General features: G+C 50.8%; 1 protein-coding gene across 7 annotated transcripts; it reads left to right on the top strand.

Annotated features, from left to right (window-relative positions):
* Positions 1 to 22080: 22080 nt before the first annotated feature.
* Positions 22081 to 69881, top strand: SLC38A10 (solute carrier family 38 member 10). 7 transcript variants are annotated; one of them, XM_048817398.2, is made up of 17 exons: positions 22081 to 22756; positions 24959 to 25076; positions 28964 to 29009; positions 31910 to 32003; positions 33640 to 33783; positions 36139 to 36263; positions 39888 to 39990; positions 41048 to 41230; positions 43290 to 43401; positions 43954 to 44060; positions 52314 to 52470; positions 60042 to 60212; positions 60555 to 61007; positions 61599 to 61721; positions 63428 to 63451; positions 66198 to 66377; positions 66498 to 69881. In XM_048817398.2, the coding sequence occupies exons 1-17, from the start codon at positions 22652 to 22654 to the stop codon at positions 67700 to 67702; spliced, it is 3450 nt and encodes a 1149-aa protein (XP_048673355.2). In that variant the 5' UTR covers positions 22081 to 22651; the 3' UTR covers positions 67703 to 69881. The 7 variants fall into 7 exon arrangements, with proteins under 7 accessions (XP_048673355.2, XP_048673354.2, XP_048673356.2 ...); XM_048817397.2 differs by having other exon boundaries at positions 66495 to 69881; XM_048817399.2 differs by lacking the exon at positions 63428 to 63451 and having other exon boundaries at positions 22082 to 22756; positions 66495 to 69881.
* Positions 69882 to 70394: the final 513 nt, after the last annotated feature.

Here is a 70394-nt window from a genome sequence, read left to right as displayed (position 1 = left end):
CAAGACCGGGCCAATGCCAATTGCTGATCATTGGAGACACTCACTGATGCTGTCTCTTCTTTCTGTGCCTGTCCTGCCCCATTTTGCATGGGTGTCATAGAATCATAGAATATCAGGGTTGGAAGGGACCTCAGGAGGTCATCTAGTCCAACCCCCTGCTCAAAGCAGGACCGATCCCCAACTAAATCATCCCAGCCAGGGCTTTGTCAAGCCTGACCTTAAAAACTTCTAAGGAAGGAGATTCCACCACCTCCCTAGGTAACGCATTCCAGTGTTTCACCACCCTCCCAGTGAAAAAGGTTTTCCTAATATCCAACCTAGACCTCCCCCACTGCAACTTGAGACCATTACTCCTCGTTCTGTCCTCTTCCACCACTGAGAATAGTATAGAACCATCCTCTCTGGAACCACCGCTCAGGTAGTTGAAAGCAGCTATCAAATCCCCCCTCATTCTTCTCTTCTGCAGACTAAACAATCCCAGTTCCCTCAGCCTCTCCTCATAAGTCATGTGTTCCAGACCCCTAATCATTTTTGTTGCCCTTCGCTGGACTCTCTCCAATTTATCCACATCCTTCTTGTAGTGTGGGGCCCAAAACTGGACACAGTACTCCAGATGAGGCCTCACCAATGTCGAATAGAGGGGGATGATCACGTCCCTCGATCTGCTCGCTATGCCCCTACTTATACATCCCAAAATGCCATTGGCCTTCTTGGCAACTTCGTGTCATTTGATCGCTCTGAAGCTGGAAGGCACTGGCTGAGGTGCGGGGAATTGGGGCATGTGGGTGGGGAGCCGGGACTCAGCCAGAGTGTTCCCCTCCCTCAATGACCTGAGCATCCTTCCTAAAATCTCTGCAATCCTGCTGCTTTCCGGGGACTTGCTAATTAGGCTGCTCTTAGGAAAAAAGTGATGACCTGACCTTTGCCCCCCAAAGACAACCTGTGTGATCCCCTCACCACTGCTCCCGCAAGTTCTGTGTGGCTGGGCCAGACAGAAAAGCAGAAGGGAACCTAATCGGTGGTGGTGAGGTGCAGAGCAGAGCTCCACTCCTGGTATCTGCCCAGCGCCCAGGCTGTCTGTGCCAGTGGGGCTCTCACTGGCAGTGCCCTGGGGCTGAACTCCCAGCCCAGCAGCAAGCGGGAAGCACAGGGAGAGTCCTTAGCGCTCAAGGGATGCTGAATGTGCTTGCACGTCCCAGTACAGTGTGAGCAGCCTGCCAGCGTCCTCCACGCAGAGCTCTGCTAATGCAGCCCAGTCCCTGCCCCACTGCTCTGCCAGGGCAATGCTCCCAGCAGTTCTAGTCCTGCCCCTCCCCTTACCAGCTCACACATGCAAGGCCAGCTCCCAGAGCTCGTGGAATGTGGCCCAGGCCCTGCAGCTGCACAGGGATGGAGGGAGGCGGGCCCTGCAGCTCACCCACTTCAGGATTGTCCCGCAGCCTCAGGCCTGATGGAGCTTCCTAGGAGATGGGCAGCTCAAATGCTTCCTCCCTTTCCCTCTGTCCCCCTCCCCCAGTGCAGTCTCCCCAAGGGCCTTTCTGCAGGCGGGGGGGGGGATGCTGCTAGCAGGGTCAGGTGTTCATAGCAGCTACTGCCCCATTCTCCCCCAGGTAATGCGCAGCCAGGGAAGCAGGGGCTGTCTGGTACAAGCTACATTTCAATGGGTCTTTGGGTGACAGACGGCGGGAGCAGCTGTCCTGTCTCCATGGCATGCAGCCAGCACGGGGCAGCCTCTGACGCGGTTTGGGCCAGTGGGACCCAACCCGTGTTCCCATCCTGGGCTAATAACTTAGGGTACCCGTCACACAAGGCCTGGCCCCCTGCACAGGGAAAGACGGCCGTGCAGGAACTCTTCCTGCAGGGGGACAGACCCGACCCACTGCAGCCCCCCCCCCGGATCAGGGCTGTCGCAGGTTTCTCTCTCTGGCCAAACGGTTGGCTCCATGCAGCTAATCAGCTGGGCACTCTTTTACCCTGCAAATTGAAATGGAGCTGCGTCGCCCCCTCTCCTCCTGTTCTTCCTCACCCCGGCTTCCTTTGCTGTGTGTGGCTGATGATGAACCAGGCAGAATACAGAGGAGACTCCTCCTCGCTGACCAAAATAAAGCATTTCTGGGGTTGTTAAGCAAATTGAGTGCCTGGGCTGCGACTCCTTCTCATTTCTTTGTCTTAATGAGAGTGAAAATGGGGGTTTATTAATCATTTGGGCTTTAAAAATTGACTTAAAGTGGTTCACTTTATAAAGAAAAATCAATAACAAAAAGAAAATAGAAGTATGTAAATGGCCAGGAGTGACAAAAGCAGCCAATTACCAAAAAAACGAGGGGCTGTTATAGGTTCCATTAACTCAATTATATTTTCTAAAGGGTCCCCCTCCTCTCTCTCCAGACTGTACTTTGCGTAATTTTTACATCAACTCCAAGCCATTAACTTGCATACAATTATTTGTTGGGGAAAGATGTGATTCCATCCATGCTGGGGCCGGGGCGGGCGGCCGGGACGGGCGGCTTTTCCAGCGGATTCGCTCTCGCCGATGCCGAGGGTGAAGAAGCAGCCTTTTGAGATTGTTGGGGGGGTGGCTGGCATTGCGGAGGGGCCTGGAGGGGGGCTGGCACACTGCACAGAGCTGCCCCGTGGCCCGTTTCTGCTGTGGACACAGGCACAATGTGGCTGTGGTCACAAGCGGAAGGAGCCTGGTGGCGGCAGCCTGCTCCGTGGCTCTGGGCGGCTTGGCTGCACTTGGCATGATGACTGGTCTCCGTCCAAGAGAAGCCCAGGACTGAGGCTGCAGAGTTGCTGCAGGTCAGGCTATGAGCCATTGTCAGGGCTGCCTGGGGGGCCAGCACTGGGACGGCGGTGGGGGCTGCAGGGCGGGTTTGAGGGGCAGCAGCAGAGAAGAGGTTTGAGCTCAGGTTAGAGCCCCGGGCTCTGGGACCCTCCGACCGCCTGGAATCCCAGAGCCAGGCTCAGGCCCAAGCCTGAACGTCCACATTGCAGTTTACAGCCTGGCGAGCCCGAGTCAGCCGACCCAGCCCAGCTGCAGCGTACGCACCCCCTCAGAGCCTCTTCTCACTCCCGCAGCCTGGGGTCGTCTCTCAGGAGCCGGTGGGTTGGCAGCCCTGGGGTAGCAGAGGTGAGAGGTGGTTTCCAGGGGTGGGTGGCAGCATGAGCGGGTTTTTACTGGCTCCTTTTTCGCAGAGCCCCCGATGGCAGCTCCTTGTGCTTCCCAGCCTGGCTGGCGTAGCCCAGTGGGCTGGTAGATTACTCCAGCTATCCCTGAGATGCCGCTGCCCAAACAGACAGCCTCCTGCCAGGCCTGGGGTTGTTGTCCCTCCCTACCTGGCAGCTCGCACACCCTGCTAAGCAGCAACATGCGGCCTGGTGGCTTAGCACAATTCTCCCCCAGTGAGATTTTCCCAGGGGGCGGGAAGTGGGCAACTGAAACCACAGTCACAGTGGGAGTGTGTCCCCCGCCGTGTGCAGAGGTGGCAAGAGGCCAGGCGCAGACCCTGCCAGCCAGGTGGTGGCTCTGCCCAGCGATAAAGGCGCCATTGTCCCCTAGGAGATGAATGGGGCAGGCACTATATGGCAATGGGAGATTTCATGTTTAAGGTGGGCACAGTGGGGAAGCCACTCCCGCCCCTCCAAACCCTATAATCCTCTGCAGTGCAGGCATAGGGGGGCCTGCAGAATCTCTCCCGGTTGCTCCATGTACAATCCTCATCACTGTAGCATCTGCATGAGCAGCCTGCCGACTGCAAAGGCCCTGGGAAAATACAGTTCCTTGTGGCCCTTCCGTCCTGGGATCTCCCTGCACTTCACAAACACGAATGAATTCATCCCCACTCCACCCCACCCCAGAGACTGTCCCCAGCTGTCAGATGGAGAGAGACAGACACAGAGAGGGCAGCCAACATTTTCCAAAGTGGCTCTTCATTCTGGGTGCCAGATTCCGGTGGTTCCAGCCAGGCTGAGCCACTCAAAGCTAGCATCTGCTTTTGAAAATGGGCAGGTCACTCAGGGAGAATCAGAACCAGGAGCCAGTCCAGCTCCCCTCCCTCCCGGTCCTGTGCACAGACCATGCCTGTTGCCTTCCTCTCTGTGCGGACCTGCTCTAGGGGCAGGTTACCGGGCAGGCCGCTGCATTCTGGGATGCACCCATCCTCACCTGTAACACCTAGGGGTGGCTCACAGGGCCCTGTGTCCCAGCACAGCATGCTCCATCCTGAGCCAAGCCACCCAGGGGACTTGCAGTTTGCTTAATTGCAAGGCACATGCAGCCTGGAGTCTCCAGGAAGGTGCCATGTGGCGCCGAGCCAGGCCTGGTAATGAAGCCAACCAGCCACGTATCTTGGGCTCCTTCAAACATGGGAGAAAGGGGAAGTTACACGCACCCGCCCATACCCCTGGCTGAAGGGTGATTGGGGCAGCCCCTTATTCTCTGTGACTGGCTGATCAGCGCACAGGTCACCTGCAGGCCCAGGGAGTTCAGTCTCGTTACTCCTTTGTGGGGTAGAGCCTGGGGCTCGTTAGTGGGGGGGGGGGGTTCCAGCAAGGAACACCCTATGAGCTGTTTGTACATCCCAAACCAGGTGGCAGCTCCCAGCCATGCGGCCTGTGTCCTTCTCCCTCCCCAGACAGGCTGATGCCAGGGAGGCGGCAGCCAGGGGGGACTCCGAGGAAGTGGGCTCTCTCAGCGTTTGTGCGTATTCCTGGCTGCTGAACGCCTTTCAACACACAGGGAAGCCACCTGAGCCCTTTTTTCTGCCAGTGTTGAGTTAGGGGCCATGTAAAACTAATTGGATAAACATGGGTCCCCTCTAACTCAGTGCAGATGTCTCCTCGGAGCAGGAACAGGCTGCAAGCTCCCTCCGAAGCCTGGACAGCTGCTGCGCCAGGGTCATCTCAGCAAGTGGAGCCCTCCTGGTTAGAGAGGCAGCCACTTGCGGTGACCGGACCCAGAGCCAAAGGCCTGTTGCAGAGACCACCCAGGGCCAGCCTGAGCGGCTGTGTGTGGTGCCAGGGGCTTGAGCCGTGGGCAGGGGTCTGGCAGGTGGAAGGTCTCAGATTGCATCTCACTCACGTCAAGAAGCTTCCCCGGGACGCCCTTCGGGGCAGAATCTGGCCCTTGCTGAGGATCAAAGGCCAATGAAATCCAGGTAACTCCATTGAAGCCAACGGGGTTAATCTAGATTCACACCAGAGTACTGGAGAGCAGCATCTGGCCCCGTGTGGTCATTCGTTAGTAGAACAGGCTTCACTGCTCTGCCCCCATCCCGTCCCACAGACAGAAGCTGGCTGGAGGGATTTGATTAATGTGCTTCTGGGCCAAATCCTCAGGGCCTTCACTCCACTTCTAACCAGGAGTTTGGCTTGACCCAGGCTGCCAGGCTTTGGCCCCTTGCTATGCTGACCACCTGGGGAAATGGCCCCAGAGAGTGGCTGTGGAATCTCCCCTGGAAGCTTGCTGGCCTGTTGGCTCCCAGTGCAGGCTGCAGGTAGCAGGAATGGTGCAGAGCTGGGAAGACAAGGGCTCCCGGAGGGTGCGATGCTCAGTGAAGCGACAGACACAGCTCAGCTACGCTGGAGCCTCGAGAGGAGGGCGAAACCGCAGGACAGGTTTGATTTTGTCACATCTGGACCCGGTGTGCACATAAGAGGGCCAGAGGGCGGGTGCGGGGTCTCAGTCACATTCTGAGCAGGGAGGCTCCGGATCTGCGCTGAATGCTCTGGGCAGTTTGCTGTAAGTTCTGGGCATTTGCAAGGGGATTGGTGAGAAGGCAGCATCCCAAGGAGCCTTTCAGCTGGGCAGTCAAAGATCAAGGAAGTCCCTCCCAACGCTCCTCCTCCCAGCAATGGGACAAGGTCACTTTGCTGCTTCCCTGGCCCCTCTCCACCATGCAGTTTTTGACACGCTACTAAATGTCCTGCATGGTGCTCTTGGAAAGGGCAGCCGCAGCTCCTCGATTCAGTGTGGGCCGGGCTGCAGGGACTGGCCATGCAGGGTGGGCGAGGGGGGGGCGGGGGCGGTCAGTGCGCCCAATCACGGAACAACAAACTTCCTCCTACATGCTAATGCATCAGAACAGAGCTTCCTTCCCCACCACATCTGTGGAACTCCATGAGACAGGGTCTGTGGCTCCTGGTCACAGTTGGACCTTTCATTTCCAGGGGAAGGGCCAGAGCATGGCTGGGGATTTCCACATAATTAGAGCAAACACATGGTTAGTTCCTTCCTCTCTAACCCATGGGACTCCTTCCATGGCAGTTCCTTCCCGCACCATTTCCTGGTGTGTGCACGGTGACCTGTCAAGGGGTCAGAGTCTTGGTTTGGAGCCGCTTCCAGATGTCTCTGAATGCCTTTGGTCTGGCGATTAGGGTGGAAATCTCACAAGAACAGCCCATCCTGGGGTCCTGCTGGCACTCCCGGTCCAGATGAAACCCAGAGGGGCCGAGTCACCTGGCAATGGGAAGGAAGGTGACACAGAGCGTTCATCATGCATCACTGAGTTTGAGGCTTGGCAGAAAGCCCCAGAGGATCGGGTGGGAGATTTGGGGCTGAAGGTTTGGGTTCTGGTTTCCTATCCACGCCCCCTCCCAAGCAGACTCTCTGGAATCCTGCAGTTACTGATTAGATACAGGGTCTTTGCAGCCAACCCCACAGCAGCTCCCACGCTGGATTCATCCATAGACTTTGTCTCTTACAACAATTAAAAAATATTTGATAGAGGACGCAGTCTGGCTTCCCCCAGCCTGTTCTTCGCCCCATCTCTCTCGCCAGCCCCTGATATGCTCATCTCTTTCCCGCAGCCAGGGACGGTCAAGGTTAAGGAGGACGTTTCTGAAAGCTTACACTTACATGTCTGAGCCATGCAACGTTTCATAGCTCCAAGGGCATCCTGCACAGGAAAGAGGGCTGGGGTTATGGAGAGGTTACCCTCCTTGGTTTGAGGGGGGGAAAAAGAGGGAGATTAAATTAAAAAGGAAAAAAAAGGCCTATAACTGCCTGCTGACAGGCTCGCTGGTCTTCATCCATTTTATTGTCTTGTTTTCTGCAGCAGCTGTGCCGCAGCCATGCAGGCAGGAGGCCAGGCCTGGTGCTCCCTGGCCAACTCACAAACCGTCTCTTGTGGGCTGGCACAGGGGCCCGGTAAATGCATCCCCTCTCCCGGGGTTCCCCCCACCAGGTGTCAGCGGGGCAGGCAAGCCTATGGCTGCAGCAGGCAGCGGGTGTCGGTGCAGAGACAGGGGACACAGGGGTTCCCGGGAAGAGGAGGGTGGCTGGGTTTCATTGTCTATCTATTCCCTTGACAGGTCAATTTTCTCTTGTATTTTACAGTACCTTTTGGGGCACCAGAAATTTGATCTTGTTGCGGATTTATTCCCTTACCTGGTCTTTGTTTAACGGCTTTGTTGTTTGGTGAGCTCTGGGCTGGTGTGATGTAGAGAACACGTCCCACTCTTCCACTTCCAACCGGACATCTCCCAAGAGCTCCAGTGGTCTTGAGCAAGCCTCCGGAAATAGACTCACCGTGGGAGCAACTCCATCGTTTCCTCTCCCCCTGTTAGCCAGCTAAGGGCATCTACATGGAAAGCGGATCTTTGGTTCCTGGGAGTTTCACCTGTTCCCAACCTGGCATCAGGACCCTCTGGGTGGGCGAAAAGCAGGCAACATCCCATGAGGGTGTCACCCAGAAGATTTTGACTCTACAGGAACAATGGGGTGCCTTCCATCTGGGGTCCCCGAGTGCATTAACTTTGAAATAATCCACACCAGCCCTCCCCACTGTGCTCCCTGGGATGGTTCAGGAGCTTTCTCCCCACTCCACAAGAGGGGAAACTGTAGAAGTCAACGGCAAAGCTGGGAATAGAACCCAGGCGACCCATCCCGCTGCTCTAACCACTTCGCTCACAGAGCTGGGAACAGCAGGCAGGAATCCTAGCTTCCAGTCCTGTCCACGAAACAGACTGGGTCAAATCCATCCCTGAGGTGACTCTGGTGAGGTCAGTAGCATTGCACCAGGGCTGGATTTGGCCCACGCTTCCTCCCCTATTTCCACTTGAGGCTACGTAAGATGAAGTCCCCTAAGGAAGGAAGATCCTGCTTTCCTGCCCTTCAGAAATAAAGAACAAGGAAGAGGGCCAGGTGGGGATAGGCGAGGGGGAAAGAAGAGGATTGATCCTGAGCAGAACCTCCCGCCCTACCAGGCGCCAGCCTCTCGTTAATTGGAGCTTAAGATGCTAGGCTCAGTCCAGGGAGTCTGGGGGGCCAGAAGCTCTGCTGTCTCCCATCCTCAAGCCCCACGCTCCAGTTCTTCAGTGTCAGAGGCAATTGTCGGCCCTTTCCCCAAAGCAATTTGCCCCGGCACTGCGCAGCCCAAGACAGTGGTTAAATGCTGGGCGCAAGGCGGGCCCGGGGTACCTGAACTGCATTGTGCATTCGGGACCCCCACGGCTGGGTTCTTGCTTGGGGGGGGGGTCACCTGGCCGGGAGGAGGCTGGGGAGGTGTGGAAGCAACATGCTTGGCCTCGGGGTGGGGAGCAGGGTGGCCGGGGGGGGGGAAGGGGGGGGGCGGGAGTGCCTTGTTGCTCGGCAGTGACCCCTTGTGGCTAGCTGGGGAGTGGCATGGGAAGGCTCCAGGGAAGGCTTGTCCTTGGGGCGGGAGCCCAGTGCAGCAGCCAGCCAGGATCAGGCTCCCACTGAATTGCGTGCAGCACAGAGAAAAGGGCCCTGTCCTGAGGAGGCTACAGCCTGACAGTGGGGAAACAGTGGGCCTCAGGCGTCCAGCAAGGATGCAGGGCCCTTGAGGGAAGCACCGGGCTGATGCCGTGGGGACCCTGGCAGAGCCCATGGCATTAACCCCTTTGGCCCCAATCTCAGCAGACCACGAGGACCCAGGGCTGCCTTGTTCCGGGCACATCGCTGCACCCGCCCGTCCCGCGCACCTGCTCCTGCAAGGCGCATCGCTGCGGAGGAGGTGACTCCTCCGGGCCCATCGAGACAACACTAGGGTGCTGAGACAGGAGCCTGGGCAGCACCCAGTGCATTAGCCCTGTAGCTAGAGTGGCTCAGTGCTGGGGGCGTGATTGGCTCTGGCTGTGTAACTCTCAGGCCTGAGCGCCTGGCTGGAGGGACAGGAGGTTCTGGCGAGGGGCAGCCAAGGGAGGAATTGGAGGAGAAGCAGGAGGGCGATTTGCTTGTTCTTGCTCCTCAGCCAGCCTGCTTGACCATCGACCCTGCCCTAGCCATTCAGAGACCCCCCCAGTTCTAGCAGTGGGTTTGGTGCAAAGGGCCCCCCATCGGCATCACTGGCCAGCCCCCCCGGTACACAAGGGCAGCTCCGTGCAGCCCACTCCAGAGAAGTGCTTGCTACCCACATGCAAGGTATCCCTCTGCCTCCGCCACTCATCCGTTCCCAGCAGCTTCCTCTTCCTGCTCCATCTGCATCTGTCCTCAGGGCGCTTCAAAGAGACTTTTGTCAGCTCCTCTTGGACACATTGCCCAGGCCCAGCCACTCGCAGTCCTGCCTGCCTCCTGCTCAGGCTATTGTCCTGGAGTCGGGCGGGGAGACGCAGCGCACGTCTCGGGGGCAGGGTAAAGAGAAGCTTCATCGTCATCCCTAAACAGAGCGCAGGAGACAGGCGGGGACATGGTGCCCATGCCAGAGCAGGGGCTTCCCCACTCAGTCTGCTGCTGGCTCCCTGAAGGGCCAGGCTGGCTGGGATCTGAAAAGCAGATATTGTCCACTGGGCTTTGTGCATCGTCACCCCCATGCAGGACTCCCGAATCTGGTGGTGCCCAAAGCAGACCAGGACCTGACCAGCTGCTTGGGGAACGCTGGATGATGCCGGGGAGGAGGAGCGGTCCCTTGGCTTTTCCAGAGGGTGGCAGAGCTAGAGGGGGGCTTGTGTGCACTGGGGCCAGGCTGGGAGCAAAGGGGTGGCCCCCTGGGTGTTCTGCAGTTCTCTCAAATTTGCTGGGTCTGGGGCAGTGCGCTCCAGGGCTGGACTAGCTCGACCCTCTGCCCCGACAAGCCCCAGATGAAACAAGCTCTTGTATTGCCCTTGCAAACAGAGGGTGAGGGCACGTGAGGCTGCCAGTTTTCACTGCCACGTTTGCCCTCCCTGCCTGATGCCTCAGGGCGATGCCAGGGCTTGTTCACTGGTTAGGACACGGGCTCAGTTTCGCACGTGAAACGTTCTGGAGCTGGCACCCAGGGCAAGCTGACCACGGCCGCTCCCACCAAGTTAGCTCCAGAGGGGTAATAGGAATGGGAGCCGTCTGTGCTGCAGGCCTGGGAGTGATTTGCAGAGGTGTGAATGACGCGCCCTCTCTGGACCATGACACTCAGTCTCACCTATTTCTCAGTCGACCCCTCTAATTCCCAGCAGGGTGAGGATTTGGGAGAGCTCTTCCACTGCTCACCCGGGGGCCAGGGTGCCGTGCTTGGCTCAGCTCCTCCTGTCCCGCAGGTCATTCAGCTTCTTAGCTCAGCCTTTTCCAGTGTGTGGGGCAGCGCAAGGCCCTGAGCAGAGGAGGCCCCGGCGGGAGCGGGAGGAGCCCCACAGGATCGCACAGGTGTGGATGCCGGGCTGGGCTTGCAGACTCTGGCAGCCAGTCAGTTTCTGGCAGGTGTTTTGCAAGGGGCCGCTCCCACTTGGCTGCCTTCCCCTTAACCCCACTCTGACTTCCTGGCCTGTCTGCGTGGGATGCACAGCTCTTCTCCCAGGACTCTGCCATGACCTTTGGGGTGGAGGATCTGACCTGGGGAGGGCGTGCAAAGCACTGTGGGGGCTGTACCAGACAGGGGAGATAGCTATGCTGTAGGAGAGAGAGTATATGATGCCTGGGGGAGGGTGACATTCCCAGACAGACGTGGCATTCCCAAGGGTATTTCCAGGAGGGCGTAGCACTCAGGGGGCATTCCCAGGGCATATTCCCAGGCAGGAGTGGCATTCCCAGGGGTATTCCCAAGCGGGCGTGGCATTCCAAGAAGGTATTCCCAGGCAGGCCTTGCATTCCCAGGGGTGTTCCCAGGTGGGCGTGGTGTTCCCAGGGGTATTCTCAGGTGGGCGTGGTGTTCCCAGGACATATTTCCAGGCGGGCATGGTGTTCCCAGGGAGTCTGCCACTCTCAGGCCCTTCGTAATGGGAATCAGGTATCTGGCCCGTTCTGTTCCCAGTTCCATTTCTGGGTGACTGCTAGTGAGTGTGATCGACAGCACTGAGTTGGGTCAGTAGTAGGGCAGGCTAGGCCCCTACGCAGTTTAAAAGCTGCAAATCCCATCCCATTGGCCTGGCCTGTCTCCTGCGTGAGGCCACAGGTGACGCACACTGGCGGGGCACGGTTTGGGATACTTGTACCATCGCTGCTCTGGGCACGGAGAGCTCTTCTGCCAATCCTGGAGGAGTGGTTCCGTGGTTGAGTGCAGCGGGGAACATTCAGATGAGTCGGTGAGTGAAGAAACCAACCTGTTAAAGGCTGACTAATGGGTAGAGGCACTCGGCACAGATTTATGGTAAGATAAACAAGCCGCAGCAGCCAGGATGGCTGGATAATGGGACTGACCAGCCAGAGGAAACACAGGCTGGACCCTGACAGTGAGGCATGTCAGGCGGTCGTCATCATATTACCCAGCTAATGTAACCAGCCTTTGAGAAGAGACAAATATACGGGACACGGGACCTCCCAGGGCCTTGCCCCTCCAGATTGCCTCAGGGCCCTGATGTTTGCTATTAAACAACTCCAAATAAATACCTTGTTAAAGGAGGAGCATGCTCGTCTCTGAAGGGTGCTGAGCGGATATCTCCGGAGGACAAAGTTCCCTGGTGATTCCAAGGCCAGGTGGAGCACGGACAGCAGGTGTGCAAACATCCGCCCCCCCACCCCCACAACCAGAGGGACCCCCTCCCCTCAGCCCAGGAGTGAGAGGGGAGTTCAGGCCCAGCATCCTGACCAATCATGGGCCTCTCTGCTGAAGGGCAAAGGACAACAAAGGGACCCCGTCTTAATATCTGGCTGCACAGCTGAAGCTGAGCGTGGGCTAGCTTGAATCTAGATCGCCCAGGGAACAAGAGCGTGGGCATCTGTGTGGGCTAGCGAGCCGAGTACATACCCAGGGGCTGCTTTAGCTTCCCATGCTGGCTGGATTCAAGCCAGCACCAGTAGGCTAGCCTGTGCACAGCGTTTACAGTGCAGACGTCCCCTTAAAGTGGGTTTGTACAGCACGAGGTGCGTCTAGGCCCCGGTGCTGAGTGGGGCCGAAGTATGCGAGTGCCGTGCAAATCATCACGTGACTGATCTGTGCCTTGGGGCTCCGATTCTGGTCTCACACCAGCGTTCACTGCACCGAATCCCTCCGGAGCTAGTCATGCCCACGGGGATTATAATCATGCCGGTGGTACTTTGATTGCCCTCTAGTGTTAGTCCTAACAACTGTGCTTAGTCCCGTGGGATCACAGTCTGCAGCAGCCTTCCCAATACATCAGGCACATCTGCCTCTGGAGAGAGAGGAGTGACACATGGTGGGTCTGAGGCCTCGCCCTTTCCTTCCCAAATGGTTGCAGGTCGCCAGGGGACAACCCCAGGCTTGCTGACAGTGTCAATGAAAACAGGGGCTGGGTTTAAAAAAACATGTCTTTCAATATTGGCCTGCAGTGCTGGAAACTCAAACCCAACATGGGACCCAGGCACTGAAACCAGGGGTCCCGTTCCCCAGGGCTAGGGAAAAGCAAACTCTTGCCATTGCAATGGTTTTATTAGGGGTTAACTTGTGGGTCAGGTCGAATGAAGCCACTGTCAGAGATGGATACTGGGCTACCTGGGCCATGGGTCAGACACAGTCTGTTAATGCACACCTTCCCAGGAGGTCAAGTTACCCGGGGAGGAGTCAGCTGGTTTTGGACTCAATCTCTTTTACCTTCCGCCTGCCCTATCACTGGGCTCGTGGACGTGTGTGTGTCGGGGGTGCTGAGACTGGTGTTCTGCAGGCAACAGGTCTGGCCGGTGAACAGGACAGGAGTTTCCCCTGGCTGAGCTGAGCCAGGCAGGGCCATGCTGACCTGGCCCATCTGGGGGTCTCCTCGCCTTGGCTGCGCTGAGCTGTTTCTAAAGGTCTTCACAGATCTCCAGTGTAGCCCAAGTATAAGGCTGTATCTGTGTTTTTCAGAGCGGAACATTGTCTAATCCCAGCCCACGAGAAGGAGCCCTCTTAGCCCCTGAGGTTAATTTTCACTCCTGGTTTTCCTTTAGGCCAGCTGGAGAAAGGGCCCTGCCCTGCCAGTCCTGTCCTGTGTGCTCCCTGCAAGAGAGCAGAGGCGAGAGCATGAGCAGGAGTCTGTGAAGAGAAGGGAAAGGGAGGGCCAGCAGCTATTCATCTTTTCCCCCGCAGGCAGGGCAGTGAATGGCCAGCCCATTTGCCGGCAGGTTCTTGAGCACTGAAGTTGTGCAGGTGACAGGCACTGCCAAGGGAGGATGCCCAGACACACCCACAAATAGGAGTCAGAAACCTGCTGCTCTGAGACTCAGAGTAAGTGGCACCTGGAGGGAATTAGGCAGAAGTGTTCCACCTCCTTGCAAAACTTTTGTAGAGCAAATTCTTGTGGTTACTCATTGCAATTGCTGCAAATTATACAAGTGTCGTGTATTTTGTTCCAATGAGAGCATGCAGTTGGCTTGGGTAGGTCTGATCTGCCGCTCTGTGTGTGTGTGTGTTCACATACGAGCATGCATGCACAAACCATTCAGCTGGATTTTTTTTATGGCTAGGGCAGAAAGAGAAGAAAAGAAGGCAGCTCCCAGCAGGACAATGAGGACAGATGTCTCAGAAGGCTCCCGGTTGCAGAGTTAGCACCCCCAGGGTGCTGTTGCTATCCTTGTGATTTTGAGGGGCAGACAACACTAGCGCTGCCGGGGAGTGAATGCAGGAGCAGAGCTAGGTGGAGCTGTGAGAAACTCACTCATTTCATGTCACAGGGGTGCAGGTGAGCCTGGCCTTGATGGTTTCAATGTGGGGGGAGGGCACGTAGCGCAGGTGAAACACGTTAATAAATACTTCTTATTTGTATTCCAGTGGCACCTATTATTAATATTATTGTTACAGGTCCCAGCCGAGATCAGAGCCCCATGGCAGTGGGGGCTGTATACAGAAATAGTGTGAGACAGGTCCTGCCCTGAAGAGTTTCTAATCAAACTAGACAAAAGCACCAGGAGGTTGAGTGGCTTGCAGGGAGTCTATGGCAAAGCTGGTGTAAAACCGGGTAAAATGTGCCCAGTGCTTTAACAGCAAGACCAGACTTTCTCTCCTTCTCACCAACTGAGTTTTGTTTGAAACAAACCCTAAGGGAGCCCCCAAGTCTGCATTTTACCAGGTTTTACACAGGAATTCCAAATTCTCTGTGAGATGGATGCAAAATCATCAGTTGAACCCGGGTCTGCTGTGATCAGGGAGAAATCTCACCAGAGTCTTGAGCACATACTGTTACTGTGACCTGAGAGACTGTGACCTGGCTTTGGGTTCTGGAGTTTGTACCGGCGCCGGATGCTCCGGTCAGGCTTTGGGTTCTGGAGTTTGTACCGGCGCCGGATGCTCCGGTCAGGCTTTGGGTTCTGGAGTTCATACTGGCGTCGTATGCTCCGGACAGGCTCTGGGTTCTGGAGTTTGTACCGGCGCCGGATGCTCCGGTCAGGCTTTGGGTTCTGGAGTTCATACTGGCGTCGGATGCTCCGGACAGGCTCTGGGTTCTGGAGTTCATACTGGCGTCGGATGCTCCAGTCAGGCTCTGGGTTCTGGAGTTCGTACTGGCACCGGATGCTCCGGTCAGGCTCTGGGTTCTGGAGTTCATACTGGCGTCGGATGCTCCAGTCAGGCTCTGGGTTCTGGAGTTCGTACTGGCACCGGATGCTCCGGTCAGGCTCTGGGTTCTGGAGTTCGTACGGGCGTCGGATGCTCCGGTCAGGCTCTGGGTTCTGGAGTTCGTACCGGCGCCGGATGCTCCGGTCAGGCTCTGGGTTCTGGAGTTCGTACCGGCGCCGGATGCTCCGGTCAGGCTCTGGGTTCTGGAGTTCGTACCGGCTCCGGATGCTCCGGTCAGGCTCTGGGTTCTGGAGTTCGTACCGGCGCCGGATGCTCCGGACAGGCTCTGGGTTCTGGAGTTCGTACCGGCGCCGGATGCTCCGGTCAGGCTCTGGGTTCTGGAGTTAGTACCGGCGCCGGATGCTCCGGACAGGCTCTGGGTTTTGGAGTTCGTACCGGCGCCGGATGCTCCGGTCAGGCTCTGGGTTCTGGAGTTCGTACTGGCGCCGGATGCTCCGGTCAGGCTCTGGGTTCTGGAGTTCGTACCGGCACCGGATGCTCCGGTCAGGCTCTGGGTTCTGGAGTTTGTACCGGCGCCGGATGCTCCGGACAGGCTTTGGGTTCTGGAATTTGTACCGGCGCCGGATGCTCCAGTCAGGCTCTGGGTTCTGGAGTTCGTACCGGCACCGGATGCTCCGGTCAGGCTCTGGGTTCTGGAGTTCGTACCGGCACCGGATGCTCCGGTCAGGCTCTGGGTTCTGGAGTTCGTACTGGCACCGGATGCTCCGGACAGGCTCTGGGTTCTGGAGTTCGTACCGGCGCCGGATGCTCCGGTCGGGCTCTGGGTTCTGGAGTTCGTACCGGCGCCGGATGCTCCGGACAGGCTCTGGGTTCTGGAGTTCGTCCTAGTGCTGAGTGACTGTGACCTGGCTCTGGGTTTGCTGCGAAGGTTTTATGTTGCTCTAGATCCAGGTACTGAAGCCCTTCTACAGAAAAGAGAAGTAAACCGAAGTCTAATAATGAAACATGAAAATGTCCCAATCCAGGATCTCTGGCAGCTAATGAGGCCCCGTGGTGTTCGTGCTGCCATGTGACACACCCATTGCCTGAGATTTAAAGCTAACGACCCCATTTCTAAACTAGCAATAAATACAACACGCCCCTGTACCGCAGTGCCCCCAGCCAAGCTGCCAATAACAGGAACTGGTGCAGGGCCAGCAGTTAGCATGGGCTCATTTCCAAGGGTGTTAATTTCCAGAGGCATTTCAGCTGCAGTTCATTAGAGGGCTGGTTTGTCGGGGGAGAAAGCACGGGGGAGGGTGTTGGGGACTCATTGACTTGGCCTAGGCCTTGTTAGGGAAAAAGTGAAGGGGGGGGGGTGACGCGCATGGAGGCCGGGATTCCTCTCCGGTGGATGTCTGAAGGCTCGGATGATGGCTGTGAGGAAACCCAGGCCTGCGTCAGCTTGTCAGGGTGTTTCCAGCAATCCTGTGGCAGGGCCACGCCGGGGTCATGCTGGGAGAGGTGAACGGCAGGCTGGCTTGCTTCTTGCACTTGGGAGAGGAGGCTCAGCCTGTCAGCCTCCAAGCTAAAGCCTCCCTTGCCAGCATCTCCCCCGCCAGAATCTCGCTGGGAGCCTGAGCATCCCCCTATCCCCCCGACTATAGGCACAAGAGGGGAGAGAGGAGGAGAGACATGGAGAGCAGACTAGGAGGACAGAGGATGAGACCCCAGGAGAGAGATGCAGGGAGTGTGGTGAGGAGCAAGAGTCCAAGAGACACAGAGGGAAGAGCAGGGTGCAGAGCCTCCTTGCAGCGTCTGAGCAGGGTCCCCTGTCCCAGGCACGAGAAGCCCCAAGCTGCGCTAGCCCCCGAAATGCCCTGATTCTATGGGAGCTGGAAGAGGGCCAGGCCGGGCCATGGCTGAGCTGGGATGGCTCCCGCTAGGAGATCATAAATCTAAGGTTAACCTCTGGGCGGGGAGCTCTGAACCCTTCCCCACGTTTCTTGTTTCTGTGTGTGTGTGTGTGGGGGGGGTTGTACACATGGGCTTTGATCTCAGCACTAGGACAGGCTCTTCAGGGACTGAGCAGCAAAGGTGCTGCTCATGTAACACACACACTCACACACACACACGCACAAACACACACGCAAAGTTTCTCTCTCTCCCCCTGGGACAAGCACAATGCAAAGAACAAATCAGAAGCCTGAGAAAGGAACTCAAAACAGCCCCAGAAAGGGAACCGCTGATCTGAGCAGCCGACCAGTCCACCTCTGAGGTGCCCACTCCTGCTTTACTGTCCTGATCCCAGCTCCACTCTGCCTTGCCTGGCTACAGGAGCTCCCCGCCCCCTCTGGAACAGGGCACAGACTCTCCAAGGACTGTGTGCCTTTATGTCGGTCTTTAACATGACAGCCCCGAGAACGTCATCATGTGCCAAAAGAAAATCAGCCGGGCAAATACCAACGCGAAGCACATGTCTCCTAACAGGCCTCCTCTCTTCTACCATTACATAGAGGTCAAGAAACCCAGCAGCCCCCAGGCCACATTGTAAAGCAGGATCAAGGAGTCTCTGTGCCAGACCTTGTGACACTGAAATTCAAAGTTATGAAAAATAGAGTCCTGTGAAGCTACTCATTACCAGGGTGTCTGAGAGCAGCTCCCCGGCTTTGGCTCAGAAACCTATATAATTTGGGACTCAGAGGTTTAACCCCCATCTATCAGTCTTGGGACAATATTCATGGAATTTCATTTTGCATAGAATCTAATAGAGGAGTCCCAGACTGCAGCCCTCTCGCCCATCTGTGGTTTTATAGGGGTGGCTGATGGTAAATTAGATCCATTCCCTTCTATTGGATGTGTTGTCATTTTTATGATGTTGGGGTTATATAAACAGGAGAGGGAGAGAAAGGGAGCAGGAGGGGGAGGAGAGAAGGGGGGAGCCCATTAGCCCACAATTGCTAAATTTACTTTTTCCTCCTGTGTTTTAAATGCTGGTTGGTTTGTAGAATTGCTTGCAGTTTGGGCTTCAGCTTGGAATGCAAACCCTCCAGACACACTGCAAATGGCTTTCAACATGTGTCAAAACCAAAGTTAAATAATAATAATAAAAAATCCTAGGGAGGGCTGGGGGTGTGGGACTTGGGTTTCTGCACCCTGTGGCAAAGGAGAAAAGCGGCAGGGGGATTTTTTAAATTATAGTCAATGTTTTGTGTGTGCGCGCGTGCACCTGTGGGTGTATTTGTGTGTATGTGTGTGTAAATGGGGGATGAGGGGGTTAACCCTTTGGCTGCTGTCTATGTTTTGAGTTGCTTCACCCAGTGACTGTTACACAGAGGGGCCTGTTCACACCCAGGACTCAATAGTGAGCAAGAAGCTATGGGGCCCAACCCATCCGGCTAGCGATATGCATGGGTCTCTAGATAACAGAGAACTTCTGAGCTGTGGAGGTTGCGTGGGGAACATCAAACTTCTCAAAATTCGGAGGAGTCCAGAACCTGATTCCATCCCTTACCACCTTGCAAAGTGTGGGACAGGAGGGGTGACCTTCTGGCTTTTTGGGGCACATCTCTAATGCCTATCTCCATTGGATGCTGCTGTTCTCTTTTGCTCTCCTGCTGGGCTGAAGACCAGCCCAGAGATTGACCATGACAAGTCGGGTGAGGCAAACAGAGAAATCTCCCAGTGTTTGTGATTGAGACTCCTGCTCCGCAACTGTTTCCTCGTTTTGCTCTTTCGCCCTTTTTTGAGACCTCATATTGGAAACTGGTCTCTGCTGTGCTCACGCATCCACACCTTGGAGGTCTCTGTGATCAGATGGCTTCCTAGGAGGCTTGTAGGTACCATAGACGGCTCTCCAGCCAGTAATCTCATCCAAACTCACCAGCTAAGGAGGGGTGAGTTGAAGTTGGCCAGTATTTTGATAGGAGACCTGCAAGGAAAACTCCAGGTGGGGATTTACGTGGCATTCATGATTCCGCAGGTGGTGCACTTCTTATTGAACCAGTGTGTTCAGAAGCACTGTGCTTCTGCAGCTGAGGTCTTTTGGCTGACCTGCAGAGTCATGTAAAAGTGTGTGTCACCCTAGTTCAGGCAGGCCCCTTTCCCAGGAGTAGAGGAGTTCTCCGGAGTCTCTTAGCCAAACGCCAACCTGTGTAATTACATTCTGCTTCACTAAATTCCCACTTATAGTTTCAACTGGATATGTTATTCTTCATTTCCTCTTTTAAACTAGGATGTAGTTAATATAATAGTGATTAGCTGTTAAATAGCTAATATGTTCCACTTCAGAGGTGGCTGCATTTAAATGGTGAGTAAAGTTGTAATGTAATGTTATTGTGTGTGGTGTAGGTTACTGCCTGCATGCTACAGAGAAGATAAAAGCCCTACTTCTGGTGAGGGCTAATGGAGATTCTCCATTAGCTCAGATAGAAGGTGCTTGTGTTTTGGGAACCTAAGGTTATAAATTTATTCCTGACAAGGCATATGTACAGTGTAGCTTGCAATTCTGCTGTTTGTGTCTATGGCTTCATTACAAAGTGATGCCTGTGTGCTGTATATGGCTTGTGAAATGCTTTGGGATCCTCTGGGATGAAAGGTCCCTGTAAAAATATAAGATCGTTATCATTATGCAAACAGTCCTGGAAGGGCTCTCCCACACTGACAAGCTGGCTAGGCACAGTTGGGGTATGTGTGTTTTTTCTCTGCTAATCTGTCACTTTGTAACCCTAGACCCAGCTGCACTGAAAGCTCTCACTCACACCAGCTCTCAGTCCCAGTCTTGGGGCACTGGCTGGATTGCTATTTATGTGTTTATCCTACAGGCACTCTCTTTACAGGTTCCCTGCATCGGGAACTAGTTTCTCTCAGTGAATGCACACACTTCCTGCGAACGTGCACAGGAGTTACACGCATGCATTGTGGTCAAGCATCCACGCTCTTTAAGCCTTTAGGTATCTCCCCTTTAAGGTATCTCCAGTTGGGCACTACAAACCAAGGCCCTCAAAATCACTAGTCACTTTTTAAAAATGTTGGCCGATATAACTGTAAAACCTGGAATGTACACTTTTAATGCCACTTGTTTGTTGTTTGTAACTTGGGCAATGGAGTCTGGTCAGTTTCAATTTGGTTTAAGTTATATTTTTAGACAGCCTCCCTTGTTTGGCTTGCAAACCCTGCAAGAGAATGTCTATCTCCCACAACTAACAGTTTCAATCAATGTTTTGTAAATACCACAAAGACTTTTCTAATAATATTTGCTTTTGTAAAAAAAATATTTTTAAATATTAAAAATTGGCTCCAAATTTCCTAAAACTGAACCTTCCCAGACATATTTCTCACTGAGAACAACATACAAACCAAGGGTCAAACTTTCCAGGAGCCATGCCCTAATTTTCCAAATTTTTTCTTAGCACCCGGAGAACACTTCTCCCAACATCTCCCAGGTAAAGTGTTGGCAAGTTTTTTTACAAAACTTTCCATAAATATCTCTTTGTGGGCTGAGACCAGTCATGAAAGAGAAGTTTAGTCCCTGATGTACTTTTATGTGAGGTGTAACTGCGTAAAACAAAAAAGGATTAGGACCTCTTGGAGCCACACCATTGCAACTCGCTTCATTGCACTGTGCAAAACTCCCATTCATATGCATCTGTAACATATATATATAGAGAGAGAGGTTGTTAGCTTAAACAATTGCCCTTCAATCAAGCAGGAGAGGCCTATAGCTTTGTAGCTAAAATTACTGAGCTCTAGTCCCCAGTGCTACACTGTCCTTATGATTTATGTAGCACCATAAATGTATTCAGTACTTTATCAGAGGTAGACCGGACCAAACAAAGAACAGATTCTTTACCCCAAAGAGCTAAGGCATGACGGATTGCCATACCATATACAACAGTATGGCCAGGTACAGTACAGATAAACGTCCAGGGATTCTGTGGTCATTGTAGCTGGAATGCTGTGTGCAACAGGAAGGTTTGCAGGAGTCTGTTGAAGGAGGAGCAGGAAGGAGCGTTGCTGATGGCAGATATCAGCTAGGAGGCTGCTTCAGGCATATACCATCCATGGCCATCTAGGAGATCCTGGTTGCCACCATGCTGCATTCCATGTCCAGTCAAACTGCAGAAGCAGTGGGGGCAAAACTCAGGTCTTGCGGCTCCTAGCACTTACTCTCAAGGGGAATTTGTGTGGCAGTACAAGGCCTGTGAAACACAGCTGAGCAGTTCTGGTTGCATCTAGTAGAGGGCAGGCACACACATGAGCGTTGCAGTCACGACAGCCCAACCACGTGAAAGAAACAAAGGAGGCAGCCAAAAGTGGGGGCTTGGACACATGCACGTGGTATCACTGCCCACTGAGGTGTGAAGCCACGGTCATTTTATAATGGGAACTGAGCACATGGACAGGGTGCATTCTTTAGCTCTCTTAGCAGCAGGCTCAGTTAATCCGCCCCAGCATTGCCTTGGGATACCATAACGTCCTGGAGAGCACATCCCATCCCATGCCGCAATCATTCCGCCTACTGGCGAACCCAGGAAGTTATTCCGCATTTAGTGTTCAAAGGAACTGACCCAGGGGAGAAAAGCATTACAAAGGGCAGAGTTATCCAGGGGCCCGCATTTTCTAGATTCGCCCTGGTTTTAATGGGTGACCCCATGTCCAGTAATGCATCTTGAAACGACTTTCGAAGCTCACAGGACATCAGCAAGGGGGCAGCCGTGTGGCCTGAGATGCTGATGATTTGGTGACAAGCGGATGACATTATATCACAAGGTGAGGTGGTGGTGGCGGCTTCTGGGGAGATGTGGTCGCATTAGGTCACAGGGGGACAAAATTCGGATCGCTCTGGATACACTGGAGCTACGAGGCAAAGTTTGCATGTTTTGATGCAGCAGGATGACATCACGCCGAGGCCATGATGCAAGGACATGCGCTGCAAGACCAGGAGTAACAGCCTGACCCGGGGCACTGTGCCCAGGCCGCTGGCAAGGGGAACGATGGAATGGCCTGGCTGGGCTGCAACGGGCGGGTTCCATGCAGTGGTATGATGTCACACGTCATAGTGACATCATGGCACACGTCACACCGTGTTGTCGCGGCGACGTGACGCCCTCACAGGGCGATATGGTGACACGTCACCAGCAAGCAGCGTTGTCATGGCGATACCGCTCCGCCAGGGGCCCCGCCCAGCACGGGCCCAGTGAGCTCCGGGCGGGTCCTCCAAGCCGGCAGGAGCGGCGCACGCCAGGCCTCCGCGGGGCCCGCTCTCTCCTCCCGTCTCGTTGGTGCGGCCCCGCGCTTCCCGGAAGCGCCAGCGGAGCAGAACCCGGAAGTGGCGGGCGGCTGGGCCGGGCTCGGCGCTGCAGTGCCGAGAGCGGCCCGCGCGGAGGGAGCCGATCTGCCTGCCCGGGGAGCATGGGCCGAACCGCGGGGGGAGGCGGGCCCAGCGAGACTCCGCCCCCCACCTGAACCCAGGGCCCCCGCCCTCGCTGGGGAGCAGAGCGCTGCCCCCAGGAACTGCCCCCCCCCTCGCTTGCCCTGCCCCCCCGTCCCGGGATCTGCCCCCCCATCGTTTGCCCTGCCCCCCCGTCCCGGGATCTGCCCCCCATCGCTTTCCCTGCCCCCCCCCCCGGGGTCTGCCCCCCCATCGCTTTCCCTGCCCCCCCTCCCGGAATCTGCCCCCCCATCGCTTGCCGTGACTCTCCCCCATCTCAGGCCTCCCCACCCCGGAGCAGTCCCGCCCTCTCTCGGGGAGCCCATCCTCACGCCTCCTTTCCCCTCCCGCGGGGTTCCCCGGTCCCTCCCACCCCGGGTGGTCCAGGTTCATCGTCCTGCTGGGGCTCCCAGCCCCACTCGCCATGGCGTCCTCTGCGGCTGCAGGGTCCAACTGGGGCCTGATCATGAACATTGTGAATAGCATCGTGGGGGTGAGCGTGCTCACCATGCCCTTCTGCTTCAAGCAGGTGAGTGCAGGCTGGGGGGGCGGGGGGCGCGCTGGAGATGGAGGTGGCACCAGAAGCCTACACGTGGCATTTGGGTGGAACGCGCAACGTGGAAAACATTTCTCTGCCCGGCAGAGTAGAAACAGATCTAGTGGTTACAGCAGGGAACCGGAACTGCTGCATTCAGGTCTCAGCTCTGCCATGGATTTGATGCGTGTCACTTTGTCTCTCTGTGCCTCAGTTTCCTTGCCTTTGAGAGAGAAAGAATACTTAATGGGGTTGTGAAGACTGAGTCACTGAAGGGTGTAAAAAGCACTGAGGTCTTTGGGTGAAAGGCACTGTAAGAGTGTGTCAGTGCGAATACATTTGGGGAAATTGCCTGTCATTGCATTAGCACTAGGTGCAGCTCTGTGTAGCTACAGCAGGAGCACTGCTGCTGACCACTTACCACTATGTTACCTAATAGCAGGTACAGATAACTTGTGGTTAGGATTTCCCCAGCCAGTCTCTCCCAGGGTGCTCGCTGTTGGTAACACCGGAGGTGGTGCAATGGCAGGAGGTTTCCCAATATTGCCAGTGTAGATAAGGCCTTGAAGAGCAAGGTATTACTAGCTGGGTGCGAAGGGGTACAGCACTGTTAATAAAGGTTGGCAGGAGGCCATTGTTGCTGGCAGATTTTGTCAAAGGAGTGGGCTGTCAGCAGTGACTTCCTAGAGAAGATGACATCTGATGTACCTTTGTCTGGCGGCTGTTCTAGTTTGCAGGTAGTGTGAGAAAAGCACAACACTGGTAGTGGGAGGAGTCAGAGAAACTTCATTCAGTTTACGTTTTCAGCTTTTTCCTTTCTGGGAATAGATTCTGTTGTATCTACTTGCCTTTGAGATGTAGAAAAATTGATTTATATTATCACTAACTTTAAGAATACCCACAAGTGTGCTGGGCACCTTTCAGTACAGGCAGAAAGGCGTGGTCCCTGCCCCCAAAATCTTATGCGGTGTTGTTGCAGCCACGTCAGTCCCAAGCTATTGAGAGAGAGAAGGTAAGGGAGGGAATAGCTTTTACTGGACCATCTGCTGTTGATGAGAGACACACCGCAAAGAGCTTCATCTGATTTTACATGTGGTATAACAAGAAACACAACCGGAGGGAGGGGAGAGAGATGCTGAGAGTTGCAGCCGGTCACTGTTTACTCAGTGTAGGTGTGAGCATGCACTGGTAGTTCAAGCTTCTCTTTACTAGTTTAAGCCACTGGTGACAGGAAGTTGTGACCATTATACAGTGTACATTATGCAGAGTGAGGGGATGGTCCAGCAACTGACTGGGATTGATGTTCTCATTTGCCCGACTCGCATTCTCCTTTGGAACAAGGTCTTCACACAGTAGCTTCTCCCCAAGTGCAAATAAAAAATCGGGATGTCTACAGCCTTACCAGTGCTGTGCAGCCTGTCAAGCTGGCTGGGTTTAAGGCGTTGCACACCAAGCCATGGGCTCTATATGCAAAGAGATGAGCCCTTGCTTTTCCTGTTCACGGGCTGCCAGAAGCCCCAGTGATGCACCTACTTTGAAAAAAATAGACTAGTTTGTAGCCGCAGTGAGATTTGACACCACTCATGCCTGTTTAAAGTCACGTCTTGTTTTCCTAAATGTTCAGTGATTAACAGTGTCGTCTGCAAACAGGCGAGCCAAACAATGCTGGGAGGGTAGATAGCTAGCGCATAATTTCTGCTGTAAAAGTATTGAACAGCCCCTGGTGCTTACGGATAGGTCTTATGACAGATTTTTAACTCCTGGATCTACAGAATAACTACCCGCTTTACATGATTCTGTTATGAACTGTAGAGAACACTGCTTTAATAAGCCCTGAAACTGACTGGATGGCAGGACGCAAACAGTGCTATGGCTTGAAAGTTCTGTTTCATAAATTGCTCAGGTTTCACTTTTCCAGGCAAAAGTGTTGCAGCTGAGCCATTTAGGAACCAGGTGGCTGCTCTGTGACTCTGCCTCAAACTGGGGCAAGTGAGTGAAATTGAACTAATACGTCACATTTCTGCTGGCTGTTGTTGAAGGCAGGGGAACTCCCTTAATGGGCTAAAATGGGGCTGGAAATGTGCAAGGGAGCCTGTAGGTGATCTGGGAGAGCAGTAAGAATGTGTGAAGTAACAGTTGCACAGGAGACCTGTCTTGCTTTCCATCTTGTGCTTTTATTTTTTTCTTCCCGTGCAGTGTGGCATTGTCCTGGGAGCTGTGCTGCTGATTTTCTGTTCCTGGATGACTCATCAGTCCTGTATGTTCCTGGTGAAATCGGCCACTCTTAGCAAGCGCAGGACTTACGCAGGACTTGGTGAGGGTCTTCAGCTCGGAGGCTTTGCTTTTTTTTTTAAACTGCAGTTTTACTCTGACCTTTACATTTACAACTTTCATACTAATAGTGCTGAATTATTAACATTGTTTTTGGCATAGTTTTTACTGTGTTCTGCCTTCCTTGTTTATGCCTTCCTCCTGCTTCTTGTCGCCAGAGTAATCTGAGGGTTTAATTCTGCCTTTGATTGTGAAGTTAATAGGCACAGAGTTGTTTTGACTCGACAGTGCAGGAGGAGGCGCTGCGATGCTGAACCATCAAAACACAAGCTCTCAGGAGCTGGCGTAGTGGGTGTCTGCTGTAAATTATAGGTCTCTGTATGAAACCCACTAGCTTCCCCACCCAGTGTGCTGCCGAGGACATTGGGTTCTGCCAGTTGAGTGCCTGGCATAGAGCATAGGCTTCCTGAATCTCAACTGTCTGAGTGCTTATGGCAGAGCAAGGGGGAGGTGAGAGGAAACTGTGCACAAAGTTCCAAGTGGCTAAGAAAATGAAAACATGAACAAGATTCATGTGTGGGTTTTTGGCAGAGTTCACCATCCCTCTTCCTTATAGTTTGTCTACTTGGCGTTGGCACCAGTCTTGGCATCTATTTATGACCTCTTCTCTGATTCCCAAGGATACTGTGGGGAGGAGATGTTTGGGTCTGGCCTCAGGAGTTTGAATCCTCTTGATCAACACATACAATTAAGAGTTGCTGATTGAAAGCATTCTCTTCCTGGGAAACCATGGAGATCCAGGCGGAATAGCCCCTCATGGGGCCTATTTGAGCTGCTGCACCAGGGGTTAGAAATCCTTCCCTATGCTTTTTCAGTCTTCACCTTTGCTGTGGTGGGATTTCTTCCTGCAGGTGATGGAGATGGAAGAGTCTCATAGCTGCAAGTCCCTTCCTCTGCCTTCCTGTGACCTTAAGCCCATCCTTTGTGTCCCCAATTGCCTAGTTGCCTTCAGTGTAACTTCTCTTGGGAGTCAGTGGAGAGAATTGGCTGCTCTCGCTGTCTACGAAAGATTTGAAAGCAATATGCAGTCTGCTCAGTGTCCGTGCTGTTGACAGATGGGTCCCTTCAGTTCATTAAATGACTGAGACCCATCATTTAGCTGCACAGAGCAGCTTCTGCCAAAATGTATCGACCAAAAGCAGAAAAGATGAGAAAACTCTTTGGTCTCAAAGGTGGTTCCTCTGGTACTGAAAAGATGGCTCAGTTATAGCTGAGCCTTCAGGTGGAGTCTCACACGGCCCGGCGTCCCCAGTACCAGCTGCCCCTAGCGCCTCTTCCACCCCCTTCCTCATTACAGTAAGCCTTTGTGTGCTGCTTCTCTCTTGTTGAAATCCATAGAGTCCCCCTTCACCTTGGAGGGTCTCCCAGGAAGACGAGATCCTCTGCACTTTCCAAAGCCAAGGAGCTCAAAGACACAGAGGGCCAGTTATGCTTCCAAACTTCCTGGCACCTCCTGTCACACAAATGCTGGCACTGAGAGAAGCGCCTTCCTTTCCTCCCCATGGGAGAGGTGCCACCACAAGCAGCCGGAGGAGGGACAGCGCTGAGAGGAAAGACGTCCTCAGCGCGAATGAAAGCAGCACTCCTACAATGCATCCTAATGCATCAAGGTTGAGCGGCTATACACAGACAGTCTTTGTCACCGTTTGCTTGTACGTTGTACATCTGCAAGAGATCCTGGCAGCCCCTGCGGCTGATTCTGTGGGAGGCTTTGGCAGCTCTGAAAGATGCAGGAAAGTTTTGCAAATTAACTTCAGCCAGCTAGTCCCTTCCGGAAGAACATTCAGATCACTAGATGCAGTAACAAAAGAGCCAGGGTCATGGCAGTCTAGGATAAACACCTTAATTTATGCAGCAATTCCCAACGGAGAGAAGATATGTATTCTGGCTTTTACAGATATGTCCCCCTTCGCTCTCATTGAGCAGCTGTCAGTGCACAGCAGCGTTGTACAACACGTGAGGATCTTAAGACGTGAATATTGTATCCGAGGGAGTCTGCAGTGGGAATTCAGGAAGTGGGATGGAATTATCGCAGCTAGAGTTTGACCAGGACAAGAGTTAAAGCAGCTCCTTGCTGCTGCCAAAAGTACTGTGGGATCTTTAAAGACTGCCGGCACTCCGGACCCACACCTTGTCTGCACGGCGCATGGCATTGAGATGAGTGCCATGTGCTGAATCACCAAGGTCACTGTGCAGCATCCTTGGGGTTTATTGTGGAAGAGCCTCTCCAAATACTGACCAAATCCAGCTGTGCTCAGCTGGTGAGATTTCTGGAGTGGTTTGGCTGAGTAATTTTGCACAGTCCATCTCCTCTTTGAGAAGATAAAAGATCCAATTTTCACAGCAGCCCCAGGTGGGGACATCTGGCATAACATGTCTGAAGACTCATTCTCATTAAAACATTATTTCAGAGGAGCCAAGGACACTGATCATTTTATAGAATCCCACACCTAGACTGTCACCAGTGCCCGTCGTCATTGCCCAGAGGTGCCTGCACTTCTCCGTGATGTAAAAAAGAGGGTTATTGGAGTGATGGAACAGCAGCTATCCTTTGTGGAGATCAGGTCATTTCACAAATCATCTCCAGGAAGGTGATTTTTCTTTTCCTGGTTGCTCGTCTTCCTGCATGCCCAGGCCTCAGGTACATACAACTTAACTGTCCCACTCAACAGCTGCTTCCCCTTTTTGCCAGGACGCTTCACGCAAAGAGAAGACAAAATCCAGAGGTATTGCTTGCTCGTCCCTTTTTAATATTGCAACCTCTCTGCATGGACAGATGGTGCCCAGGAGCCCCAGAAATCTAACAAAGACTGGATTTCACCCTACTCTTTACCATGCATTGGCTGCCTTCTGAGTTACTCAGCAGGATGAGAGCTTCAACTTATTATTCTAGTGGTGTCTTCCCACACGCTTTCCTTCCCATTATAGAGGTGGCCAGTTGATTTCCTTCATTTTCAGACTAGGGAGGTTCCAGGGAAATATGGGATGTGCGATAACATTGAAGGTCATAGAAGGCACTTCCAGAGATGAACAAACTATTTCTTGGCTACCTTCAGGCACGTAGACTGTACAGCCACCGCTAGAGAAGCTCAGTGGGGAAAAACAGGCAGTTCTTTGCTTGATTCTGCTAGAGTTAGTTAACCAGGACTAATGCAAAAACAATGTGATCTGTGTTCGAACTGGAGGTCTTAATTGCCCCTATCCCCCAGTAAGATGTCATCTCCAAAAGTATAAGCAGAGCTTTCCTGGCTCTTTCTTTTTAGAAAACACAGTCAGTGAAAGGATACTGATCATTTTCCGCTACAAGCTACGGCCAAAGTATGGGGGAAAAAAGGCTCTTGGCAAAATCCCTGTGGTGTGGGTTGTGAATGCTGGGTATTCTGGGAATGGAATTGAACATTCTGGGCACCATTTCAGATCTCCCATCCAGCAACATCAGGCGGTTCAGTTACAATGGGAAGGAAAAAATAAAAACGGGAACTTGCCTGAAATTTTGCACTGTAGTAACTTTTTGTCACACAACATCTTACACATGCATATTTTCTCCTCCACGCTGACTTTCTTCTTCTAATGGTTGCCATGTGTAACTGCTACTTAGCGCTGCTTTTTTTCTCAACAGAGTAAAAAAAGAACCTGCTTTGTAGCTTTCCCTCATCTTTGTTCTTGTCTTATGTGGGTTTTGATATTCGGATGGCATGTCCGAAAAAAGAAGATGGGAGGGTGGGTAGCAGAAACCAGCCCCCAAATGCAAAACTTGCAGATTCCTGTCAAATTGCCCTTCATGGCGATTATTGTTAATTTCTAACCGATGTATGTGTCACAGGCTGCACCCTCCCTTGGCTCATGGTGCTGTTTTTTCTCCTTTGGTAGCATTTCATGCCTATGGAAAAGCGGGGAAAATGCTGGTGGAGACCAGGTAAAGAGCTATTTATTTCAAATCTAAATAATTTTAATTAGTTTATATCTGTTAATAAAAGGCTTTTTTCAAACCCCCTACAGGGCAACTGCCTCACCATGTCTTTATTTCTTACCCCCCTGCCTTCTCTTCTTGTGAAAGCCACCCTTGACACCTAGAATTTGGGCTGATCGTGAGCTAAACTGCTGTCACTTCCATTGTCTGCTTTGTAAGACATTCATTCAGACAGCTGGGTTGGTGCATTCCTTTGTTTCTGAAGGGAGAGGCAATGTTGTCTAGTAGTTAGTGAGGGACTGGGATTCATGAGACCTGGGTTTCGTTCCCTGTTCTGCTACACTTATTATGAACCCTTGGTCAAATCACTTAGGGTGTGATTTACAGAGGTGATGAGCATAGCACTGAAATCACAGAAGTTGGGTGCATTTAGTACCTCTGACAATCTGCCCATTAGCCTGCCTTGTGCCTCAGTTTCCCCCTCGGTAGACTAGGAGTAGCACTGATCTGCTTTAATTCTCCTTGATGCATTAGAATGCATTGTAGGAGTCAGAGTAGCAGCCGTGTTAGTCTGTATCCACAAAAAGAAAAGGAGTGCTTTTGTGGCACCTTAGAGACTAACAAATTTAAATAAATTCAAATTTGTTAGTCTCTAAGGTGCCACAAGTCCTCCTTTTCTTTTTTCATTGTAGGAGTGCTGCCTTAGTAAAGCTCTTTGAGATGCAAATTAATAGGAACAGTATCTGTTGGGGACAGTGGGCTGGAATCCTGATTTCATTTAATGACAGCACAGGCCAAGATCTCTGACTCTTGTAACTATAACATTTCTGTTCTTAAAAATGCTATTTGCGAAGCTGCAAAGGACACATAGTAGAGATGGAACAGTCTGGTTGGCCTTACGTCACTGTTCCAGGCGAGGGGTGGCAATGCAGCCCATTCTGTAGAGCAGAGGGTCTTGCACGGTGATCTTTGGAGGTCTGGCTGATGCCATGGTTCTGGCCCTCCTCCTTATTCCCTGTAAGACAGCTAAAAACACACACAGTACTTTTCTAATGTTACTTTCCATGGAACAAGTTGCCGTAGTTACCACAGGGGTATTATATGATCAGAAATGGGAGGTGAAGTGGTCCATGCAACCGTGAATGGGAGCGGGAAGTGGTTCCTGAGACAGTGTCCTCATTAAAATCTGGTCCGCCCTGTGCAAATGTCTGCAAACCCCTGTACTGCAGTATAGATTTCAAGTACAGCCCATTACTGCTGATTGCGGAGTGGGCTAGTTTTGGGCTCCGAATACTCCCTGTACGCTTACTACTGTGATCAATGTTTAAGAAATGCATAGTTGTCCTCTTCAAGGGACACTCCCAAACTGAGTTCCCATCCTTGGCTCCCAACAGCAGTTAAACTAACTCACATGCTGTTAGCAGAACTCTGCGGGTCCTTGGCGATTCTGCAAAGACTTTGCACACAGGAGGAAGTAAACTGGATGGAGCTTTGTTGGCTTCGGCTGCACTAGAAATCCCATTGTTTGGACAAAACTGATGGGGAAAGAATTTATTTTCAGGCTTGTGAAAGGAGGGGGAGGAATAAGAAAAATACACGCCCTGATCCTGGGATGGCATTCATGTGGGTGGACCTGTCCCTCTGTATGTAGTCTCATTGGGGTTCCACTCAGGGATGGGCTCTGCATGCCTGGATACGGTAAACTCCTTGGGGCAGGGACTAGCTTTTTGTTTTGTGTTTGTACAGTGCCTAGCACAACGGAGTCCTGACCCACGACTAGGGCCCCTCAGCACAAGGCACTGCACTAACCCTACTACTGATTATATGGTGGCAGGATCAGGGCTGTAGCATGTCTCTCTAGAAGGAGGTGAACCCACGTTGTTATTCTTTATTATTAGTGAGTGCCAGCCGTTTTCTCAGCACTGAGCAGGGCACAGAGATGTGCAACAGGCTTGCGAAACGTAGGGTTTTTCTACATGGAGACCTTCGGGAAAGCCAAGCTGAATTAACTAAAGGTGTCAAGTTAAAGTGCATTAGTTAAAACATATGAAACCCCTATATGGATGCTCTCATTCAGAAGTAAAGTGACTTTAGACTATGCCTATACTATGAGGACTGTAGCATGTAGCTTTGGCTTTGTAGTTATGCTGGCATAACCCTGTAGTGTAGACGCAGCCACAGTGACAGAAGGGGTTTTTCCATTGCTGTAGGAACACCGCCTAAGGTCCCTGGGCGATGGTGGTTAGAAACATTCTTCCTTGGACCTCGCTGCATCTACACCAGGAGTTAGGTTGGCATAGTTACTGTGCTCAGGGGTGTACCGTAGCTATATCAATCTAAATTTTAAGTGTAAACCAGACCTTACTTTGGTTTAGCTTAATTCACTTAACTACTCCACTTTAAATTTACATCTTTAACTAATTCGGCTTAGCTTTCCTGCGTGTCCAACTGTAGACAAGCCTTGTACTGAAACTGCTTATAGTAGAATCCCAAACTGTTCCAACGGACTTTCACTCCACTTGGTAGGCCTGAATTTGCTATCAGTTGTATCAGCAATGGGAGCCGTGGTGCAGGTGAAGAATCAGTAGCCACTGGTATTTTAAGCACTGTGCCCCCCAGATCCCTCTGAGCTGGGGACAGACAATACAGTGGTTAAAACAGCAGTGTCCGGTCTACACTAATGCTGCCACCAGTGCAGCTTCACTTTTGGTAGTGACAGTGAGAAGTTTTCCAAAGAGGAGTCCAGTGTAGACGTAGCCATGGTGAGGGTTGCAAAAAGTTAATCCTCTAGGAATACAGCCATTATTACTTGCAGGTATGTGGTAAATGCTCCATTCCAAGGGAGTTCTCTGCTCCAGAGTGGAATTTAGATTTCAAGCTTTTCATTTGTGTGTGTTTCTTTCCAGCATGATTGGGCTGATGTTGGGAACCTGCATTGCTTTCTATGTTGTGATTGGTGACTTGGGATCAAACTTCTTCGCTCGGTTGCTTGGACTACAGGTAAACTTACAATCACTTGTACTTGTCCAACAGTTTAAAGAGACAATGCTGTGATTGTTGGATAAGTACATCATGCAATGCGTGTTATGATGCCGCAGAGAGCAACCCACCTTAATATCATCATCAGGGTACATCCAGGAAACTTACTGTTCTCCCATTTTAAAGCTTAACGGCAAGTGTCATGCACTAGAGTGAATTTGTGTGGGGGGGTGGAGGGTGAGAAAACCTGGATTTGTGCTGGAAATGGCCCACCTGATGATCACTTTAGATAAGCTATTACCAGCAGGACAGTGGGGTGGGAGGAGGTATTGTTTCATATTCTCTGTGTATATATAAAGTCTTCTGCAGTTTCCACGGTATACATCAGATGAAGTGAGCTGTAGCTCACAAAAGCTCATGCTCAAATAAATTGGTTAGTTTCTAAGGTGCCACAAGTCCTCCTTTTCTTTATGCACTAGAACATGAGAGCACTCTGCCATGTCAACACCTGGGAGTTCTGATGCATGTCAGACAGTGGGATGGATACAACTCCTGACATAGGAAACACCACGTGCAACAAAATAATTCTTTTAAAATATGTCTCTGTCATGAAATACATGGCCTGCTGCAAATCCCAAGTAAATTTTCTGCACGAGTTGGTACGTTCTGTCCCTCTTCCTTTGCTCAGCCAGAAACTAAAAAGCAGTGAGACATAATTCTTCTGCCCAAATCTTCATTCCCATTTACCATTCTAGTTCAGAGTGCTCCTCCTGCTCCCAAACTGTAGTTCTTTGGGGTGTGAAGAGGAAGGATTGGGATACCTCAGCCACCCACTGATCTCTTCACCTCTTCAAATTAAAATACACCCAGTGACTCCTCCCCCGCCCCACTTTATGGTGAGACTGTTTCTGAGAGTGCCTCTCCCCCTCTCTGATGGGAGAGGCACTCTGTTCCCTGGCACACAGTTCTCCAAAGGAGTAATCTGCAGCTTTTGGAGCTGGGATGGGGCAGGCTGAGGAAGTGAAATGGACATGTCGAAGGATCTTGGCATGGCTGTTATCTGCTCCAGCCTGATGCTGTTAAGCTTTGATTAAGGAACTGTGAAGTTAAAAAGATGCATTGTGGCTGCAGCCAAATTAGTTATTAAATATTTCCAGGCATTTCAGAGTGTTCTGCTATAATAAATACCAATATGAGTTTCTGATTAATTTTCTGGATCAGAATTTTCAAGACTTCCATTTCTATGCTTCCCCCCCCCCCCCTTTTTTTTTTTTTACACAAGGTTAATTTTCATTTAGTTGCTGGAAGTGCATACAAAATATTCAAATAGTCTGTGTTTGGATTATTGTTTAAACCCCCAACAAATCTGCTTTAGAGTGGGTCTGTCATGTGCTATATTGAGCAACAGTGGCACCCAGTGACTGCCTAGGTTAATCACAGATCTTGCTGAGGAAATAGCATGCTCTCTATCGCCAAAGCTTTTCTTAAGGTCAGGAGCATGTAACCTCAGATTCCTAGTCTCTGCTGTTTGCTTTGTGTCTCCTTCTTGGGGACAATACGCTATTTTTGTCGATACGGGTTCATGAGTTCCAGTTAATAAAACTGGGAGATCTCTGCATGCTCTGTACTTCTGTTCCTTATGATGGTCCTTTTTTAGGTAACCGGCAGCTTCCGGATTATCTTGCTGTTTGCTGTCTCCCTGTGCATCGTCCTTCCGTTGAGTCTCCAGAGGAACATGATGGCTTCCATACAGTCATTCAGTGCTATGGCGCTGATCTTTTACACTGTGTTTATGTTTGTGGTGAGTATCAATGGCTGGAAGACTGTTTCGTGGGGAGAGAGATGGTGGTTAATTCATCTGAAAGAGATCCTGATCCTGCCAGCTCTTCCATGTGGGAGGGACCCCTGCACAGCAGCCCAGTGGGGATCTTCGTGGTCACAGGGGTTGCCCACCGGGAAGAGCATCCAGGTTTGAGATCCAAGTTTGAAATACAGTACTCTTTTCTGTTAAATATTGCTGACTCCACATGGGATAATTGTTGCTCTGATGCCCACATGCCTATCCACATGGAAATAAGAATATACAGCCATATTATATAGGAATTGGCTAGCATATCTGTCAATCACTGTGAAGTCAATACATTGTGGCAGCTTAACCAGATTGTGGCCTGCATTTCACTGTGTGCTTACGAATACTGTGCAGCTTATAGCATTCTGAATTTCTGATCACATTTAGGGACAGGAGATGGCGGAAGACATACACGGCTGCAAAATGAATTCTGTAATGTAATAGCTTTTTTCCTTAAAACTCATAAAACCTTGATCTTTAGGGAGAAAAATGATTATTTTTAAGGACACAAGTTTTTACACTGCTTGCAATTTTTGTATCGGTGGTAAATGTCATTGAGCCAATAAGCGTTTTTCTTCCTAAATGGTAGCACTTTAAATTGCTTATGCAGTGAAGACCTCATGAACACAGAGGTGGTGCAGGAAAAATATTTGTTTTTAGGCCTTATGAAAAAGCTTCATCTGGAGGAAACTGGTACCAGCCAATTTGGTTAAGTAGGAGGCACTGATGAGTTTCCGTAGCTTACTAAATTGTACTCGGCCTAGAGGAGGATGTTGATATATGGAAGAAGGTTCAGAGAAGAGCTACGAGAATGATTAGAGCATTGGAAAAATATGCTTTATAATGATAAACTCAAGGAGCTCCATCTATTTAGCTTAACAAAGAGAAGGTTAAGGGGGAACTTGATCCCAGTCCATGCGCACCTAGATGGGGAACAAAAAACTGACTCTTTTCAGTCTAGCAGGCAAAGGTATAGCAAGGTCCAGTGGTCGGAAATTGAGCTAGACAGATTCAGACCGGAAATACGGCAAAGTGTTTTTAACATTGAGGGTAACTAACCACTGGAACAGCTTACCAAGGTCTATGGTGGATTCTCCATCACTTGTAATTTTTAGGTCAAGATGGGATGTTTTCCTGAAAGATCTGCTCCAGGGACTGTTTGCGGGAGGTTCTGTGGTGTGTCTTATACAGGAGGTCAGACAGGATGATCACAGTGTTCCTTCAAGCTTTATAATCTGGGAAACTCACCAAATGACTCCATTAACGGGCAGTGGAGACTTTCATTCTCTGGATGGACAGCGGTACTGCTAGCTCCAAGCGTTGAAAATCATGTCAGGCCCCCAGAACAGCCTCAGACTTTAAGAAATAGATCCTGAGTTCTTTTTGTCTGGCCCCGGTTTCTGAGCTCCTAGGATGCGCTTTGGTTGCCTCAAGCTATTCTCTGTAGGCGCGACAGCTCGAAACGAAAGCTGTGATCGTGACAGTCGTGATGCCAGGAGCTGGGACATTAAGAAAAGCACCACATGTCATTAAAGTTGGCAACACTGACAGAATCTCTCGGAGTGTCAAACCTATTCAGACTAGATTATAAATGGGCATTTGGCTATATTTACCTTCTGTTTCCTGTGCAACTTAATGCCCATCAGTTCCCTTGTCCATGAGAGAATAGCTCTCGTAACCCATCTCTGGGGCCTCTGCTTACATCCTTGACATTGGCCCCGCTCTTCAGAGCGCTTGCATTGTCAAGGGGGCTTGGTTGGGCAGTATGCAGGTGTCTTATCTCATCCGAGTGCACCGTTGCCTGTCATCCATAAGTAAAATTCTCCTGTGTCTGCTACTTCCGGTTTCTGTGGCCCCAAGCAAATGACTGCTCAGGAGCAATCTGATTATCTGAGCGTGTCCCTCACAAACTGTTCTAACTCTGGTGTGTGTGGGTGGGAGTGGGGTTGGGAGAGGTCATGGTGCCCGCTAGCAGGATGGCATCAACCAGGGAATGGGATATGCCTTTTAAAATACCTTTATCTGCTTGGCAGCCAGGGGTGACCCGTACAGATCAGAGTAGCTGGAAGGTTGACTAACCTGTGTTGAGGGTGAGGGGCTGAGACTGGGAAATCTGAGGAACAGATATCCAGCTGTGAGCTGCAGGGGAAGTTACTCAAAGCCTTTTCATCCTCCTGATAGAGCTGCCTTATTCCTGCCCTCCACTGCTGCCTTGGCAATGTTCCTGGCAGCGTGCTCACTCCCCTCAGGTCTGGGTCGGCATCTCTGCTGTTTGGCTCTTAATCTCTTTTTTTCCTTTGGCTACAGATTGTGCTCTCATCTTTCAAACATGGCCTCTTTGGTGGGCAGTGGCTGAAGCGGGTCAGTTACACGCGCTGGGAGGGCATTTTTCGCTGCATTCCTATCTTCGGCATGTCTTTTGCCTGTCAGTCGTAAGTACCTGCCGTTCTAGCAATTGTGGTGTGGAGTGAGTTTTGTGAGGGCAAAGGGTCCCAAGAATCTGAATGGGAAAGCTGCCGCCTGGCTCCCTCTTGTAGTTTAATCACAATGTTTTACAGCCCACTGAAGTACAGAATCTCGTTCAGTTGTAACTCTCTTGTTACCTCGACGTGGGAGGGAGTTATGTTACACCCAGGAGTTACTGTGCTTGAGCAGTTACTTGTTCATAAAATGCATTGGGTCGGATGAATCCCTGGTGTGCCTTACACTGCCTTCCTTGGAGTTACACCAACTATGAATTTGACCCATTGCTTGAAAATCATGGTTTATTATCAGGAAAAGAGACCTGGTTGTTTCCATCCTAACCCCCATCAGAGCTCCCCCGCCCCCTGGAAAATCGACATGGGCAGCCTTATTGACCCTCACCAAATGTTGCTGAAAATATTTAAAAGAAAATTGCATAATTGTTGAGTTCAGATGGTTGCTTCCAGTTGCCCACCTCTTTTAATGAGGGTTGGGTTTTTGGGCGCACAGAGGCATGGTACTGAAGACGGATTATTTCCATAATTCCAGCAGCTTTACCTTCTCCACTAAAATGACAAGAGCGAGTGATTCATGCCTGGTTGAAGCATCAGCCAACTCAAAATAGATGTGTAAATCCAAATGTGGACACAAAAAGACCTTCAGCGTTAGGAAGACTGGCAGAGCCGGCCCTTCCCCCCTGTAGTTCCAGCGAACGCGCAGCATGCCAATAATAAATTAATGTGACAAATAAAATTTGTTCATACTGCTGCGTTTACACCCACATGTGAGATCCAAATCATCATTTCCCACTTATCGTCTCTCTTGGCAGCTTTGTTTCTAGCAGAACACGCTCCAGTCTTGCTGTTTAATGTCTCCGTTATAATTGGCGACAGAAGTTGTGTTCTTTTACAGCTTTACCTACTTACCGCGGTAGGGTTTTTTTTAAATAGAAAATTGTCCTTTTCTTGTGGTAGCCTCTCTGTAACCAGTGCACATTTGTAGGGAGTTGGAAACCCAGTGCAATTATATGGTCTGGACTAGAGTGTGCATATATCTATCTAAATATAGATTCTGTTATACCCCTTAAAGGGCAAGCCAAACCCACAGCTAAAACCTATATTCCACCCTCCCCCTCCCCCCCCAAGCATCAGAAAAACATGCTCTCTCCAGCCCACGTGATGTCACAAGCATGTTATTCTCTGACTAGGGGTGTTTAATTTTGCTGACCTTCCAATCACCTTTAGAAAAATACATAATTCTAACATAAAAATCAGATTCCTTCCCTCCAGACACATAAATGCAACATAACAAGCAGAGTGCACCACTATTATCAATGATTTTACTTGTAGATTCAGTTCCCCTGCCCTTTGAAACGTGTATTAACATTGCTGAGCTCAGAGAGGTGTCCTACTTTCCACCATTATGCAGTGTGGCCTAGCAGATTCATCAGGGGGACTGGGAACCAGGAATCCCCAACCTCTGATATTGGCTCTGCTACAGTTTTCTTATGTGACCTTGGGCAAGTCTCGTAACCTGTGTGCCTCAGGTTCCCCATCTGTAAAATGGGCTTATTGTATCTCACAGGAGGGTTGAGGGTTAATATGACCTGCACCCTGTGGCACTGGTGTAACACCACTGATGTCACCAGTACACCAAAATCAGAATGTGATCCATTGGCAGCTCTGGGTTTGGAGGGTGCTCAGGGTCCAATGCAGTGAGGTCAGTGGCAGCTTGCGGGTACTCATTTTTCAGGATAAGGCCCTGAGTCTAGGCAAAAACTGACCCTACGTTCATTCTCTCCCTCTTGTGTGGTATCTCTTTGCTCACGCGCTTCCCTGGCTAACTTAGAAATACTGCTGGGTAACATCTGCACCCAGAAATAGTACCTGAGGTGGGCTTTACAGTGGGGATGCAAATACTGTTTAACTGGAGAACTGAACTAAAACGAAGCCAGGGTTCTCTTGCTCCGGCTCAGACTTGCCTTGCTTGTGCCCTCTCTCTTTGTTCTCATCTCAGGAATACAAGAACTGTAAAGGGCATGTGGTCTGAATATCTTTCTCAAATCCAAGCTGAGACATTACATTTACTTGATCACAAGTGATGTGAAGGTGCCTAAACTAATGGCATATGCAGCATTTGTCAGGAGAAGGCTTCTGGTCTTTCATTGGCCTTCCGCACAACCATTCCGGTTTAAAAATAAAACCCAAGCATGCCAGGACATGCTTCTTGCTGTGTGCATGTCAGACGCTTGCTCCACCCAGACGGGATTTTGACTGGCAGGGAGGCACGGGGGCATGTGGTCTGGATTTGAGGGACTCTGCAGCTGTGACTAGAAACCCAAGATGACTAGATGGGCACTGCTGTTCGATCACAGGAGGATTGGTTGCAGCTAGAATTTACATGGCACTTCTTCCCCCCTGCGCCCTTCCGCCCCCCCCCCCCAATGCTGTTCTCCTGCATTGCTATTGTGCCCACAAAATGTGAGCCTGGACTAGAGAGGGGTGTTATCGCGCTCTGCCGCTGCTCCACTCCACCCCCCGCTGGGCCTGCTGCTATTTCAGAGCAGAGTCCATGATGTCTGGCAGTTTCTATATTAAGGGTTTTTATTTCAAGATCGGTGAAGAAGTTTAAATCCTACATGACCCTGTGAGAAAATTTACCTCTTGGGTCCCTATAAATATATGATTGTCACAGTGCTGTACATATGGTCTCCTGCATGCTTCTCAATTTGCAGTTTAAAGGGACAGCCCAGTTTCCTTTGGGCAGAACATTTTGGTGCACAAAAGGTTGAAGATTTTCCCAGCGTGGCTTCCGTTTCACACACTTTCTTTTAATGCCCATTGGAGTTGGGGGTACTCCCTGCCCGTCTCACTGACCCCGCCTCCCCCAGCTCTCTCAGTAGTTGCTCTCTTCAGTAATACACAGTCAGGAGGTGGCCACTTGGATTAGAGCAACAAGAGATTAATGAGTTGCTAAAATATGTACCTGATGATGCAAAAAAAGTGGATTCCACGTGCTTTCCAAGTACAGAAACACCCCGCAGTCCTGTGTAACTGGCGCTTCCAGCGTTCTCGGAACTGGGCTCTAGCAGCAGTGCTGAAATATGACAGGCACTGTATTTAGTTCTGTTTGTTTAACTTTTCTTTCAGACAGTGTGATGCTCTAACCCTCTTCCCGCTTTTATTCTGTAAACACTGCGTTGCTTTAATTATCAGCACGGAGCGCTCCAAGAACAACAATCTCCATGTGCTGCCTGGACCCATGCCACTGGTGTTTCAGTGGAACAAACGGTCATTCATTTTGCAACACTTTTGAACCAAGATGTTTACATCACACATTTAACTCCACGTGGTGGTGGGGGATGGGAAGAGTGAATATTTTTACAACACTTACAATTGTGAGTGTTCTGAAATCTCTTGGCATTAGCAATATAAATTGTGGACTAGCCGTGTGTATACGCTCTGTGGGGGGAAGGTGTCGGAGATTTTTCTCTGCTGGGCTGTAGCAAGAGAACTTAGGGAATGAATTTGATTTTGCAGCTCTCTGGAAAGTTTCCTTGAAATTGCTTAATATGTGAACCTGCTTTTCTGCAGCCAGGTCTTACCAACCTATGATAGCCTGGATGAACCGTCCGTTAAAATAATGAGCTCCATATTTGCCTCCTCTCTGAATGTGGTCACCACCTTCTATGTTACGGTGAGAAGCCTCTACCCTTCCTTTCTCCTCCCTTTTCCCCCTGCCTCCCAAAAAAGTGATTTTTGGGATAAGCTTTGGAGCCGTCGTGAACATCGCTGTCCTGGGATGGGCCAGGCATTATCTGCTCTAGAGGATGAAGAGTTCTTTTGCTGAAAGCGAAATAAAATGGAAGGGGCCGCACTGCGGATGCACAGAGGTGTTCAGAGAGCCAGGGTTTTGGAACAATAGGTCCCACTGAGCAGAGCTGGAGTGGGGGCTTCAGTATCTTCTTTTCCGTGTGTAGTGGCCGGGTCTCCATCTTCCAATCATGCAAATGGAAGTGGAGATGCTGTCCAATGAGCTGCCGTCTTTAGAGAGAGCTGCCTATCAGCCTGTTGCAATTGGAAGGTTATAAAGGAAGTTATGCCTCATAAAACTCTAGTTAATAAAATCCAGTTAATAATTCCCAAGAATAGCCTCCCATGTGAGCTAGGCGGCTGCATGGGATTGTATTACAGCCTCCCTCACTGAGGGGCTCAGGTTCATGGGCCTCGGCAGCCATCTCAGCTGCAATGCTTAATCCCACTAGCAAACTCAGCCCAATATAAGGCGCTGGGAAGGCAGCTGCTCAGCTCCCATTATCACCCATTCCAGGGGGTCCCCCAGTTAAACCCATGCCTACCCTGCTCATAGTGTCAGTGGCTCTTAGGTGAAAGCTCTTCCAGCCACCTAGCTTGATTAGAGAAGATATCATGGCTGGGCTGACTGGAAGATCTGCACTGTAGGAAGTTGCCCCAGGGTCCCTTCTTAGCTGGGCATTGCCCTGTTTTAATTGACGTTCTTTGCTCTGTCCCACTTTTCTGAGTAGCTGTGGGGCTTTGCTTCCTTTCTGAAAAATTTCAAGTACACGCCACTCCTGCAGTCGCTCCCCTCTGCCCTCCCTGGTTTGGTCAGCAAGGTATCGTACAAGTTGCCCCAGTGCCATAAGGATGGGTCCAGTGGGAGCCCCCAGCTGATACTCCTGATGTTCAGAAAAGATGTGCGCCACCAGCACTCCCTCCCTTTCCCCATTGCACAGGTGGGATTCTTTGGTTACGTGAGCTACACTGAAGCCATCGCTGGGAACGTGCTCATGAACTTCCCCTCCAACCTGGTGACGGAGATGATTCGTGTGGGATTCATGATGTCGGTAGCTGTTGGGTTCCCGATGATGATTCTGCCGTGCAGACAGGCGTTGAACACCCTTCTCTTTGAGCAGCAGGTAAGACCCTCCTGCAGGCTGCTCTTGGCCCTGCACCATCGACCCTGTCACTTTTCAAAGGGCCATCTTTATTTTTTCCAGTCGACTGCACAGCTTGGTTGAGGACACCGTATTTCTGATTAGCTGCAGATACTTGGTATTGAGAGTGGATGAACCCTCAGCCCCATCTACTGTATTGCAGCTTCCAGTGAAATTGTAACTGCCTGTGGTGTGCTAATAGGGGCAGCATGAGGATCGCAGCACTGCATGTATAAATCTGGCTCTGTGGAAGCACGACTGTTCTGAGCAGTTGTTAATACGCAGCAGTTCTGGAGTCTTGTTCTCCTTGCAGAACACACAATAATTTAACGAGGAGAGGTGCTGGGATTGAAACCCCAGAATTTGCTGTGCCACCGCCTAAATAGAGGTCTTATGCAGTGCTTGTTCCCTGCTCAAGTAGCAGTTTGCACACCTGCCTTATACAAAGTGTTGTACAGAACAGAGCCGAGGTTGTTCTCTCTCTTAAGAGTAGGAGAGGAAGAATTAGCCATTAGAAACAGAGGATGCTCCTTATTTCCTGCTGCTCAGACCTAAATCCCAGCCCACATCCTTACCTAGCTCAAGCTCATGGTCCCCATCTTCAAAGTTCTGCACAAGTTCACAGAATCCTCCTGACATCTTTACACCTGCTTCTTCCTGCTCTCTTATTTAGCTCAACTTTACACCTTTAGTTATCATGCCCTGAACAGTCTCCCCTTCTCGTGGGCCAAATGTCCCCCTCCTTCATTCAGATGCTTCCGTTCCGTGTCCTGCTTCCTCAGAACTGTTCAGTGATGATCAGCTATAGAAATACAACTTAAACTACATCACCCCCTCCTGCGCTTTCCCTATTCCTGGAGGCAGGCCTTCTCCCGGCCAGGGGTGTATTTTGTGACTACACAGTCAGTCTGATCCCTGGTGGCGGTAACATGTTCTCCTCTGTGTGCTGTACAGCGCTATGCATGCCATTGGTACTTGGTAAATAACGGTGAGATATTGTGGGAATGTTCGGAGACCTTTGTGTAGTCAGCTAACGAGAAACCTCTTGGGGCAGGAAATAAACCGCATGCAATTTAGAGCTCCAGATCCTGCCGCCGCTGTCCATATGATGCCCCTTGGCTCCGTTCTCATGCTCTGAGTGGCGGTGGCCCAGCTGTCCATATGATGCCCCTTGGCTCCGTTCTCATGCTCTGAGTGGCGGTGGCCCAGCTGGTGAAAGGAGCATGGTCTGGAGCAGTAAGCCATGGAAATCGGGAAGTTCTGAGGTTTAACCCTGACTCTGCCCAGGACTGGCTGGATTATTTTGGGCATGTCACTTTGCAGTTGTCTACAATGGGGAGAATGCTAACCCACCAATCTCCTAGATAGGTCACGTGGCTCAGTTAATGCTCGTACAGTGCTTTGAACACACACTGCTGTGGAGATGTGGAGGGGTGTTTTTAGCTGTGGGGGGCCTGTTGTGATCTAGGACTGGCACCAAAAAATACCCTGGACTGTTTGCAGAGCCACAGATTCAGCTTGTTTCTTTGAGTCCACTTGTTTTACAAGCCAGTGGTGCAGAACGGTTTCCCGCTCCCCATCTGCAATTGGGTGGCAACTAGCTGCAGCAACAGCTGGCGTCCTTCCCTAGGAACCGTGGGCCCCATCGCCCTCACGTCATCACCTCCACTAGCACTTCCTCAGGCACTTGCCTCTGCTGGGTGTTGCCGGGAAAGCAGGAAGGCTCGCGGAGGAGGGTTTTGGCGCTAATGTTCCGAGACGCCATTGTCACGTTTCCGTTCCGCACAGGATGTGAACTAGCAGCTTTGGCTGTTCTTGTGCAGACTTGAGTTGAAGCTGCACATTAAAATTGCTCAGCCACAGCTAATTGCCCTCTTACTGGGTACCTAGGAAGACTGTTGCATTGGCAGGTGAAACCATCACCATTCTAGTGCTGCAAAGTCTTGTCTGGCTTATCTAGCAGGTCACGCTGGGTAATTGCTTTAGAGACCTGTGGGTGCAAAGCAGGGGTTTAACTCATTTTTGGTTTTTTTTTTAATAGCAAAAAGATGGCACCTTTGCTGCGGGGGGTTACATGCCACCCCTTCGATTTAAAGCCCTCACGCTGGCAGTGGTGTTTGGAACCATGGTTGGAGGCATCATGATCCCAAATGGTAAGTGCAGAAGTGGGATAGAATAGAGACCGAAATGCCTTGTTGTTGTCTTTTCTCCCCATTCCTCATCACCAGTTTGTTTGTGCCGCGCTAGATCTTGTGTTCTCAAGAATATCCATTATTTGTGGCTATTTGCCCTGCACTCTGGCATGTCCAGCTAGCACTGGCCAGGTCTGCATGCTCCCTATACACGGTTCCAGAAAAGCTGAGCTTGCGAAGGGGTCATTAGCTCTCCAGCACTGAGCAGATGCACTGAGACCGGCAGGGAGGGGGACTGGTGAGGAGGTGCCCTTGCAGAGGGAAAGCCCATCAGGGACTTGCAGCTGGTTGAAGTCATTAGAAGGTGACTAAGTACTTGTGTGCTGCATAAATTGCAGTGACTAATTTTACCCCCGTTCTAGCTCTCCACTGGCTGGAGGCTCATCTCATATTCTAGTGGGTTGCTCAGAGCTGCAGTCTAAGTGGCACCGTGCCAACCTCCCTAGATTCTTTCCCTTCCTCCAAGGATTTTGCATACTTTTATTTATTATTGTTCTTGCTCTTTCTTGCCAGTGGAGACTGTCTTGGGCCTAACAGGTGCTACAATGGGAAGCCTCATCTGTTTTATCTGCCCAGCTCTTATTTACAAGAAAATCCACAAGAATGCCCTTTGCTCACAGGTCAGTGCTGATGCTAATTGACTTCTCCCCCCACGCACTGTAGAGCCTGGGAACTCGGTTGGTTTCACTGCAGCAGGGGAAATCTGTCAAACCTCGCCCCCCATTCAGGTGGGAACTGTTGTGGTCTGCTGCACGGACCAGAATCTCTCCCCAGCGGCGGAGTTGCTTGCTCCGTGAGCACTGGAAGGCCCGCACTTTTTGTCTCTGTAGCAGCAAGTGAAGCAGCCACTTTACATGTGAAATGTTGTTTACCAAACCCAGTCCAGTGGGCTCAGGCTGTATTGCCACAGAATGAGAAATCCAGGCAGCATATAAAACCTTAGTGGGTCTGAAGTTTCAACCTATCTGGGCTGGGTAAAATAAACAACTCTTCTCTGCAGGGGGGTCCTTGCTGCTGACCCTCAGCCTTCTGGTTTCAGCCAAAATAATAATAATAAATGGGAACACACACACACACAGAGGTGTTGCTACAGGAATTGATTTCTGAAAAATCGGGGTCATTCAGAGGCTATTGGTAACTTAGCTTTTCCCTTGCTCCAGTTTGGATCAGCTTCCTAGGGGACAGAAACAAAATCTCTCTTTGCTGGGTTTGATCTTTTGGTTTCGCAAATTCTGATTTTTTTGGCAATAGAGCTGAAATTAACATGATTTGGTTTTCTCTCACAGTAACTTTAACAGGCTTCTGTTGGGGCTCCAGCATTGTCAGTCACAGGGAGTCAGATTTGTTAGTTAACTGCAAAATCCACGGGGGGAGAAGACATTTTAGTGGGTCCTACAGAAATAATGGCTTTTTCTGTTTAATGACCTGTGGGTTTGCAAACACACATGAGACTTTTAAAGCGGAGTGTTTTTTTCCTGTTGCTTTCCTTTTCCATCGTCTGACGCATCTTTCCGGCTCTCACTCTGAGTCTTGATGCTTTGGTCCTACTGTGGCTGGCCTGAGACCCCAAAGAAAGGGCTGAATGCCCGCCTGAATTTTCAGGGGAACAGAAAGCACTTTCAAGGGTTGCTTTTCACTCATGCTGAGTAGGGCTCTTCTCCGAGACAAGTGACCCTGCCCTCAGGATGGGCTGAGCTGTTGGACAGGCTGACTGGAGGGGATTGTCGGCTGCTCTCAACCAAGCACTGAGGCTCACAGACTGCATGGCCTGAAATGGTGGTCAGGAGAACAGCAAGGCAGGTGGCTGTATCTTACAGAAATCGCCATCACGGCATAGTGGCTTACACAGAGTATGAGGTCAACAGGTTACCTAGCGGCTGGGGATTCATCTGGCCTACCCTTGAATGAGCCGTTGCCCATCAGGTTTGCATACTTGCTTTGACTTGTTCTTGGAAGCGTTCCAGCAGGGATCTGTGCCTCGCTGAAAAGAACATGGTGCTGCAGAACTCCTCCCAGGCCTACAGCTTGAATGCTGGATTCTCTGCCCACCCTCTCCTTGCTCCACCTCTTCCGGAAGACTCGTTTATTTCTTCCATGAAGCTCCCATGCAGCATTTCCAGGGAGGTATCTGCTCTTTCACATTCCTTTGGCTTTTTCCTCCCTCCCTAGAAGTAGCTCTGCTCTCTCCCTCAACCTATCCACAGATGCTGCGGTGATAAGCAAGAATGATGGGGGAGAAGGGGCACCAATGTGACATGTTTCCCATCCCCAGCCATTAAACCTGCTGCCCTCCTCCCTGCATGCATGCTTCCATCTTGTCTTGTTACCAGATCTGCTGATTTTTATAAGATTTGAAATCCATCTTTATGGGCATCTTCCTTTGTCTAAAACACTCATGATGTGATTCTCCCAGCGAGGGCAGTTCTCTCCCTGTGCCCTCTGTTACTGGGTTCTGGCTGTGTTAGTTACCGTGCCCAGACTCCTGGAAGCCCGTGAGCGTTTGGGGGACTTCCTGTCAGGCGGAGCTGAGTTTTACATGCCTGAACACTGAAAGGGTGGCACCATTTAAACTAGAAAGTGGAGGAGTTGGATGAAGGGTTGAGAAGTTCTTTTCCAAGGGGGTGGGGCATTCACATCCCCAGATGTTTCTGTTGGCCAGCAAAAGGTGTCTAATTCTGCCAGGGAGTTGTTAATTATTACAGACAGCTGGTCAGTCAACAGCTGGCAGTGAGCCAGAGTCTGGGAATTGCAGCTTGGATTAAGCTCCAGGGGTGGCTTAGTTAAAAGGCTTGGTGTGTTGGAAAGATGATCAGGTAACAGCAACAAGGGGAAGTTTAAAAGCTTAAAGCCAGGCTCACAGAGGTGTGAATGAATTGGGAAATTGTCCCCTTTGTTGTGGTCAGCGTCATCAAGAGTGTCTTGTAAGGTGCCGGGCGCTCTCCGGCTCGGCATGGAATAGCAATGGGGCAATGGTATGTAAAGCTGCCATTTGGGAGATTCGGGACAAACTCTGAGGTTTGGCTGAGGGCTGCTAAAGGTCAGATTAAGGTCTGTAAACAAAGGGTTTAGCTTCTGACAGGAGGGTGTTGGCTTCCCTGTGTTGATATAAGTTTGTCTGAGAGGCCCCTTCTGGGTGAGGAAGTCACTCTCATCCTGGTCTGATAGACTTGGGGAAATGAGCCACAGAGAGGGTACCCAAGGTTGCTTAGTGACTCCTCTTTGTACCGAATAGTGGGGATGGAAAGTGGCTCTCTTTGGCTCTGCTGCCTGCTAGGGCAGTGGCCGAACCCTGTCGTCTTGCTCACTTGTTACTGTTCTTAGAGCCTAATGTCTTTGATGAAGCTCAGTAGAGAACCCAGTGACCGAGCAGGCATCTTGCAGTCCGCCTCGGCACTCTGATTGCAATTAACTTTCTCCCCTCTTGGTGTTTCCTAACTGTGCTCAAGTTCCAAAATGGAGAAGGATTTAGAAAGCTTGCTACAGTCATTACCCCAGGCAAAAGCACTTTCTAGATTCCTGCCGATGGCTCGAACACATCCAGAGGGAAGCACCGGGGGTTTGTCTAACTTCTGTACAAAGGGGGAGTTAACACCACTGAGTGACATGAGCAAGCAAAAGCCCGTCGTCTTCATCACTGTAAATCCCTCCCCATGTTTAGAATGCTCCTCATGGGAAGTGGGGCCTTTTGACTTTGCCTTAATGGACAGGTGCATCTTTCCAAGGCCATGGCCATGCCTGCCGCTCAGGTTTGCCCGTGCTCCCTCCAGAGTCTCATGGTGAGCTGCTGCTGGCGGATGTCCTGTGACAGGAGAGCACTGCGAGTCAGCTGGTCAGCAGCGCTGGTGAAGCATCGCCCCTTCCTCTGTACAAAACAATCCGCTTGCACAAATGGATGCTGAAGAGGGTGACTAACCAGATGCGTGCACCTTTGGGCCTCTAGTTTATTCAAGCTCACTGACAGGGTGGGGCAATGAGGGGCTGAGCTCCCAAAGCCTTGCTGACACCAGCAGGAGGCTTGTAAATCACATACAAGTGACTTTTTGGGGCGCATGTGGGCTTTGCCGTCATGTGACACAGAAACATCCATGTGGGTCTCTGCTCTTCATTGTCAATCTCTGGCAGTTCCCCCGCCGTGACCCTGCAGTGATGCAGGAACAGGCTGAGTTCCTTTATTCTTATTTAAGTGATCTTGCTAAGATCTTATAATTATCCTCTTGGCATTACGGGAAGCCCAACAAGGGAGATAAATGTCTTTTTTTTTTTTTTTTTTTTTTTCCCTTTCCCCCTTGCATTCCAGAGAGGTCATTTCTGCTGTTTGACTAGCTGACTGCAAATGCTGTGTCAGATCCATTACCTTCATGGGTAGTCACTTGCAAATGAGGGGTTTTTAAAAATTAACCCTTTGAGTGATGTTGCCTGGAACAATGTTTGATTCTGGGAACTATAAAACAGGCCCCTCTGGAGGGGGATCATTAATGAGAGGCTCCATGGGAATTTTTAAGAAGTGTTTTAATGCAGCACTGCCAAACCTTTTCAGGCAACTGGACCAATTCACCGGACAGAGACCTCAGCTGGAGCAGCCGTTCCCCACTGCCTTCCACTTGGCTAATCGTACTCTGACCAACGAGCTTTGTTCGGCAGTTGTACCACGTGGCGGACCTGGCCTCCTGGCCTTAAGCTGAAATGTTGTTGTCATCTGGCCCCCACTTGCTGTTCACTGCGCAGCCTTCCCTTCTGCTTGCTCTAGTCCCTTGCTCCAGGAGATGGTTCTTTGGGCTAGTTAGTACCCTCTAGCCATCCAGCCTTGGAACCTGCGTTCAGATTCTGACACAAGTAGGGGCTTTGACTGTCTCTCGAGTCCCCACACCCTCATCTATGCACACCACAACAAGTGCTGCGTAGCTTGGCCCAGCTGGTGGCCTCCAGGAGTCCAGTTTGGCCCCCTTCAAGCGCTGGGTGGAGTGATCAGGGCATTGGCTAGGCTGTGGTGGGGAAGCTTGTCTGTCTCCCTCCCTGCACTGTTGTTGGTTCATGGACAACCCAGAGTGCCTGTGAAAGTTGTGAGGCACAGAGTTGCTCAGAGTGGAAGGTGTTCGTGGGACCAGGCATTGAATCCTGGGTTGAGATTGACCTCCCGGGTTCCAGCCCACGTTGCCCACTAGGAATTGAATTTTCTTTTAAACCAACAAAACCACCATTTGCTGTATGTTTAAAAGGTTTCAAACTTTCAGCTGTTTCCGGTGCCTCATTTTCCCAGAGAGCTCTCAGGCCTATGCGGGTTCCACAGGAGGCCTTTTGGAGAAACGCTCTTCTTTTCCGCTCTTGTGTTTCTGGAGGCAGGGTGTCAGAGACCGAGGCACAGCGCTGCGTTTATGCAGGGGCTTTTGGGGAAAGCAAACGGACAACGTGAAAACCGAGGGCAGAAATGGTAAAGCCCGCTGACTCTGTGTTTGGCGTACACAACATTGCAGGATGTCCTGCCCTTCTACCCCCACGCAACCAGGCAGTGACCAGTTCTTGCTGCTGCTTCCTCTATAACGTCTCTAAGATCTGGCTTTTCCTGTCTGACCGCACCACTCACACTGTCCAGAGCTGCTGCATCTCCTGTCTGGTCTACTGCAACCTCCTCCTCTCTTGATGTGCCCTCCCAAGTTACATTTCCAACAACCGTCTCCCTGGCCCCACGTCACCCCACAGCTCTGAGTCCCTCTGCGCGCTCTTTCTTCTCCACCCCATCACCTCTAAGACTCCTGGTATCTTAGCCCTCCCACTCTCCTGATGCCCTTTGTAGCACACTGTCGTGTCTCACCCCCTCTGTTCCACAGATGATGTCAGCCTCCATCACTGGTTTGCCCTCTTCACCCACAAGCACCTTCATGCTTTCTCATATGTTTGAACCGTCTTCCTCAAACTAATCTGCAAAGCTTCTTCCCTCCCTTCAAATCCCTTCCAAAAGACCTACCTCTACCAAGATGCCTCTGAGTAACTGCCACCTGGGAACAGCTACGTAGAAGCCTGCTAAGGACTGACGATATTTATTTTATATTCTTACTTTGAAATGTATTTAACTGTCTGTCATCTGGCTGGGCTAGGTCAGCACCTGTTCGTAATCTCGTTTTCCTCATCCTGCCTCCAGTGCTGTTTCTGAATGTCTCTACACCCTCTTATATCTTGTCTTAGTTATGCTGTAAGCTCTGCAGGGCAGGGGGCCGTCACTCTGTATTACGTCTAGCACAATCGGACCTGATCCATGTGGGGCTCTGGGCACTATCTCAGTATAAAGTCTCACATGATCTTCTCATAAACAAACTAGGGAAATATAGTCTAGATGGAGCTACTATAAGATGGGTGCAAAACTGGTTGGAAAACCATTCCCAGAGAGTTATCATCTGTGGTTCACAGTTATGCTTGAAGGGCATATCAAGGGGTCCTGCAGGAATCAGTTCTGGGTCCAGTTCTGTTCAATATCTTCATCAATGATTTAGATAATGGCATAGAGAGTACACTTATAAAGTTTGCGGAAAGTGCCAAACTGGGAGGGGTTGCAAGTGCCCTGGAGGATAGGATTAAAATTCAAAATTATCTGGACAAACTGGAGAACTAGTCTGAAGTAAGTAGAACAAAATTCAATAAGGACAAATGCAAAGTACTCCACTTAGGAAGGAACAATCAGTTGTAAACATACAAAATGGGAAATGACTGCCTAGGAAGGAGTTCTGCGGAAAGGGATCTGGGGATCATAGTGGACCACAAGCTAAATATGAGTCAACAGTGTAACACTGTTGCAAAAAAAGCAAACATCATTCTGGGCTGTATTAGCAGGACTGTTGTAAGCAAGACACGAGAAGTAATTCTCCCGTTCTACTCCGTGCTGATTAGGCCTCAACTGGAGTATTGTGTCCAGTTCTGGGCACCACATTTCAGGAGGGATGTGGACAAATTGAAGAAAATCCAGAGAAGAGCAACAAAAATGATGAAAGGTCTAGAAAACATGACCTATGAGGGAAGACTGAAAAAATTGGGTTTGTTTAGTCTGGAGAAGGGAAAACGGGGTGGGGGGGCATGATAACAATTTTCAAGTACATTAAAGGTTGTTATAAGGAGGGGGGAGAAAAATTGATCTCTTTAACCTCTGAGGATAGGACAAGAAGCAATGGGCTTAAATTGCAGCAAGGGAGGTTTAGGTTGGACATTGGGGGAAAAACTTCCTGACTGTCAGGGTGGTTAAGCACTGGAATAAATTGCCTAGGGGGGTTGTGGAATCTCCATCATTGGCAATTTTTAGGAGCAGGTTGGACAAACACCTGTCAGGGATGGTCTAGATAATACTTAGCCCTGCCTCAGTGTTGAGGACTGGACTAGATGACCTCTCGAGATCCCTTCCAGTCCTACGATTCTGTGAGTCTGGTTCTATAATTAATAAGAATGATCCACTTTTAATCTCTGTATGAGGGTCAGTCAGCCTGGTGCTTTAATTCCATCCGCTGGTGGGGAGATCTTGCAGCAAAGAAGTAAGTTTCTTCTGCAAATCAAGACAGTGTCTTATAAAGCTATTTGTGAAATACGCCTAGCATAGTCTGCAGGAGAGGTGCAGAGGCATTTTCTGTTTTGTACTTAATTATTCCTGTTGCTTTCATGTCCCACTGTGAGAAGGGGTGTGTGTGGGGACAAACAGGTCTTTATTGTGGGGTCCAGATCCCTTTATCATCGTCCTCGCCAGTGACTCCAGCATAGCCTCTTGCGGGGTCTTTCCCTTCTACCAGTCGTTCTTAATACGGTGAAGGTGTTGACATGCAAACCAGATTCCAGGAGAAGCTGTTGCAGTGACAATTACTGTGATTAACTAGGTAAAAATAATACATTGGAGTGTAATTAAATCTCTAAACTGTCAGTGTGGTTGGCCAACAATCCATCCACTCGACTCTTTCAACTGGTACCTTTTTCAGTTAGGGCAGCTCCAGTGCTCAAGCAAGGCAAACATTCCCTGGACCTGAATGTATTTATCTGTTACTTTTCAGGTACCTCCATTGCTGCGCGCACACACCCACGCACGCGCACACACCCAGGAGTATCCCATACATTTTCCCAAAACTCTGAGGGATTTCTAAAATCAAAGGCGCAGGGAGATACTTACCTGTAATATTGGCTTATTTGGATGTAAACTCTGAAATAGCTTTTGGTGTCATCGTAATCGTCCAAGCTTCTCTCCATGCTGATTAGTTCACGTTTAGAAAATAATACACACTGCTCTCCCTTTGAGTGGAATGAAACCCACAACATTCCTTTCTCTTCTCAACCATCTTGGTTTTTTTTGTACTGCTGGAAATAGACAAGTCATGTTCTCGGGCACTTGCACCATGCTGCGATGTTCAGGCTGTGGACGGTTTAGGAGGTGTTAACAACAGTTGATTAGAAAGATTTCTTTTGGTTGTAAAAGCTTAAACCAAACTTGTCCTGACTGTCATCCTCACTTAACTGATAGAAATGTAATATAATAATTAGCCTCCTTTTAAAAATCCTGTCTGGACATATTCTAGCCTGCCACACATACCTCAGCTCCTCTCCCTTAGCAGGAGCCTCTTCTGGCCGCACAATCTGAGCACTCTCATGCAAGAGCCTTCTCCTCTGCAGCTTCTAGCATCTGAAACAGCTTTTGTGCATCTCTGCTTCCCATTTCAAACCGCCGCTGGAAACTACCTTTCTCTCCCATTTCCCTCCTAAGTTTTTCTCCCTTTCTACTACTTGTTTGTTTCTGTACTTGAATTGAGCTCTGAATTGTTTTTGAGATACAGTTTGCATGAAGGATGCTATTTGGAACAATGACATTCGCTTCAATGTATGTTAACGTCGGCGCTGACCCATTTGTTATGCAGCTCATCTTGGGGATCGGCCTGGGAATCCTCGTTATTAGCACCTATACCACCTTATCGGTGATGGAGGACCTGCCAGTGAAAACGGAAGCAGTGGACCTGTCTGATCAGCTAAAAGAAGCCAAGAATGTAATTGACCAAGATTCTGTCAAAATACCAGGTACGTGTTCTGTGTGTGTTACACTCATCTCAATCCTGCTTCCAAACTGTCTTGACCCCTTTAAAGCCACTTTTGTTGGGTCACCAGGAGCCTTTTCCAATGCCTGCATCTCCAGGGCCTCCTGAGAAGGTTTCCAAGAAAGGGTGTAGTTGTCACTTTCCAAAATGCCTCTTGGGTCTCTGCCAAGGATATGGGTTTTCTTTTTTGTTCTGTTGAGAGGGGCGGCCCTCGTCCCTCCCACTAGTGACAGGGCTCTGGAACGACACAAGCCTTGAAATAAAAGGAGCTCTGTGCGCATGAGACTAGAGAGAGCAGTGTACTGGCCACCTGTACGAAGGGTACAAGGAGCCAGAACAGGGCCACTTTCTCCATCACTGCCAGCATATTGTACAAAGTTTCAATAACAGGCCATTCATTGCACTCAAAGGTATGTAAATTTATGAGTGCCGACTTTTTTTTGGTTGTGAAGATATAAATTTGGAGCCAGTTTTAGCCCTGACCAAGCCTGTGATTATGCCTCAGCTTTGTTTACTGGTTCATGTTATTTATTATTTGTTTACTGTGGCCGTTGATAGAATTATGGCCTGACGCTCCCTTCCGCAGCTGTGGGCCTGCTTTGCAAGGCCATCGCTAGCAGGTGTTGATTGGCCCTGCCCTGCCCCTCATCTGTGGTTGTTCTGTTTTTTTCAAGTCTTGTTTGGCTTTGCTCGGGGTTTTCTGTTCTTCAGGGCTTTGAAATATCGTGGATATTGAGAATGGAAGCAAAAAAAAGAGCCAGGCTTTTTTGCTGGAGATTATGCTCCCTCCTAGTCGCTGGCCCTGTTCCTGGGGAACAGCTTTGAGCGTCTACGAGACACTGGTGCTGCCTGCGATAACATTCACTCCTGCGCTGCTCCATCCCGGATGATGGTCAGATTTTATACATCCACAATGCACACCTTCCCCTGCACAGAGATGGTCCTAGCGGAAGACGCTCTCAGATCCTTAATGCATGCTCAGTGGGGCCAGGCTGGGAGGAAGGATGCAATTTAATTCTTGAATCTTGGTTAATTTCAGAGCAGCAATGGCCAAAGAGCGGGTGTTCAGTTCGGAAGGGCTGCTGATCACACACATTTTGTAACGGGTAAAATAAACAGTCCCGTTTGGAGTTTGTCATAGCCGCCCCTCCACTCTTTCCCTGTGTGAAGCAGGGAGAAGAGCAGGATGCTTGTGTTCAGTCATAACCTAGGGAATCCTAGATGCCCTCCTACAAACATTAGTTAGAACTAGTTAGCCAACATTAGCCCAGATCATTTGCTGCTTTGATGGTGGATTAAATAATCCTACCTTGGGGGAAGACGTTTTTAGATTTTAAATTTCCCTGGAGACTCGCCATGCAGCTCTAATGGGCATGTCCACAGCAAAACCTTGCTGACTTCTGGTTTGTTTCATACCAGCCCGGTGAGAGCGAGGAGAATGCAGTCGACACTGGGACAGGCCCTGCCCTGGGAAGCAGAGTCGGTGCTTTCCAGCACTGACTTTGAAGCCTGGTTCTGTGGGAGGAAGAAGGGATTGGACGGGGACAATGGGCCAGGGAGAGGAAATAGAACAATGAACTCAAATGGGCCTAGGGAGCCTTTCAGCCCTGGGCCACAAGCAGTACACTGGGTTCCCTGTGAGCCAAGGCTGCTGCCTGCTCGGCCCATCCTGCTTGCCGCTCAGTCGCTGCAGCGCTGCTCCTCCCTGGACTCTGCTTTCTTCACATCTCCATGGGACCAGACTTGGCTGGCCATTAATTACCCTGCTTTAATCAACACCTTCCTGCCCCCTCCCTTTTGCCCTGCCTTGGTTTGTTTTGGGAAGGGGCTAGTCTGTGGCCCTGAAGCCTCCAGAACAGCTGCATCCTGTCATTGGAAATACGTGCAGGGCTGGGGGCTGCCCTGCTATCACCTGGGTGCCCTCCATCGGCCACATCTGGTTCTTATTTCTTGCACGAGTCTTTACCAGAAACACATGGCTTCCCTGCTGGCAGCACGCAGTTTGTTTTTAGCATGTTCTTGGGGTTTTTTCCCACCTCCCTTTTAATTGATGGGTTGCCTGGTTGAGGCAAAGCTTGGAGCTGAGCTGAGCCTTTTACCATTTTGCGTTCTCTGTCTGACTCTTGCCTGTCAGCATGTGAGAGGGGTTTTATTGGTCTCTTTGATGTTGTGGAGACCAGAACTGTACAGACTTTCATTAAAACCCTGCCCCGTGGGCCCTGGGATTATGAATATTAGAACATTGCCCTTTTATGTGAACACGTATTGACCAGTGAACTCTGAATAGTGTTTTCACTAATGACACCCAAGTGCCCATTACGGCCCCTGCCTGTATTGCTTGAGGTTTACTGTCAGCGGCTCTTTGGGAAGGTATAAAACCCCTTTCAGAAATGTTCTGCTATTACATACAGTGGGTATGTATGTTAAAAGGTTGCTAAGCTGCCTGTGAAAGCTCATGAAGGCAATTATCCGTTTAAAAAAAAAAGCTAATTAGGCAATTTCTCTCTGTATTTGAAAGCACCCCAGAGGGTCTCATGGGGTGGATTAAGATTTTGTAATATTTTTCAGCTCCTTACTTGAGCGTTGCTGCTTCATTTTATTTTATGTCTTTCATTGTGCAATATCTCGTAACAAAGGTCTGATTCATGCCCTTTGTGTGACAGCAGCCTTTCCCCGCCACTCCTCGAGCCGCTGGGCTTCAGCTTGTTTTAGCAAGGAGTGTCTGAGCTGGTATTTCGCGTTCGGTGCCCCCTTGGAGTCTGTCGTTTTGCATATAACGGGACTTGGATAGAGCTGGGTGTGCTGTGTGCAGAGCCGGGTTCTTTCCTGGCTATCGGTCTCGACACAGGCTCATCCCCTGGCTTTCTTCATGGCGGCCGTGCCACTCGAGCAGCTCCGCTTGAACCTGTCGCCTGCATTCCCCGCAAGAAACCTGCCCAGATCCCACGCTTGTCCCTGCCAGCTGAGGAGCAGCCCCCAACATGTGTGGATTGGACACAGCCACTCCCTTCGCCCCGACGGTTGCAGGAACAGCTTGTCTCTGCTGCTCCACTCTCCAGTGCCTTTTAATAGGGCCTGTGGCACAGAGAAGGAGCCATCACCCTGATGTAACTTTGGTTCATTTTTACGGCTGGTGTGTGAGGAGACAACTGTGAGCTAATTTCACTGATGCCATTCGATAACCTTGTGAAATCTGTCACCATTGCAGAGCGTTGGGAGGGGCGGCGCGCTCTGTAATCACTCGCTCCCCTTGGGCTTGGAGATTGGGGACAATTCACCAGCCCGGGTCAGGGCTGGACTGTGGGCTAGACTCTCTAAGTGCCTACTGTTCAGAGATGCTGAGCTCCTGTAACGTCTGTTGACTTCAGCAGGCGCTTTTGAGCGCTCAGCACCTCTGAAAATCAGGGCCCAAGCCTTTCCTCAGTTTTCTGAACCATTCAGCCACTGATTTCCTCTTCTCCCCCAGCCCCTCTTGGTTGCTTCCCTAATAGGAGGCTCCTTCTGTAGGTCTTCCACAGAGATGAAACCACTTCAGTACAGTGCTGTTGGGAGCTAGGTTAAAATGCGTAGGTCTGTTCAGGTCTTGAAGCCTTGTCAATGAACAGATTCTTTTTCCAGTGGAGTTGAACGTCAACACTTATTTCCTGCTAAGTGTTGACAGTGTGGACGGTGCTCCACAAGGCTCAGAGAGCCCCTTCCCAAGGAACTTTGTTCTGCCGGGCATGCCAGCTGATCAGGGTTCCCTGCAAGCCACGTGCCAGCCAAATCATTTGGATCACGTTGTTGAGGTTGGGCCTGCTGCATTCTAACCTCCCCACCTCTCCCCATTCACCAGAAATCTGAATTTTAAAAAGATGCCAAAATGTGCCAGCTACTTCAGCCTTAATCTCCAAGACCAAACATCTTGTCTTTCAAAGAGAGGGATTGGGTGCTGCAGAAGTGATGTGAGGGTAGAACTTATTTTAGTAGCCACGAAACGACGCCCCTGACCTCAGCACAGGAATTTGTGGGGGTGTGCGCGTCCCAAAGGCTGAGCTTGGACTGATCCCGTCTCAGTCCTCAGATCCGCTACCATCTTCGATCAGTTTCAAAAAGCGGACAATGGAAGCAAGCGTTTAAAATCAAGGTCTTCGCAGCTGTTCGCGCCCTCTCGTGGTTGGAACTGGGGAGACAGCGATTGATGACACTGTCAAGGACTTAAAATAGCCCTGTGTTGGGAATGATACCATAGCCAAAAAATGTATTTTCTTCCTCTATTCGACAGAATCTTCCCAGTGCCCCATCCACTGTCTGCTCTTCCCAGGCCACATCTGGCCCCCTTTTCCTCAATTCCCCCTCCCCTGAGGAGGAGAAGGAGAACGAGGCCAAGCTGTCGTCTCCTCCTTCCGAAGAAGCAGGAGGTATGGATGTAGGCTACAGCTACAGTTGTTAACATGGTGGACAAGAGTGATATGAAAACCACGCGAGGAGACATTTGTAATGTCTTTCTGGGGCCGTTGCTGGAATCCCAACCAGAAGCTATGGGGGAGGGAAGCTTTTAGGTTGCTAATCATGCAATTTTATTGCAGCCTAGAGACATTGTTGGCAAACCACTTAAGAGGAAAAAAAATCTGTTTCAGGAAGTCTTGGGTGGTGTTTCCTCCCCCCCCCCCCAATATATCTCCAAAGGGAGACAGCTGCTAGAGGGCATTGTTTGCTGGGCTGGTTCTGGAAGGCCCAGCGAGCAGCGAAGAAAACCCTCTTGCTGTCTGATGCTGAGATGATGATGATGTTGTTGTTGTAAGCCAAGAAGCTTTTATAGCCTCTCAGCCCTCGCCTGTAAAGTCCAGCGCCGCTCATAAAACATGCAGAGGCCCGGCATTACTGTAACGTTCTCCAAAGGGACCTGAAAGGCGACTGTACAGTTAGTGATTATTACACTTCCTGAGCAAAACTCTTCTCTGCAAACCACATATAGCTCCTTGTAGGGTTCCATGCAGCACGCAAGGCCATTAATTCACGCCCAGCTGATGAACTTAATTTTGTTCCCTGCTGAGAAAATGACAGCTTAGAGGCAACTTGGCCTTATTACGGAGTGGAGGTTTTATCTTTTTATTGTTTTGCTGTGTGGTTTTTGGAAGTGTGTGTAACATGCTAGCCATCTCGTGATTTACGCCTGTTCCTGGGTACAGCCATGGGGCCTCCACCAGTGATTTCATTGTAGGGGGGACCTCACTAGTTTCACCTGCTGCAGTCTCCTCCTGGACAGCCACTGGTTTGATTGACTAGGAAGCGGAAAGGCAGAGGTAGGAGCCCTGCTTTCTTTTAACTCTTTCATTACTCTGTCAGATGGGAAGCTCTGTGTGTTTGGCTCCCGAACCCTTTTGCTTTGCTTATGAAATGTTGGGGTTGCTGTAGAATTAACCCAAATTCTAATAATACCCTGGCCCCAAGCAACGCTGGGTCTATGGCAAATCTGTATTGAGCTTCTCTTGAATGAGCCAGACCTCTGTAAACGCGATAAGAACTGGGATGCGTAGTTACCAGGGACCCCCATAACAATTAAACTAAAGCTTTTCTCGGGCAAACCAAGTAACTTGTGGATTGTGAGGCTAGAATTTGGCTGGGAACATCCTTGCTCCGAAAGGCAGAGCACTCTCTTCCCAGGGCTCGGCATCCCTCCACGGGAATCCTGCCATCCTCCCAGAGTTGGTTCAGAAATGCTTGATTTCCTCCCTCCCGGCCCCCCTGATTCTGCCTCTAATGAAGGGATTGAAGGGATTGAAGAGAGGGCCACCACGTCTGGTGGGGTCACCTTTGAAAGGATGCTGGTTGGTGATGTGCTGAAAGGGACACAGCCACGTGTTGGGAAAGGGTGACCCAACAACCCACTCCAGAGAGAGTTTGACAGCTTGCTTGAATCGGTTTTCTCTGTTGGGCAAAGAGGGGAGCGCACATCTTCCCCTTGCCCATGCCTCGCAGCCACGCTCCACTGGGAGAAAAACTTGCCTGCCAATCGGCATCTTTCCATTGGCTTCACCGGGCAGTGACTCTGGCCCTACATCTTCCCAGGGAAGGGGAACTAGGGCTCGGTGCATTAGCGAGGCTGCGTGACCTGCAGTGTCCACCATTGCTTCAGGCCCCTTTTCTTCCTGTGATATTTACTTAACCAAAGCAACCTTGAAAACCACCCAGATCTGAAATAGTTTCACAACCTGGCACAGTGCTCTAGGGCAAAGAGTCCAAGTCTGTCAGCTGTTCCAGCCGGGCTTCCCACACGGGCATGGATCGTGTATTGTTCGTCTATTTCACAACTTGCATAAGACCGGCACAGCTGAAACTGTGGCAGTCTCTCTTTCCCATGAATTCATCTGGTAACAAACGGCACCAGTTCCAGGGAGGGGGAGGAGAACATTGAAAAATGTTTACAGAATTAATTCCCCAAAGGAAATTTGCGGGAGGGGTGGAGAAGTGTGTTTTTGTGATAGAGAAAGTAAATATTTCCGAGTTCATTGGACAGAAAATGCTCTGTGTGATTTCATCTCCCAAAAGCTGGAAAACAATCTGATTCCCTCCTCTGTTTTTCCTCTGAAGCCGTGGTTCTCAAACATTTCCATAGTGTGGGCTGCTGCTGAGAGCGGCTTATGGGCGGCACCTACATTCCCATTTCATAGATTGAGGCCAGAGGGGACCATTTGAACATCTGGCCTGACTTCTTGTACAACACAGGCCAGAGAATTCCACCCACCCACCTCGCTATTGATCCCAGTAACTTGGGTTTGATTACAGCAGATCTTTCAAAAGGGCATCCAGCCTTCCAGACAAGGCATGAAGAGGCAGGGAGTTTGCCACCGTCCTTGGAAGTTTGTTCCAATGGTGAATCACCCACACGGTTAAAAATCTGTGCCCGATCTGTGATCCCCTCCCATTCGGTCCCGTTACATCCCTGTGCCAGCTGCAGCAATTGTTCTTGTGAAGAAGTAACATTAGGAAACTGTTTGATGGGCCTTTCCCGTCCTGAGTGTAGCCTAGCAGCTGGGAAAGAGGATCTCCACAGAGCCCCCGCGAACGCGCCACCGGCTGCTGCTGGTCCGGGAGCGCAGCTTGGGAACCGGAGCGCTCCGAGGGATTAGAAGTAGCTCAGTATCTGGAATTGTGGTGGCACCAATCTCAGAGAAGAGCGCAAGGTCAATGCCGCCATCTGGTGGTGGTTCATGGTAGCACACAGCTTTTGTCCCACGGCGTGACACTAGGTAAATTGCACTGTATGAAGTGAGCTGTAGCTCACGAAAGCTTATGCTCAAATAAATTGGCTAGTCTCTAAGGTGCCACAAGTACGCCTTTTCTTTTTGCACTGTACTGTTTTTCTGTATCTTGATAACAAGAGAGTGATGGCTAGTAAAGAAAACTAGGCACTAACAATTGACTGAGGAGGCTGAGAATTGCCTCCTAGACTCGTGTCACTCAGCTGGAGAAACAGGATTACAGCTGACAAAAGAATTGCCCTGATTCCTTTTATAGATTGACAATGCAGCCATGTGTGACCTCATTCAATTAACTGTGCCATGCTTACAGTCCAGGACCCAGTTGTGGAGGGGGCGGAGGACAGCCGCGAGAAACCGAAGCTGCCAAATGAGAAGGTAGAGATGGAACAGCCGCAGATCAAGGTGCCCATGGACGTGCCCAAGAGAGACGAAGCGAAGGCCAAGCAGGAGGAGGAAGTGCAGCTCGACCGGCCTGACCAGGGTATCCCGGAGATGGGGTTGTTGGGGCTGGGAAGAGGGCAAGAGCTTTGGAGCTTGGAGGTGCAACTTGACATATTTGGAAGGGTTGGTTAGCAATATTATTGCAGGTAATTCACGATTCCATCCCCGTCCTGGCCCATTCCCTCCCTGGCCCAGCGTGGCTGCTCCTGTGGCTCGCTGGACATGCTTGCACGTGGCTAGGCAGCAAGGACTGCTCACTGGAAGGGGTGACACATATCAGAGCAGGAGGGTACACACGGGTATGACATGGGTCTGCTGGGTGGAGTTGCCCCAAATCCCACCAGAGGGGCCCATTGACCTTCTCCCCTCCCCTTCTCCCCAGGGATCGCTTTACCTGTGGGAGAAGCCCATCGGCATGAGCCACCTGTCCCACATGACGCAGTTGTTGTAGATGAGGGGCAGGACCGTGAAGAATCCGAGGAGAACAAGCATCCACCTGAAGAAGCCAATGCAAATCGGCTCAAGCCGGCCCTGGAGAAGGCTGCACAGCTGGATCCCAAGAGAGAGGAGCCCAACCTGGAACGAGGAAAGGAAGATGGGGCCCACAACCCACTCCAGAGAGAGTTTGACAGTCCCCTCAAGGACCTGAAGAATGCCCCAGAGGTGCGACGAGATGGCCGACTGCTGTACAAAGATCTGGAGCCAGGCAAGCAGGTGGTCGAGCCGAGGTCACTGGCTGTCCTCCCTGGGGGTGAGAAGAGAGCTGAGGCAAATCTCCAGCAGCCTGGGAACATTGCGGAAGCTGTGAAGTCTGTAGAGAAGGAAATCGACCCTGGTAAGTCATCTCCTGGGTGGCTCATCTGAGCAAATTCTCCTCTTGTCCCTCAGTCCTCCCGCAGCGACTAGGCTAGGGGAGGGCAGCGATTGGTTATTCCTATCTACATTCCAGTGTTCCCTTTTAATTTCACAAGATTAGCATGTGCATATGCACAGCCCCTTCAGCAGCTGTTGGGGGAAACGAGGAATCTGGTGTCTTTGACAGCTACTATCATATCTGTCAAACAATTGTTTGCTAGCCTACTAAATGTCAGGTGTTGTGCTGTTGTTATGTGTCTCACAACTCACTGGGGATGTGGAGTTGGGAGATCTTGACAGGTAACACATTGCTAAGTGCCCATCTAAAAGCTAGCTAGGATGGTTCTTGCATTTTAATCGGCTAAGGTAGTTAGCATTGGCTCTCTGCCAGGAGTCTATAAGATTGTTAAATATTTTTTTATTACTTCCCTTGCAGTTGTCAGGTTGAATATAAACCGCGTTGGCTGGGGGCGGGGGACGCGGGACGGAGTGTGGAGATGTTTTTAGAGAACATCTGGCGCTTCTTCCTTTCCAACCAAAGACGTGGGTTGGTCGGTCGGTCTGTCCGCAGGTGCGAAGCAGGAGCTGCTCCCGCCAGACAGGCTGGATCCAGTGCAGCCACAGCAACCAGAGCAGAGAGAGATCCGAAATGCTGAGGACAGGCCGCAGGAGGACACCGACAGCAAGCTGGAGGGTGAGTCTCCCCGTACGCCGGGTGCATGAAGTGGGGTTTAGCCTCCCCACAGCTGCCGATCCCCCCGGGAGCCCGTCGTGTCGTTAGGCGGCGTGAAAGGGACAGTGAGAATGTACAGCCCAGACGGTTTGTTCGTGGTGGTTGGGATCATGTAACTTGAGGCCTGTGGTTCCTTTTGGCTTTTTGCTACCCGCCATTATGTGCAGGCACCCTCTGCCCTGGCACCGCAACCCTGATCCCGGCCAGGTGCCGAGGGGAGGTGCTGGAGAGCGAGCCTGCCCCACACCCCCACTCCTGTCCTATGGGGCTGGGCCCGGCTCCCCGCTTCGGGGTTATGATCTGGCCCAGCCCTGTAACCCTCCGGAACTCCACTATGTACCACTGACGGGTGGGGACCCATTGCTTGGGAAAACGCAGCTATCAGGTCTAGTGGTTAGCGTCTGTCTCGAAGGGCTAAATATTCCAGGAGAGGATGGCATGTTTCAAAGCAAAACTTCTGCCAGCCCAGCTGGTGCTGTGACCCATGCTGGACTGTAGGCCCGGCTTTTCTGTCCTGGTTCTCTCTCCCCTTCCCCTTCTCCTCCCCTTCCCGCCCCCCACACTCAATCTTAGAGTACAGAGCGAGGCCCCAGGGTGAACAAGAGCGAAGCCAGAATAAAACCACAGTGGGAAATGGCTGTGTGAACTCCACTGTGTGGAGCTACACATCCTTCACCTGATCTGCCTGTTCCCACCTGCGTGGCTGCATGCTAGCTCATGATACACGGTAGGTCAGCGAGGTTTAACTTCTCCAAGAGGAGAGTCCTGGCCTCCAGAATACCTGGCCGACGCTTCCCACCGCTGCCAGGGTTTGGAGCCTATGGCCTCTCAGCCGGCACAGCGGTGTACTGTTGTGTAGTCAGGGTCGTGCGCGCTGCCTCCAAAGGCACATCCTCCTGTGACAGACAGACCGACACACACCAGTCTGCTCGAGCTAGCAGGGGGTCAGGTGGGTTTGTACTCGGGTGACTAGCTAGAGCCACCACCCCGGCCACTGTGGCCACACTGCTATTCTTAGTGGGCTAGCACATGTCTGGCTCCCCGCACAGGGGAGCACGCTGCCAGCTGCAGTGTAGATAGACCCCGGAACGTTCCTAGCTTCTGCCAATCTGGGATGGCAAAATCCAAGACTCAGACCCAGGGCTCGTGTCTGGTGGCTGGTCACCGCTGCGAGCGTCCAGTTGCTCACATTCTTGCCATGGTGGACTTGAGAGAGACTGACTGAGCCCCGGGAGCTCCTGTGCAACCTGAGCCCAGCAGATTACACCTGCGTTACTGGAAAAGACCAGATTCCCTGACGGCCAGAGAGCAGGTTAGCTGCAGGCCCTGTGAATTGCTGGATGACACTAGGCTACATCCAGGGATCTCTGTCGCGGGAACAGATCCTGCATACCAGGTGACACTGAACATGCCATATCCTGAGAGGCGGCATATATGCAGTGCGGGTGCGGGATACGAGTTTAGGTGGCTGTTTCTGCAGAGTCTTGTAGAATCTAGCATTCATCTGGTCCTCATCTGTCAGTTTCATGAAGGTGCCTTCCCCATGAAGGTGCCTCTAAAGGTTATTTGATGCTTCTGACTTGTTCATTTGCTTTAAAAACAAAACAAAAACCACAGTTTTCCTAATCTGTTTCTCTTCCTTACGCATCTCAATGGGCCTGAAACAGCTGAGATTAAAAAGCTAGTAGCAGGTATGGACCTCAAGGAATGACCATATCGAATTGTAAGGAGGATTTAAAATCCCAGGATTTAAGTGCAAATGAAAGAGTAGCATGCATGGCCTTTGTTCTTGTGAATGCATTGCATGAGCGTGTGTGTTAGCCTTCACCCCAGGCAGAGAGTCAGCACAGGGCCTGAGAGACTTAAGTGACACACAGTCCTTGGGGGCTTTAATGGCACGTAAGAGGGTGTTTGGGATGTGTCCCGTTCCTTTGTACAGAGCTGAATCCCTCACCTAAAGAAACAGGAAAACGTTGGTGCTCACAATCCTCCTGCACGGATGCCCCTTGCTGACCGTAACCTCTCTCTGGGCTCTCCTTCCCCAGCTCCTGAATTGCGGCCCCTCGGGATGCCCAAGTCCTCTCCATTTCTTTGTTAAATTGCTTTTGGTATTTTTTTATCAGAGGTGTGTTAAGCCCCCCCAGAGCGATTCAGGGTCTGACACATTTTCCTCCACTCTCATTCAGATCAGAGGGAGTGTGACGGGGTAGCAGCCCAGCGGGGTTTTGGGTGTGTGAAAAGCTTGAGAGGAGTTACATAGGCTTTTAAAAATCTCCATGAAAACAAGTTTGATTTGGCTTGAAACCTTCTCCTTCAGCATTGCTAACCATGCAGAGCTAGTGGAGTGCAGCCCCCAGAAAGTGAGAGTAGAAAGGACTTCTGTTTGCACTGCTGAGCAAAGTGCTGAAAGTAAACAGACATGGGGGGAAGGAAACTGCACTCCTCCAGTGATTTCACTTCCCCCGCCCATAATGGAGCTTTTGTAAACGGGAATATTCCAAAGTCACTGCTTGTTTTATAGCATTCTGCTGTGCACTGAACATATTCCCCTTTAGTCACCTTGTGGGTTATTAGCAGGACAACTTCCCTTTTTAATTTAAATGGCATTTTACAGGCTGTTAATCATTGCCATGAATTCCTTTGGGCGCAATATTCTGGAAACTCCCAGAGAGCTTTGGAGAAATGCCACTAGGCATGTCGGGGGTGGGGCAAAAGCACAGGACAGGTCTGCACTGTACAGTATATGCAGTGGTGCATGTCCTAAGCAGAAAGATGTTGTAATGTCTCCCTACAGACAGGGTGTCTGCATGTTTTGCCCATTGCATGTAGCTTGCACAGTGCCTGGCTCAAATCAAGTCTGTGTTGCTAGGCCCTGACTTCTGAGCACTAAACGAACTCGTAAATTCAAATAGTAACAGTGTGTTCTCCATGCCTTCCCCCAGTGTGTGTGTTTGTGCAGAGCTAGCGAGCAGGGTTTCGTCGTGGTTTAACGTACAGTCTTCTGATACGTTATGCTGCGTCCTCTACTGGCATGTTTGTGAGCACCAGTTTACTGCACCTAGGTCACTTCAGATTTCATTGGATGAAATTTACTCCAGTTCAGACTGGCAATCTATTCCCTCTACCCTCTCCACAAAGCTGTAAAGTGGCTCACGCAGCCTTTAACACCATGACAGCTAAACCTGAGCACAGCCCCTGGGTCATGCCGTGTGTTAGACTGCGGTGGTGCTGGGTCTTTCAGAGCCTGTGCCTGCTGTCAGACGTCGCTCACCTGATTAGGATAAAAGCAGGGGTCAGGTCTGGGTAAAGAAGAGGGGCATTTCCCCAGCCCATGTCCATTTGAGAGGCTAGAATCGGATGCCACGCATTGGAGGCTTTGCAGATACTCCACGTCCGGGTGTGAATGCTCTGGTAGGCTCCCTGGGCTGGGCTCCCTCTCAGTAGAGTTCAGATGAACTGCTGGACTCCTGGGCATTGGCTCCCGCTCAGCAGAAGGCCCCAGAACGATATGTCTTTGCTCAACGGTAGCTAGGAGTAAATGTTCTAGGCCCACTAAAGTGGATGAATTCTCTCCAGGGTTCCAAGCTAGAACTGCCATATTAAGCCCCTGCAGAGGTAATCGCAGACCCTGAGAGCAGTCAGAACTGCCTATCTATCCATCAGCCCCTTTGGGGATTATAGAAGGGTTTTAAAAAGCAGAAGTCCTCTTGTTTTGATTCTATTTAGCTGTTGATTGTCCCTTATCTCTGTACCACCTTGCTTCAGAGACCTCTCCCCTTCCAGGATAAATACAAGTGCACTGGTCGGTCTTACGCTGAGTCTCCTGGCCTTTTGTGTGAAAAGCAACCTCCAAAACATTGCCCATGGTAGCTTCTGCCACTCTCTGCTCTGGGGGTGCAGGTTAGCTGCAGAGCCCTTAGCTTTCCTTTTGAAGAAGTTGTATGTGGGAGGGGGAGGGGAGCGATCAGACAGCCCTGTCCTGTGGTGGCGGTCACCTTCACCCTACACACACACACGTATTTGCGTCCGGCTGCTGTGAGCTTTCAGCTCTCCTGTCGAGTGGAGGATCTCTGTGCTGCTGCTAAGAGGGCCTCTTCCCATGTCCTTGCTCCCCCGATTGCAGTGGGACTTCTCCGAGGAGTGAGGAAGGGAATTGCAGTCGGGCTACGGTCAAGAAGTATGACAGCAAAACACGGGTCACAGATATGGAAGAGGGTCTCCTGTGGCCCGTGGAGAAGGATAGCTATTGAAATGAATCGTTACTTGGTTAGACTATGTGCAAGCGTTATTTTTGGGGGGAGAAGCATATACCCACCTATCCCTCTCCTCCCAATAACCACACTAAGTGTGAGGAGCTGTTCTGCCGCTCCCAGCAAGCTTCATTTTCTTCTCTTTTCCCCCCGCCCCCTGGTGTGTGTTGTTTTTTTTTCACATTAGAAGCTGGGAAGACAAAGGTGCTTGATCATGCCGTCCTGCTGCAAGTGATTAAAGAACAGCAGGTGCAGCAAAAGCAGCTACTAGACCAGCAGGCGAAACTGCTCGCTGTGATTGAAGAGCAGCATAAGGAAATGCACCAGCAGAGGCAGGAGGAGGGAGGTGATGAGAAGCCAAAGCAAGGTAAGGCCGGGGCTAGAGAACACCTGCCACGCTCTGGGGTTGGCACGTGCACTGTGGAGAGGGGAGAACTGCTGTTGGGCATGCACTAAAAAAGAGCTTTCATTTATTTTTCTGCAGCAGAAATACCACAGGAGCCTGGTCTGCCTCTTGCAAAGAGCAAAGAGGAAGAGGGCCGAGATGGTAAAGCAGATGTTGCTGCAAAGCACCTCCCTAAGGAGATATTGGAGCCTCCTCAGCCAGGGCCTGGCAATCAGCTTGGTAACTTAGCAGAGCGACACCAAGGGAATGTGGATGATCTGGAAGAGGCTGGGCACAGACCTAGAATGAAGTTTCCAGTTCAAGTCAGTGTAGCTGGGCCTAAAATTCCTGAGGCTCTTCCTAAGGGTGGGAAGGTCCCACAACACAAGGCGAACAAAGTTGTTAAAAACTCTCTAGAGAACTTAGGGGATCCACTTCACAGCGATGATTCACAACATGCTAATGATGTCAGACATGCAGTCCAGGCAGCAGGAAACCATCCAGAGAAGCCCGCAGCCAAGGAACTGGGGGGAGGCCATGAAGCCAAAGCTGTGGGAGATGGCCAAGAGAAGAAGAAGAGTGCCCTGGAAGCTGGAGAGGTGTTGGCAGGAGCAGTCGCTGACACCCAGAGAGAGCTGCCAAGGGCTGTCAAAGCTCAGGAGGCAGCAGGGAAGGGTCCAGAACTAGCAAATAAAGAGGAGCCCAAAGATCTGGAACTTCCAGTGGACTCTTCAAATAAACTGCAAGTGGTGGAGAACGTGCAGCATAAACAGGAGCATCCAGGAACGGGAAATGACGACCAGGCCGAAGGAGCTGGCAGCAAACAGCAGCAGGTCGATCAGGCTGGCAAAGTGGAGGCTAAGAAAGAAGTTCTCCGGGGAAAGGCAGTGGATGTGGAGCAGGATCCTCAGGGAAGCCACTTGAACAAGCAAAAGGTCCTGGATGAAAAACTTCTCAAAGATCCTGCTGAGAAGAATGCCTTTGAGAACGACGTTGCCTTAAAGCGTGAGAAGGGAGCAGCGCCCCCTGCGGATCAGAAACCAGACCAGGAGAATGTCAAACCAAACCGGGACCTGAAACTGCAGGCTGACTTGGACCTCCGGAGAAGGAGACGGGACCTGCCGCCTCGCCTGGAGGAGGAGACTGAGGCGAGGGAAGGAGTCATCATTGGTCTCAACCCCCTTCCAGATGTGAAAGTGAACGACCTCCGCAGCGCCCTGGAGACGCGATTAAACCAGGCAGCGGAAGGCATCCAGCAAGTGGTTCACAGTCGGCAGATCAAACAAATGGCAGAGGAGGAGGTGTGATGAGACCCGGCCTTGCTGTATTGGTGGTGAAGCCGTTATCACTCCTAACGTGTGCAGTATCCAACATTCAGCTTAGCAAGCGACCATGTGGACTCCAGTTGCATACGCAACTGCTGACAATCTAACCCAGCAGCACTTCACTTGGACTGGGTACCAACAGTCCTTGGGCTGATTCTGACCTCAGACTACTCTCTCCATGGAATTGGGGGCTGCCACGGCCCATTCATTTACTTCAGTGTTAACGTCCTGCCCGTGTTTGTCATTGGGGTGACTGGAGAGTCAGTGACCCGGAAAGAGAAGCTCCGACTGCCCTCTGGCTTTCGAAGGTCCTCCCCATTCCCAAAGGATCTGTTCTGTTTGGTTCATGTTGAATTGCCTCGTCCATCCTGCCCCAATTTCCCCATTCAGTATCGAGGCACATCCCGGGCTGCTCAAACCATCTCCTTGTAAATGTTTCCCAGTAAGTGCATTGAGTTGCTTAGTCCAACTTATCTGGGCCTCGAGAAGGGGAGCTCACCATGGCTCCACTTCTCCTGGAATGTTGCAGTCTGTGTTGAAAATACGTCCGCTAGGACTGGGTTAGCCAATTGTTGGGGTACGTTTTTCTCAATGGGAAGCCATTCCGTCAGCCTTACGTGGTTGGGCTGAAGTTTGTGCTAGGAATATCAGTGTAGTTAATGTAAGATGCTGCCTTAAACAGGCACAACGGCTACTGTTGTGCTGTCTCTTCTTCCCAGGGATCATTCAGTTGGCCACATACTAGCAATAATGAAGAGCTTTACCTTCTTCTCTTCCTTGGATGTTACGTTTCAGATTGTGCTATTAACTACGGGCGTATTCCTGCCCAAAGTGCATTAAGGGGCTTGTGCTGGGAACTGCAGACTCCCTTCTTCCCCTCTCAAAACAGCTTGAGATTTGCGGCAAGTAGCAGCAGATATCAGGGAATGAAACTGAGTGATTTTGAAGGGACAGGTTGTCTCAGAATTGTACCTACCTCTCTTCTCCCTTTGCAGAGTTCATGTAATGTTTGGTATAGTTGTATCCCCCAGAGCAATTCTTCAACGTGTGATTAAATCCATTGAGGTCGGTAATCAAGATTCTTGGGTAATGTATACATGAGCAGAGGAAGGAAACGCTTAAGAAAATTGGTTTGTTTCAAGAGTCGGGGATCAGTAGTAAATTTTAAGGTATGGTAAATGAGATTGCCAAATGTAAGAAAAAAAATCCCCAAGCTTTCACTAGAATGATTGAATTTCACCCTGCCAGGGGCCTGTAGACCTCAGCAGTGTCAGGTTTTTTTATACTGGAGTCCTTTGGTAACTCCTCCTTATTTAATTCATATCAGATTAACCTCTTGGGAACGGGAACTACGTAACTGTTGGGATGAGGGCTGGTTACCAAGCGAGAGAAACTCTAGGGGGGTGACTCTTCCTTCAGACTAGAGAACTCTGAGCTCCTAAAAGGGAAGAAGAGTATTGGGACTTGTCTTTAAAGTCAGCCAATTATTTGAAGTGCTTAAATCTCTGTGGCAGCTGTATGTCTTCAGGAGGGGCGTTTGCAGACAGGATTGCCATAGCTGGAGTTCCTCCATTACTCTGTCTCAATTAACCCATATCTGGTACATGCTGCTCTGGGGCAGGAGGCCCTAAAATGGCCTCCGTGGGATTGCTGGCGTTTGTGAAAGTCAGATGCAGGTCAGACACTCGGCTGCTGGTCCCAAGCTTTCAGTGCAGTAGTCTTCTCTGCTAGTGGCCAAAGCTAGAGTCTGCCCCCTGCTGCAGCTATAAAGGAGCTCTGGGGGTGGGAACCAAATACTCCCCCTGCTTGCACCTAGCTTGTGTACAGGTATCTCCCCTGGCCTGTCAGCTTTGTGTTGTGAACCTGCCTGGCACAGGGATCACTGTTTCTCTTATACCATGCGAGCAGCAGTTTAGGGTGACAATGTGCTGCTGTTGAGGTGCCTGCCGACCACAAAGGGACCAAAGATAATTCTGACATGCCTCAGCACCTGGATCTGGCCAATACTGATGAATTTTTGTTGTGAATGAGAGATTCCCAGCTGGACAAAAGCAGGGAACTTCATTACCTCTCCGTGCTAGGACCAACTTGTATCTGCAGTGCTCAGGGGAATGGCGGAGGAGTGGCCAAGCCAGGCAAATCAATAAAATAAGTTAAAGCATTCTGATCTGACCTCTTCTTGCTGTAACGAGCAACATTAAGCCGCTCTCGGCCCTCGGGGGACAGTTTCTGCTGTCTGGGATGGGAGTGGTGCAACTGAAGCCCTGCATGTGCTCTGTACTTATCCTTAAGGAAACTGCTCATTCTGGTATCTCCCCTGCCAGGTAAGTATCCCCCTGCCATTGCTGCAGCTAGTGGCTGGAGAAAATAAGCAAGGCTCCTCCTTGCTGTGAGGGAAGGGAGGGTCTCCCTATGTGCCCTGAAATGGGAGATTTCATGAAGTGCCACTTGGATTGTTTAGCTTCAGGGTGACTGCAGTGTGAAGCGGGGTGCAGCTTCCAGCGGGCTCATGCCCCAAGCAGCGACAAGGATCAAACCTGCTCTTAGAGTGCTTTTCATTAGCTAGCACCTCCCTTCCTTCTATCAAGCTGCAACTTGGATTTACTCATCCTAGTACCCCGCATTTCCTCCCTAGCGCTATGCTTAACCCTCTAAACTTAAACAGTGTCCTTAT

The sequence above is a fragment of the Caretta caretta genome, chromosome 14 (genome assembly GCF_965140235.1).
Source record: "Caretta caretta isolate rCarCar2 chromosome 14, rCarCar1.hap1, whole genome shotgun sequence".
Lineage (NCBI taxonomy): Eukaryota > Metazoa > Chordata > Testudines > Cheloniidae > Caretta > Caretta caretta.
The sequence above is the reverse complement of the archived record's forward strand: the minus strand, read 5'-3'. Positions and strand labels throughout refer to the sequence as shown.

Coding starts and splice junctions, on each gene's coding strand:
- SLC38A10 (XM_048817397.2), top strand. CDS start 22,652: ATGGCGTCCTCTGCGGCTGCAGGGTCCAACTGGGGCCTGATCATGAAC. Junction 52,471..60,041: donor AGATTCTGTCAAAATACCAG/GTACGTGTTCTG, acceptor CCATGCTTACAG/TCCAGGACCCAGTTGTGGAG. Junction 61,008..61,598: donor AGAGAAGGAAATCGACCCTG/GTAAGTCATCTC, acceptor GTCTGTCCGCAG/GTGCGAAGCAGGAGCTGCTC.